Below are 71,445 nucleotides of genomic sequence, written 5' to 3' on the forward strand. Positions count from 1 at the left end.
AGTGGGGCAGCTAGGACATAAATCAGTACCCATAAGGGATGTTGGTGCCTCAGGCGGCAGCTTTGCCACAACACCACCTTCCCCTCCCCCAGCAGTGTCTTAACTGCTGTACCAAACATTTCCCCCAACTATAATATTTTTAGTTTACATGTTAGATTTACAGTTGATACTGCAATTAATTAAATCTTTGGGTGATGTAAGGTTGTAGTTAATGCATTTTTCATGTGAGTCCATTAAGTATTTTGGAGTGTATAAGAAGGATGACTATTATGGATTAAATTGTGTCCCTCTAAATTTCCTATGTTGATGTCCTCTCAGCACTTGAGAATGTGACCTTATTTTGCACATACTCTGTACAGAGGCTATCATATTAAAGCAAAGTCATGAGGGTAGGCTCTAACCCCACAGGACTTATATCCTTATAAAAGAGAGTTGGCATCCAGAACTGGGAGCTAATATAGTTTGAAATGCCAATTTTCTGGAATTACTTACTTCAGTCCTAGAAAATTAATATAAAATCCCCTAAATCAACATGAAGAACCAAACAGCAAGAAAATAACCACTCCAAATCAATCATATATTTTCCCCTCTTGGACTGGGGCTGAGCCAGGCTCAAGTTAGGAGCTGTGAATGTACCCAGATCTTCCTTGTTGGTGTCAGGGGTCCAGCTACAGGAGCCCTAATCTGCTGCCTTCCAAGTTCCTCATGAGCAGAAAGCTGTAATTGAGAGCCAAACCAGGACTCAGACCCAGAAATTCCAATATGGGATGCTGGCATTGTAACTTCTAGGCCAAATGCTTATCCCCAGGGTAGGCATTTTTCAAGCAGCAATTAGCAAATTCGATATTCCTATGTTCAATTTCATATTCAATAGCCGTCTCAAACCTATGCAAAGTTATTCTGTGTTCCACAGTTATGTCCAACGTACTATATTGCAAATTGGTGGGAGAAAGTGTTAGAAGCAGGATGTAGGGAAAGATTTCAGGAAGGGATTTAACAGCCATTATTTGATGACTCACACTCATTTCTGTGATGATTAATTTTAGGTGTCAACTTGGCTAAGTTATGGTGCCTAGATATATAGTCAAACCTTATTCTGGATGTTTCTGTGTAGGCATTTTTAATAAGATTAATATTTAAATCAATGGACTTCAGTAAAGTAGATTTCCTTCACAATGTGGGTGAGCCTCATCTAATAAGCTGAAGGTCTGAACAGAACTCAAAGAAAGAGTGAATTCTGCAGCAGTGTCTTAACTTGAACTGCAGCATCAGCTCTCTCATTGGTATCCAGCCTCGTGGCCTCTGGATTTGAACAGTGATGTCACCTTGGCCCTGGGTCTGTGGCTTGCCATCCTACCTTGCAGATTTTGGACTTTCCAGCCTCCATAATCATGTGAGCCAATTTCTTTTTTTAAGATTTATTTATTTATTTGAAAGTCAGAGTTACACAGAGAGAGGAGAGGCAGAGAGAGAGAGAGAGAGAGAGAGGTCTTCCATCCGATGGCTCACTCCCCAGATGGACACAATGGCTGGAGCTGCACCGATCCAAAGCCGGGAGCCAGGAGCTTCTTCCGGGTCTCCCATGTGGGTACAGGGGCCCAAGGACTTGGGCCATCTTCTACTGCTTTCCTAGGCCATAGCAGAGAACTGGATCAAAAGAGGAGCAGCTGGGACTAGAACCGGCGTCCATATGGGATGCCAGCGCTTCAGGCCAGGGCTTTAACCCACTGCACCACAGCGCCAGCCCCATGAGCCAATTTCTAATAAAGATTTATAGATGATTTTATTTTTCTAAAACTCCTAAATAGTTTAAGAAATGCACACCCAAATGTTGTTAAAGATATCTGAGTGTTCCCACATCTAGAATACTCAGTTATATATTAACTATATTGGTGAGTCCATAAATGTCTTTGTCTTTAATCAGTGACCACAGTTATGTCAGTATCCTTTCTTCTAAAAAGGATGTTTTCTCATTTTATGTGACTAAGGAGAATAAAATATTCATTGCAGTAGAGAAGCTGATGATTTCATTGAAATTATTACTGAAAATAAATTTCTTTGGACATTGGTAGTCCATATGGCATGCATTAACCAGAAGAATGAATCAACTTACCCTACCTCTGACCTTACCACCCTTGTAGCTGACATTTTGATATTGGCACCATTTAAACCAGACATTGCTACAATACTAAGAAAAATCATCATTACTGAACAGTAACTGCACCAGGCATCATGGTAAGCACTTTATGTGGAATATCTCAATTACTTCTCACAACATTCCTATGAATAGTGTTATCTCCATTTTATGGATGAAGAAACTGACCGCCCAATGATTGTCACTTGCCCAAGATCATATAGGTAGAAGGTTTTGAAAACAAGACTTAAATATATCTACATGCGTATAAGAGAACAAGGGCAAGATATTCTTATTGGTTGTGAATATACATTGGTTAAATTCTAGGATTAAAATTTGTTTATGATACTAAATAAGATTTTTTTTTATTTTTTGACAGGCAGAGTGCATAGTGAGAGAGAGAGAGACAGAGAGAAAGGTCTTCCTTTTTGCCGTTGGTTCACCCTCCAATGGCTGCCACGGTAGGCGCGCTGCGGCCGGCGCACCGTGCTGTTCCAATGGCAGGAGCCAGGTGCTTCTCCTGGTCTCCTCCCATGGGGTGCAGGGCCCAAGCACTTGGGCCATCCTCCACTGCACTCCCTGGCCACAGCAGAGAGCTGGCCTGGAAGAGGGGCAACCGGGACAGGATCGGTGCCCCGACCGGGACTAGAACCCGGTGTGCCGGCACCGCAAGGCGGAGGATTAGCCTGTTAAGCCACGGCGCTGGCCGACTAAATAAGATTTTTTTACCCTTTGTAAGGATGAAGTGAGCATGAAGTTGTATTTGGCTGATTTTTTCTCCTTTGATTAACATACAGTATATTTCTTTCTGACACTTTGCCTTTTTATGTTCTTAATAATTAAGGCCATATCTGCATAGGTACACTGACAGAAAAAGGTATAAAACCAGAGACCAGTGATGTTTAAAATGCTGTAGATGCATATGAGAAGGCAACCGTTTAACTCCAGCTTTTTTCCTTTACCTATAAATGTAATTGCTACAAAACCTCAGTTCTGGCAGTTTTGTTAACTGGAAATGGATTTGGGGCCCTACATTCTAACCTCTACTTATTTGGGGAAAAATCTCCCTCTCATTGGAAAGGCAAGTGAAATTTGTGACTTGAAGAGTAAGCTCACATTATTTATTTAAGAAATGCAGGAAAAAACTATCTTAAGTGACCAATTATCTTTCCCACCTCATATCTCTATGAGTACTCACTTAGGAACTCTTTCGCCTCCTGACATAAACCACTCAGTCAGTTCAGCACTTATATTTCACAGGGTAGAATCAATACTCCACTGACAAGGATGGCTACTAGATGCAACTGAACAAAAGGAGTCACTGTTCAAACACAGCTTACCTAATATGTTCGTGCTCTCCTTTAAATTGTATTATGTGCAAATGTGGATGTTGCTGAATCTGCCTTCCATATACAGCATCCTTACCAGGTTTCCTAATGGTGACACTGAAGTGGAAGCAAATTGTTGGATGACAAAATCAGGATCCAAAGAGATCTGATAATGAGCAAACAAGAGAAGATGTAAAGTGCAACCAGGATGGTTCCCCATCCATGTAACTTGAGTCTAAACAATCTGAGAAGTATCAGATGGAGAAGACTTGAAGGTATGGGGACGGCTGACTTCAAATACTGAGAGACCAATTAACAAAGATAGAAGCGACAGGGAAGCAGGTTTGGGCACAATGAAAGCAGCCTATCACTGCAAAGGGCAGAGGGACTGTGTTGGACAATGGCTGCAGGCAATAGGTAAGATATTGGTAACCAATGTAGTTACTTGTAAGGCTCACATATTCTGGTTACAACAAGCCCTGTGATTGTGTGATATCCTCATTCAAACTTTATCTGAGTTGACTCACCTACAGTTTTGCTTTTGGAAGTCTACATTACAGCTTCCACTTCCTACAACCCCAGTGATGATTTAAGGATGTGAGCCCTGAGAAAGCAAAAGGTAGGATAATTCATGAGGTTGCAAATAGGGATGGATAGCATAATTCCTTTTTGGAGAAAGATGAACATATTAATAGGTCATACTCTGGGTGGTTATACTAGATGGCTCATACTTCTAATTGCTGGATTTATAGGTGATTGGATTTTTTAAAAGATTTATTTATTTGAAAGGCAGAGTTGGAGAAAGAGGGAGAGGCAGAGAGAGGGATCCTCCATCTGCTGATTCACTCCCCAAATGGCAGCAACAAGCAGAGCTGGGCCAGTCTGAAGCCAGGAGCCAGGAGCTTCTTCCAGGTCTCCCACGTAGGTTGCAGGAGTCCAAGCACTTGGGCCATTCTCTGCCTCCTTCCCAGGCTTATTGGCAGAGAGCTGGATCAGAAGTGGAACAGCTGGGACTCGAACCGGTGACCATATGGGATGCCAGCACTTCAAGCAGAGGCTTAACCTACTACGCCACTGTGCTGGCCCCAGGTAATTGACTTTTAAAAGTTGTATTAATCAGCTCAGGCTCCCATAGCAAAATACCATAGACTGAATGGCTTAACCAGTAGAAAATTATTTGCTCAAGATTAGCGCTGTGGCACAGCAGGTAAAGCCTGCAGTGCTGGCATCCCATATAGGCACTGGTTTGAGTCCCAGCTGCTCCATTTCCAATCCTGCTCCATGATAATGCACCTGGGAAAGCAGTAGGAGATGACCTAAATCCCTGGACCCCCACACCCACATGGGAGACCCAGAGGAAGATCCTAGCTACTGACTTCAGCCTGGCCTAGCCCTGATCATTGCAGCTACCTGGGGAGTGAACCAGCAAATGGAAGATTTCTGTGTCTCTCCTCTCTGTAACTCTGCCTTTCAAATAAATTAATTAAAAATAAATTATTTTCTCATAGTCCTGGATGCTAGAAGTTCTAGGTCAAGGTCTGCTCCCTCATCTTATAAGGTCACAGTCCTATCAGGTTAAGGTCCAACCCTTATGGCCTCATTTAACCTTAAAACTTCTTTTAATTTTATTTATTTGAAAGACAGAGTTACAGAGAGAGGTAGAGCCAGAGATAGAGAAAGGTCTTCCATCCTCTGGTTCACTCCTCAGATGACTGCAATGGCCAGAGCTGAGCTGATCCAAAGCCAGGAGCTAGAAACTTCTTCCTGGTCTCTCACATGGGTGCAGGGGCCCAAGAGCTTGGGCCTCCTTCTACTGCTTTCCCAGGGCATAGCAGAAAGCTAGATCGGAAGTGGAGCATCCAGGACACAAACCAGAGCCCATATGGGATGCTGGCACTGCAGGCTGGGGCTGCATCACAGTGCTAGCCCCAAGCTCTCATTTAACCTTTTTTTTTTGACAGGCAGAGTGGACAGTGAGAGAGAGACAGAAAGGCTGCCCCCCCCCCCCCCCCGCCAATGGCCGCTGCAGCTGACGCACTGCGCTGATCCAAAGCCAGGAGCCAGGTGCTTCTTCCTGGTCTCCCATGCGGGTGCAGGGCCCAAGCACTTGGGCCATCCTCCACTGCACTCCCTGGCCAGGACAGAATCCGGCGCCCCGACCGGGACTAGAACCCCGTGTGCTGGAGCCGCAGGCAGAGGATTAGCCTATTGAGCCGCGGTGCCGGCCTCCGATTTAACTTTTTTTTAATTAATTAATTAATTTTTTTTGACAGGCAGAGTGGACAGTGAGAGAGAGAGAGACAGAGAGAAAGGTCTTCCTTTGCCGTTGGTTCACCCTCCAATGGCCGGCGCGGCCGCTGCGCTGCGACCAGCGCACCGCACTGATCCGAAGGCAGGAGCCAGGTGCTTCTCCTGGTCTCCCATGGGGTGCAGGGCCCAAGCACTTGGGCCATCCTCCACTGCACTCCCAGGCCATAGCAGAGAACTGGCCTGGAAGAGGGGCAACAGGGACAGAATCCGGCGCCCCGGCCGGGACTAGAACCTGGTGTGCCGGCCCGCAAGGTGGATTAGCCTATTGAGCCGCGGCGCCGGCCCTGATTTAACTTTAATTACTTCTTAAAGACCCTATGTCCAGGTACACTCACATTTGGGGTTAGGGTTTTGTTGTAGTTTGGATATGGTTTGTTCCCAAAGGGTTCATCTAATTGGCATAGTCCCCAATGTGCTACTATTAGCAGGTGAGAGAACCGTTAAGATGTGGAGCCTAGTTAAAGGTGGGTAGGTCATGGGGGGCATTGGCTCTCAGAAAGGATTAATGCTTGGATTGAATTAGTTCTCATGAGTGAATTGTTATAAGAGCAAGCCTAGTTCCTTAGTCCTTCAAAGGCAGATTGACAGAGGGAGGTAGAGACAGAGAACTCTTCTATCTGCTGGTTCACTGCCCAAATAGCCACAAGAGACAGGGCTGGTCCAGGCCAAAGCCAGGAGCCTGGAACTCCACCCAGGTCTCCCACATGGATGACAGGTACTCAAGTGCTTGGGCCATTATCTGTTGCCTTCCCATGTATATTAGCAGGGAAATGGATCAGAAGCTGAGAATCTCTAATATGGGATGCTGGCTCCTGATCTCTCCCTCTTACACATGCTCTAAGATGCCATCTGCCATGTTATCACACAGCCAATGGGGATCTCGTCAAAGCACAGCAGATAATAGCACCGTGCTCTTGGGACCTCCATAACTGTGAGCTAAATAAACCTCTTATTTAAAAGTTACCCGGTTTTTTTAATTTTAAAAATTACTCAGGTTTTTTGTTATAGCAAGAGAAAATAGACTAATATGTGTTTCAACATATGAATTGGGAGCAGGGGGCCACAATTCAGTTCATAGCACACATACTCAACATGAAAAAAAAATTCTTTTTTCGTAAGACAGTAAATTCTATTTAGTGCAAGAACCAGAACACAGGTTCAATGCTATAGGTCATTAGCAGGTATCAGGTATCTGAGTTTATACTCAATAGGAGATCCTGATGTGCTTAGCAAGGTGCATGTTAGTACTTCCCACTCCCTTCCCCATCTAACCCCAGCCTGAAATGTTACATCTCATTACAGTGAAAAATATTTTCCAGAAGGCAAAATAATCCAGCTTGAATTCCAACCCTTATTCACCTTGAGCAGATCACTTTCAATCTTCTGAGATAAAGGTGTAAGTCCACATGACTTCTTTTCCCAAGGTTTTCTAATTATGACTCCCACTCTCCAGGAGGAAAGCACCTAGCAGCCCCAAGTTAGGACCCACTGGACTTAGACAAAGAAGAGCATTCCCCATGCAAATAATATACTAGAGGTTTCCCTTCAACTAATTTGTTTAGCTGAAATGGTAAAAATAGGACCACCAAGAACAAACCACAGGAGTCTCAAGATAATGATGCTATTTACTATTTTATTGCTACATTAGAAATGAAAATAAGCTGTGAGAAGCTGCAAAAGCATGCAACTTCCTGAAGATTAAGAAGCAATGGAGGCATACATTGTGGCAGGTTAAACTGGCTTATCTTGCAAAGAGTACAAGGGCTACGCACACAGAGGTAATCAGTGGTGATATTTTTAACAGCATGTGCCATCTGGAATTTAAGTATCAACAGGAAGTGTAAAACAAACTTCAGAGGACAATGACCACCTCTGACTTCTTAGGCAGGAAGTGTATGTGAGAAATCATCATCAGGTGCTTAAAATCTCTACCAACACATAGGTTAACAAAAAACAGGCCTAAAACCAAGACTCTTCAGCAATGTCGAAATTTGCTCTTGAAAGGAGATTTCCATTTTACGATGTTTGAACACTTTCTTTCTCCTGCTGGATAGCTGAAGAGGAAAAACAAACCAAAAATTATTTAGAGTATTTTCTTAAGATTAAACCACTTTCTTCTAAAATTGCTCGGCATACCTGTTAATGCCAAGGCATTAACCACAAATCCTCATAGTCAGTGTGTGTGTACATGTATATATATGCCGATTACTGGAACAATCATGAGAATTTACGTCAACTTTGTATTACTTTTCCATTTGAGAGGTAGATCTATGTTGTTGCCTTTTTTTCTATAGATTTGAGACTGAAAAGTGGGACATTTTTCTTCAGATTTATCTATCACCATATTCATATGATTAGTAAATTATTCACTTTTAGATAATTTTGGCTAACTCTGAAACTATCAAATAAAGCTGATGTGACAAAAAGTGTCCCTCACCTCTTCTGAATATGCTTGCAGTTTCTCTAGCAGACTTTCAGCTCTGAAGGGCAAAATTGATCCCTTGAGTCTGGGAGCCTCGAATACACTCATGATCTTAACTAATTTTCCAGCCTTATCAGGCAGAGAAGGCTCTTCAGGGACGAGATCATGGACTCCAATATTTAGAAGGAGAAAAATTCCAAATAACCAAAAGCAGACAAAGCTATGGTTTTTCTAGTACTAAGTCTAATATTTCAAGATTGGTTTTAATGTTTTTTTTTTACAAGAAACTAGTTTTTTATTCCCCCATTACTGCTAGTGCCTGCCATGTGAGAACCTTTTATTTAACCCAAATAAGGCAATGATTTGATAGTCTTAACTGTTCCATTAAAGATAATAATTCTCTAACTATTGCTGACTTTGTGGGAACATTTACTAGAAGACAGTTTCATTTACTGAACCTATTAACTCACACTATTGTTTGTCTCCACTAGAAAACCCCATGACTTACTTTCCTTCGAGGGAAGAGTATTTTTCTCTTCAGTATTGGTTTTCTTCAGTTTTGACTTGTCAAACTTCTCCACTTCTGATAAGTCTGGCTTGTCACTCATCTTGGCTAAAAGACTGAAAAAAAATTTAAACCTTAGTTGGTAGAAATATTATCAGATTAAAAAGTTAAGCCAATAATTCTCACACTTAATGTATATTTTACCTTCTGGTATCAATAGGAAAACAGCAAGATATGTTTAAAAAGTCTTATTTTTTATGAGAATAGTTTCAATTGTACATCAGTAGGCCATTTCTCAAAGGCAGCCAATGCCATTGCATAACGAGGCACTAGGAACCAAGACACCGGAAACCCAGAGCCAATATGTCTGACTCTTAAAATCAGAGTCTGCAAAGATAAAATGGAGGTGATAGGAGCGCAGGGGCAGGCAGCCATAGCCGGAAAAAGGAAGAGTGGGTTTAACCGGGCAGTGAGTTTGCTAGCAGGAGACGCGCTATTTGAGCATTTTCACTTCCCATTCAATCACTCTGCTTGGGGATTTGGGTGGAGGTGGCGCTGGCATGGAGGCAGGCAGCACACACAAAGAAGCTGGCATAGCTGCACTCATTTCTTGCCACGCTAAATGCCCAAAGACAGCAGCCTAAGGGGCTGCAGTGAGAGAGGGAGAGTATTTACCCCGACCCTAAGCGATGGCACGTCTGCCACTAGCCGCTTGCGGCACACGTTTGTTGGTAAACGCCGCAGGAAGGGCCAGCTGTTAGGCTCAGCCCCAGGGCCCCACAGCACGCAGTCAGCGAGCAGAGCCGAGTCCCAGCTCGGCAGCTTTTCTCTGGGACGGGCGAGGCAGGGCGATGAGGCGGCTCGGAGAAGCGCGGCCGGGAACCAGGGGAAGCAGGGGAGCGCCGTCCCCGCGCGGCCGGGAACCAGGGGAGCCCCGTCCCCTCGGCCGGGAACCAGGGGAGCGCCGTCCCCTCGGCCGGGAACCAGGGGAGCGCCGTCCCCGCGCGGCCGGGAACCAGGGAAGCGCCGTCCCCGCGAGGCCAGGGACCAGGGGAGCGCCGGGTACCGGAGGGCGTCCCTTCGGCCGGGCGCAGACAATGGGAGGCGCCAGGCGGCGGCAGGCAGCGCTGTCGCGCGCGTGCCCGGCCCCACCCCGGCCGGGGCGCAGCCGTCCCGCCGGGGGCCCAGGGCCGCAGGCGGACGCCCCCAGGCAGCCGGAGAGCCGCAAGCGCTCCCCTGCGGTCGAGGTGCCCCCCCGAGCCCGGGGGCCGCGCCAGAGCCCAGTCTCCAGCAGAGGAAGCCGGAACCAGCGGAACAATAGGCCGGGCTGTGGGCGGCGGCCGGGCTCCGGCTCCCAGCAACCGCGACCTCCGCCGCGCGCCCCCAGCCCGTCCGCCGCGCGCCCCCAGCCCGTCCGCCGCGCGGGGAAGCCGGGGCCCGGGCCCAGCCCGGCACGGCCGGGAGGCCCCCCGCGCCTCGCCGTCCGCACGGCCCCCGCCGCCCGCTTCGGGGCTCCCCGCCGAGGGCGCGGCACCGCCCAAGGCGGCGCCACAGGAAGACAAAGGCGCAGGCCGCCCGCCAAACGCCACCCCCAACCTCGGCCCCGCCGGGCCCGCACGCTGCGACCCCTCTCGCGCTCCGCACTCCGGGCGGCGCCCTCCCGAGCCCTTTCCCATCTGGCTCCGGCGGGGCCGCCCGGCCTCACCTGCACGCGAGATGGGACAAAAGCGGCCCTCCGGGCGTGTACCGCGGCTCTCAGGACCTGGCTGCGGTTCCCGCCTGCAACCCTCTACTTATAAAGCCCGCGGCTGGCCCCGCCCCAGCCTTCTCTGATTGGCCAAGGGCTCCCAGACTCTCTTCCTTGCCTCACCCTCCGCTGTATTTTTTAAAGATTTATTTATTTATTTATTTAGTTATTTGAAAGGCAGAGTTACAGAAGAGGGAGAGAGCGATCTTTCCTGGGCTGGTTCACTCCGCAAATGGCCCCAACTGCCGGGGCGGGGCTGGGCCAGGCTGAAGCCAGGAACCAGGAACTCCAACGGTGTCTCCACCGTGGCCGTGGGTGGCAAGGGCCTTCTGCTGCTTTCCCAGGTGCGTTACCAGGGAGCTGGATCGGAAGTGGAGCACCTTGAACTCCAACTGGCACCCATTTGGAATGCTGGTGTTGCAGCTTAACCCCCTCTATGGCAGCCCAGGCTCCCCATCCTCTGCTTTAGTTTTGTGAGGTGATGCCAGTGTTGTGGCTAGTGTGTTAAGCCCCTGCCTGTGGTTCCGGTTCTAGTTCTGACTGCTCCACTTCCAATCCAGCTCCCTGCTGATGCCCTGGGAAAGCAGCAGAGGGTGGCCCAAGTCCTTGGGCCCCTGCACCCACGTGGGAGACCTGGAAGAAGCTCCTGGCTCCTGTCTTCAGCCTGGCCAAGCTCTGGCCATTGTGGCCATTTGGGGAGTGAACCAGTGGATAGAAGATCTCTCTCTCTCTCTCCCTCACTCTGTCTATAACTCTATCTCTCAAATAAATAAAAATATTTAAAAAGAAAAGAAAAGTCTTGTGGGGCCTGAGTCCACTCTCTCACCCATTGCAACAGGGACTTGGTGGTCACACAGCTGGACCCTGTCCTTTCTGACTGCCGGGGGGTAACAGGGGCCCCTGCAATAAGTAGAACACATGGTGCTCAGTTATCATCGAACGTCTGGAACTCGGAGATACAAGCTGATTGAACTGTGCTCAGACTCTGGACTTTTTCTAGGCTGTGGAGCACAGGTAAGCCGTGATGACTGAATGGGGGTTTGGAAGCCACAGTCAGTGTTGTCTGTGCTTGACAGGTCATGGAGTAACGGTGCTCATGGAGAAGACGGGAGAGTCACCCACTCCCACAGCTAGGCATTCCTGTGACAGTGGTGCTCTCCTAGTAAAAGTCACATTTTTTACTTTCTTGGGCCCTGAACATATTTCCAGTCCCAAGTACTTTGCTTACCTGACTGAAGACTCTGGATAGATACATGTCTGTAGGTTGAAATAATAAATATACGACTGAGCACAATGTTTGGACAGCAGCACCACCCAGTGTCTGTTAGGAGAGAAGTGAGGATCCAGCAGTTACTAAATGTTCAAGGTCATTTTCTGGAGATTTTCCCGGAATCTTAGAGCCATTATGGTAAAATGCAGGTAGTACTGTGTCTTTAGCTTGCACCCCATGGTCTCCTGTTAGCTGACATGTGGCGGCATAGATGTACATTTCCATGCACAACATAAGGCATCATTTGAAACAGTGTTCCTGGCCTGAGACTGCACTCCTCAGGCCCTCTACCTACATCAGTCTGGTGTCAAGAGGGATGGCCATCCTTCTCCCCACCCCTACTCTCTCTCTCTCTCTCTCTCTCTCTCTGCCTGTCCTATTCCTCATTCACTCTACCCTAGCTGAGGTCTCCCTGCTGTTCCTCAAGCAATGAACTGTCGCTATTGTCTTTGGACCTTTGCGATGTCTGTTCCATCTTTCAGGAAAACTCTTCCCCTGATACCCAGATTGACTACTCTCTCCCCCCTCCTTGTAAGTTGCTTCTAGGAGCCAGCACTGTGATGAAATAGGCTAAGCCTCCACCTGTGGCATCAGCATCCCACATGAGCTCCATCCCATATGGGCTCCAGTTCGAGCCCCAGCTGCTACACTTCTGATCCAGCTCTCTGCTAATGGCCTGGGAAAGCAGTGGAAAGATAGCCCAAGTACTTGGGCCCCTGCACCCATGTGGGAGAGTTGGAAGAAGCTCCTGGCTCCTAGCTTCGGATTAGGCAAGCTCTAGCCATTGCAGCCATTTGGGGAGTAAACCGGCAGATGGAAGACCTCTGTCTCTCAAAAAATGTTGCCTCTATTCATTGTTTCTGATTTTTCTCTTCCAATTCTCTCTCAAACATACTCTAATCATGGATCTACCTTCTCTACTCCACTGAAATTACTTTCAGCAAGGTCATGAATGACTTTCAGATTATTCAGTCCAATGATTAATGCAATTCTTAGTCCCTCATTTTATTTTAACTATCAGCAGCACTGGGCACAGATGTTGCATTCTAATTATTTCACTTTCTTCACTTGGCTCCTAGAACATTTCATTTCCTTGTTTCCTCCAACCTTACCAGCTACTCCTTCTTGCTTCCTATACTAACTCCTCCTCTTCTTGCAGATCATTTAAAAGGGAGTTCCCCAAACTCAGTCCCTATTCTTCTAGTCACTTCTATCTATACTTCCTTGATTACCTTCCAATACAATGGCTATAAAAATATTCCTACGTTGGCAACTTCCAAATGCATGTCTGCAGGTCAGATCTGCATCCTAAACTTCAATCTGACATATACAACTGCCTCCTCAGCAACTCCACTCAGATATTTAATAGGCATCTCGAAGTCAAAACATCAAGCCTGAACTGTAATCTTTTCTCCAAAATCTACTTCTATAGCAATTCCATTAGTCCATATGCTCAGACCCAATTGACATCAACTTCAGTTCCCCCTTTTCCCTCTCGTTGCACATGTAATCCATTAGGAAATCATTTTGACTCTACCTCAAAATACATCCAAAATCCAACCACTTCTCACCAACTCCATCGGTACACATAGGGTCTAACCCACCATCATCTTCAGCTGCATAACCTCAACAACACTTTAACGTGTCTCTCTGCTTCCACTCTTGCTCCCCTCTGGTTCATTCACAACACAAAAGTTAAAGTGATTATTTAAATATATAAATCAAACATGGCACTTCTCAAAAGCCTGACAAGACATCCTATTCCATTCAGTCACAGCCAAAGTCCTCCCAAAAGCCTGACATTTTTGGATTCTCCCCTTTATCTCTGACTTCCTATCTCCTCTCCTCTTTCTACCCCAGCTGTGCCCTTCTTGCTGTTCCCCAGACAACCCAGGCTTACCCTTGCCATAGTACATTTATAATAGCTTTCCTCTGGAAGGAATGGTCTTTTCCAAGATGTCCAATTGTTTAAACTCTCACCTCCTTCAAGACTCAAACCTCACCTTATCAATAAGGCCTTCCTGAACCATCTTAACTGCAATCTGTCCTATTAGTCTACAGACATGTTTCCTATAATAACACTTGATCTTATCCAAAAGGCCGAGAAGCAATGTCTCCTATAATTAAAATTACTGGATGATGCAGTATGTACATATTCAACATAGCTATACATTGCCAAATAAATTTACACAGTAATTGCACCAACATACACTCATATGAGAATTGTGTAAAAGTTCCATTTTCCCCACATTCTTGCCAATATTTAGTATTTTCAAGCTTCTTTTGCCAATCTAATGGGTGAAATGAGTATATCCCTCGTGTTTAAATCTGCATTTCCTATATTATTTAATGCAGGTCAGCATCTTTTTATAAGTTCCCTGGTCATAGATATTTCCTCTTCTGTGAAGTACTTTTTCATATCTTTTACCCATTTTGGTTTAGTTGTTTGGCAACTAAAAGAAGTACTGCTTCTTATGAGTTCTTTACATAGTCTGTATTCCAATTATTGATCAGTAACGCATTTTAAAAAAAATTATCTAAATCTGTTGCTGGCTTTTTTTATATTTATATTTTTATTGGTTTACAGCAAGTGCATCTAGAACAAACCTGTCTGAGGAGAAAAATGACTTTTGGTATGCATGCAACTTGACTGGTGAGAGCCATATAATCTTTTTTTAAAAGATTTATTTCTTTCAAAGGCAGAGTTACAGAGAGGCAGAGGCAGAGGGAGAGAGAGAGAGGTCTTCTATCCACTGGTTCACTCCCCAAATGGCCGCAATGGCTGGAGCTGGGCCAATCCAAAGCCAAGACCCAGGACCTTCTTTGGGGTCTCCCACTTGCATGCAGGGGCCCAAAGACTTGGGACATCTTCACTGCTTTCCTACGCCATAGCAGAGAGCTGGATCAGAAGTGGAGCAGCTGGGACTCAAACCTGTGTCTTTATGGGATGCCAGCACTGCAGGCGGCAGCTTTATCCACTGTGCCACAGTGCCAGCCCCCAAGCCATATAATCTTATATGAAAGTATCCTGTTAGGCATGTTTTTTTTTTAAAGTTTATTTATTTTTATTTATTTGAAAGTGAGAGAGACAGAGAGACAGATTTTCCATCTGCTGGTTCACTCCTCAAATTCCCACAACAGCCATGACTGATCAGAAAAAGTCAGGAGCCAGAAAAAGCCAGACCAGCATGGCTGACAGGGATTCAACTACTTAAGCCATCACCTGCTGCCTCCCAGAGGATGCCTTAGCAGAAAGATGGATTAGAACTAATTTTTTATTGGTTTTAAAATTTTGGTTGGGTGAATGGGTCTTTTATACATCTAGACTTTATTGTGTATAAGGCACGTAAAAAGATTTGTTTCTGGGGCCAGTGCTGTGGTACAGTAGGCTAAGCCTCCTCTCGTGGTGCCAGTATCCCATATAGGTGCCTCTTGTGTCCCAGCTGCTGCTGTTCTGATCCAGCTCTCTGCTATGGCCTGGGAAAGCAGTAGAAGATGGCCCAAGTGCTTGGGCCCCTGCACCTGCGTGGGAGACCTGGAAAAAACTCCTGGCTCCTGGCTTCGGATTGGCCCAGCTCCATCCATTGCGGCCATCTGGGAAGTGAGCCAGTGGATGGAAGACCTCTCTCTCTCTATCTCTAACTCTCTCTGTCTGAAACTCTACCTTTCAAGTAAATAAATCTTTAAAAAGAAAATAATATGCATTATAACAGAGATTTGCACAAAGTACTATGGGAGTACAGACAATTAATTGCCACTTGGAGGATTCTGTAAGTTTGCATACAGTAAGTGGTGTTTGAGTTGGGTCTCAGAAGGTTATTTAGCCTGGTGCAGATGCAGATTTGGGAAAGGGAGGTAACTTCTCGTACTATACCTGACATAGAAGGCCTTCCACCATTTATTCCTAAACCACCTCCCCAAACTCAGCTGCTGTGTCTTCAAGACTATGAAAGTTAGGCTTTCATGCCAAATTAATCCATCAACTATATTTCTTTTTTATTTTTTAAAGATTTATTTATTTTATTTGAAAGTCAGATTTACAAGAGAGGGGAGAGAGAGAGAGAGAAAGAGAGAGAGAGAGGTGTTCCATCCGCTGGTTCATTCCCCAATGGCCTCAATGGCCGGTGCTGTGCTGATCCGAAGCCAGGAGCCAGGAGCTTCTTCCCGCTCTCCCAATCAGGTGCAGGGGCCCAAGGACTTGGGCCATCTTCTACTGCTATCCCAGACCATAGCAGAGAGATGGATCAGAAATGGAGCGACCGGGTCTTGAACCAGCGCCCATATGGGATGTTGGCACTGCAGGCTCCAGCTTTACCCACTACGCCACAGTGCCAGCCCCCATCAACTATATTTCAAAGCCATAGAATTTGAGTTTCCACCTTGTAGCTTTGCAGTATTCACAATGAATTTGCAGAATTCACAAGGAATCTGGAGCCAGACAAATTTTGATTCTATTCCAGACTCTGAAAACTACTGGCTATGAAGTCTTGAGCAAATGAAAACTAGAAACAGTGCTTATCTCATGGGATTTTGTGGCCCATTAGATAATTCTTGTAGTTTGGGTATAGTAAATAGGACAGAATACGCACTCAATAAACTATTATGAACGATACGTCTACTTTATCCATCCTTCTGATTCTCAAGTCAATTATGACACATGTATTGTATGTTTTTGTTAGGTTTTAGACACTTTAAAATACATGGTAGGAGCTACTTAGGAAGGAATAATGCTTATTTTGGCTTACATTTTTGGAGGTTAAGAGTCCAAGGTCAGACAGACTCATTGGTTCAGAGATCTAGTGAGGCCAGAGGACAGCCATGGTGAGCCAGATGGGAAGTGCACTCTTCTTATGTAATCAACTCTTTCATGAGCGCTACTGTGCAAGAGCACTTCCCCAATGACTTAAAGACCTTCCACCAGGCAGCCTCCCAGACACCATAATTAGATCAAGTCTCTACCCTTAATCCATCAACCAGAAATGCTGTTCTGTTCATCATTAGCATAAGTTTTTTTTAAAAGATCTAATTATTTATTTAAAATCAGAATTACAGGAGAGAGAGAGAAAGAGAGAGAGAGAGAGAGAGATCTTCCATCCACTGGTTCACTCCCCAAATGGTGACAATGGCCACAACAGATGGGGCTGGGCCAGGCCAAAGCCAGGAGTCAGGAGCTTCTTCCAGGTCTCCTACGTGGGTGCAGGGGCCCAAGCACTTGGACCATCTTCTGCTGTCTTCCTAGGCGCATTAGCAGGGAGCTGGATGAAAAGTGGAGCAGTGGGGACAGGAACCGATGCCCATGTGGGATACCAGCGCTGCAGAAGGTGACTTACCCACCGCACCACAGCGCCAGCCCCATGATTTGGGATTTTAAACATCTGTTTGGGGAGTCAAATCCTGTTCAAACTGCAACACTTTGTATCCACTATCATATGTGTTGCTTATATCCAACACTGGCAAATGTGTTGCATCTTTCCACACCTCATCACTTGTTTTTATTAGATATCATGAAGAACAAACCGATGAATAAGACCCCATCTCTACCTCAATGACAGTAGAGAACAAAAAGATATGTACACAATAATCATGAGACACAGCAGATTAAAGAAACCGGGTTCTTGCACTGGCCCTCCATAGCATGAGGAAGTTGGGCCATATAACCAAAAGATCATTTCCAATTCTAACATGATAATTTCATGATTTCTCTGATTGTAAGTTGCTACATCATAATCAATGAGTACTGGGGGAAAGTGGAAGAGAGGGAAATGTAATTGTACCCAGGAGTATAATAGAAGCCTGCGTAGGGGAAATCATAGTTGAATTGGTTCATAAAATATGATCGCTTTGATGAGGGAGAAATAAGAGTAGTAGGATTCCAGTAAGTGAGGGCTGAAAGAGCAATGGGTGGTATGGGGCACGATCAGGAAACACCTGCTAGTTTCTTGTGGTTGGAACATCAGGATTCATGATTTTTGATTAGGGGAAATGTGATGGAAAAAGTAGGCTAATGTCAGAGTATGGAACATTTTGAATGTCATTCTGTGTGGTTTGGATTTTATCCTGTAACCTACTCACACTGGAAGGTAACAAGGAGATACACTAAAAAGACTTGTAGCGGGGCCAGCGCTGTTGCACAGTGGGCTAAGCTGCCACCTGCAGTGCCGGCATCTCATATGGGCGCCAGTTCAAGACCTGACTTCTCCACTTCCAGTCCGGCTCTCTGCTATGGCCTGGGATAGCAGTGGAGGATGGCCCAGGTCCTTGGGCCCCTGCACCCACGTGGGAGACCCGGAAGAGGCTCCTGGCTTCTAGCTTCGGGTTGGCACAGCACCAGCCATTGTGGCCATCTGGAGAGTGAACTGGCGGGTGGAACACCTCTCTCTGTGATTCTGTCTTTCAAATAAATAAAATAAATCTTTTTAAAAAAGAAAATGCATAGAATGAAAAAAATGCAGGGATTTCAAAATATTTTGCACCAAAATAAACTTGTCTTAATTCCATTTCCTATGAACTTCTTGAAGCCCCCTCAAATAAAGGACAAAGGAGTAAAGTTAGAATAATTCCTCCAAATTAACTTGAAAATTTCACAAAACCCGAAAGGAAGTATTGGAAAATAACATGAAGGAATGCTTCACAAAAGAGGAAATAATGTCCAATAGCTACATGAAAAGATACTTGACATTATCAGTAATCAAGAAAATAAAATTTTGAGATGCCATTGTACACCCATTAGATTGGCAAAAATTAGGAAGTCTAATAATAACTGTTGGCCAGCAGGTGGTGCAATGAGAACTGTTAAACATGTTAGTAAGCATGTAAATAGTACCTGTCATAAGGAAGTTAGCCATAAGAAAAAGTTAGGCATCATCTAGTGAAGTGAAAGGTGTCCATACGCCATACAGGAGTAATTACATTCCAAGTAAATTCCCTGGAGACTCCTGTGTTTATGTACACTACTAACAATATTCCTGGTAACACTGTTTTGTAGCATTCAAAAACCAGCAACAACCAGAATGTCCCTCAAAGTTATGATGAATAAATTGTAGTATGCTGTACAAGAATAAAAATGAAACAACTACAGCCACCTTCAGCAGCATGACTGAATCTCTTAGACAATGGGGGATGAAAGAAGATAGTCATGATTCTACCTTTATAAGGTATAGAAAGTTCAAGCATCTGTAAACAAAACTTTTGTTAAAGGAGTCCTGAAAGAAAAGATACACCTATAAACAAAAGCAAATAAATGATTATCACAAAATTCAGGGTAGGAGTTAGTTCTAGAATGGAGGGAGGCATGTCATTAGTGGTGGAGAGATACACAAGAGGGGAAGAGGTTATTAAGATTTTTTTATTATATGAGTGATTGTTTTTTAAAAAGATTTATTTATTATTTGAAAGGCAAAGTTATGGGGAAGAAAGACAGAAAGACAGAGATTTTCCATCTGTTGGTTCACTTCCCAGATGGCCAGAACAGCCGGAGCTGTGCCGATCCGAAGCTAGGAGCCAGGAGCTTCTTCTGGGTCTCCCCCTGGGGTACAGGGGCCCAAGGAGTTGGGCCATCTTCCACTGCTCTCCCAGGCCATAGCGGGGAGCTGGTTCAGAAGTGGAGCAGCCGGGACTCAAATTGATGCCCGTATGGGAGGCTGGTGCTACAAACGGCAGTTTAACCCACTGGGCAACAGAGTAATAGTTTTATAAATGCTTTGACTGGCAGTTCTCTTGAATGCTTCTCCCTTCTGAATGAAATATAGAAAGATCATTAGTTGGAAACTATAGGGAAAGAAATGTTAAAAGATTTCAGGAAAGGTTGATTATATGAAATCAACAGAGACATTAGGGAGTAAATGAATAAGAAAATACAGCATTTTAAAAAATCTTATTCATTTATAAGAACTTTTTCTCTCATATGTAACATTATTTTATTAACTTTAATACACTATACTATATGTAGCTATCCTGAACACCTAGCTAAATTATAATACTGTTTAATGTTTAAAAATAAATTTTAAAGGACAGGCAGTTAGTCTATCAGTTAGGACACTCATGTCCCACATCAAAGTGGCTGGGTTTGATTCTCACTTCTTGCTCCTATCTCCAGCTTTGTGCTAATGCACACCCTAGGACACAGTCGTACTGGCTCAAGTACTGGGGTTCCTGCCAACTCCTATTACTCAGCCACGAAAAAGAATGAAATTCTGATACTTGCAATCAAGTGGATGTAACTGGAGTTCATTATGCGAAGTGAAATAATCCATACCCAAAAAGACAAATATAACGTTTTTTTCTTATTTGTGGTAGTTATTATAAATAGAGTACTATTTTTTAAATTTTTTTCTTTTTTTTTTTTTGGAGGAGTGGCATGGAGCTTTTTAATTTGGAAGGCAAAAAGTTACACTTAATGGAAGGCAGAGGTCATATTAATAACTGTTTATTACGAAGTTGCTTGGAGAATTAGCGAACTTCTCGGGGTTTTCCATCTGCATACCAAATCAGAGTTGAGAGTAAACACCAATCTTCTGAGAATCCACATGTTCAACAGGCTGCCTTCTTCAATAACTCTTATCCAGGGAAGTCCAAAAGTGAACATTCTTCGCGTCTCCTACTCCTCAGGTAAGTGAATGAGAATGATTCAGCCAACAAAGTTCATGACCACAAGGTGCAGGATGGTGCTGGCAAAGAGAAAATCAGCAAAGGCTCGCTCCGGGGAGATGCCTTGGAAATCCGCTTTGTTCTGTGGGTTGATCTGTATTCTCAGGCAAACCGCCAGGATGAAGCTCCCCACACAAGAGATGAAGCCCGACAGGAAAGAGTTGAAGGGGAAGGTGCCCACAAGGAGACAATAACCGAACTGCAGCTCCCCAGTCAGAAGTATGTACAGGAGATAGGCGTCCAGCAACTTCAGGCACTGCGGCGTGGAGCTCAAGTACTCTTCCAAGAAACGCGAAATTACCGACACTACCGACGTGGACATGACTACACCACAGGTACTCGGGCCCGTGCTCCTAGAGTACTATTTAGTATATAGTTATAAATAATGCCTCACTGAATCCTACCATGTAAATGACAGTGTATACTTATTTCACATGTTAAAAAAAAAAAAAAAGAAAGGGAGGGGAATAGTGGGGACTCTTGGGTACTAGTGAAGTAGACAGGCAAACAGGCTAAAATTGATTAGATTTGTGAACTGGAAGACCATGCCTTCGCCATGCCCCTGTGTGACCTCATCTCCCTACCTGGCCATACCTGGGTGCCCACCAGCCAATCAGGTTATTTAACCACTCCCCTTTGGAAGTGGGTTAAAAGCCAGGACACAGTGTGGCCAGCCTTCTCTTCTTCCCTGGCCTCTTGCCAGGAGGGGGCTGGTTGTAGCCCTGTGCCTCCAGGGCACATGGCCTTCAGGCCATGTGCTCTAGGCTTCCTGGCCTAGATGCTCATTCACGTGGCTGGTTCCTGGTGCTCAGTATGAACCCAGATTTACCTCTCTCTTTTAATAAAGCTCTCACTCTCCTATGCATCTTTCTCACTAAATAAAAGCTTTAAATGGATAGCAGCTCAAGGTGCTTGCTGCACGAGGCTTTTGGCTTGCTCCCTGCTTGGTATGGACGCTACCCTAGTTTCCAGACTTTCCCCTCTCTCCAACCTGAACTAAACCCTCACTTTCCTAGATACCTCTCATACTAAACAAAAGCCTAAAATGTACCATGCTGCCTCATTTATCTGTGCCGGTATTTAGAATTCTCTAAATATTAGGCAAGAACCCTCTTGGGCTTACTAATATTGGGGATTAGTAAGCATATGGTGAAATTGTATGGCACCCCAAATTCTGATAGCATATATGGCATCCCAGATAGCACTTCTGGGGAACTCTAACGGGCCACATTTTTGTATAAATTTTAGGGTGTCATGTCCGATTTCACTAGTAATGCTTTGCTTTTGGGTATTGGTTATGAGTCTGATCAGATAACAAAAAAACTCATTTATCTGTGTGCTTTTGTATGTATGTTGCATCTCATTAAAATGTTTTTAAAAAGAAGAAGCTGAGTAGCAGGGACTTGAGCTGCCATTAAGAAATGGGATGCCAATATCCCAAGCAGCAGCTTAACACACTGTGCCACAATGCTGGCCCCAGGATTTCTCTTTTTATTGATACATCACTCAACATGTTATTTCAGCAATGATTTATATTTATTGATTAAAAAATGGAAATAGAGGTTACTGCTTAAAAATATACTGTCCATACAGGGATTGTATGATGACTTTTTCTTTCAATTTTTATATCAAGTAGCTTTAGTGGTTTTTTTTTTATTTTTATTTATTTGACAGATAGAGTTAGACAGTGAGAGAGAGAGAGAGAGTAAAAGGTCTTCCTTCCGTTGGTTCACTTCCCAAATGGCCGCCACGGCCCGAGCTACATCGATCCGAAGCCAGCAGCCAGGTGCTTCCTCCTGGTTTTCCATACAGGTGCAGGTGCCCAAGCACTTGGGCCATCCTCCACTGCCTTCCCGGGCCATAGCAGAGAGCTGGACTGGAAGAAGAGCAACCGGGACTAGAACCGGCGCCCATATGGGATGTCGGTGCTGCAGACGGAGGATTAACCAAGTGAGCCACGGCGCAACCTCCCAGCTTTAGTGTTAAATTTTACATTTTATAAGGCTTTAAACAGATATAGATATTTTTTACCTCCTTATGTTATTGATCTCAAGTCCTAAAGGTTATTTTTTAAAATGTCAGAAAATGCAGCCCCTTCAATATCACAAAGCTAAATATTAATATGAGCATTTAAAATTGCTAGAAAACAATCATGCCCTTAAACTTTACTCAAAAGATTTAAATGGGGGCTGGCACTGTGGCGAAGCAGGTAAAACCACCGCTTGCAGTGCAGGCACTCCATATTGGCGCCAGTTCAAGTCCTGGCTGCTCCACTTCCAATATAACTCTGCTATGGCCTGGGAAGCAGTAGAAAATGGCCTTGGGCCCCTTCACCCACAAAGGAGACCAGGAAGAACCTCTGGGCTCCTGGTTTCGGATCGGCTCAGCTTAGCCATTGCAGCCATTTGGGGAGTGAACCAGCAGATGGAAGACCTTTCTCTCTCTCTCTCTCTCTTTCTCTCTGCCTCTGTCTCTTTGTAACTCTTTCAAGTAAAATAAATAAAAATATTTTTAAAAAGATTTAAATAGAACAAGTTGATAAGTCTATATAATCTTACAATAATGATCCAGGTTTATACATAAAAATTGTAAAAATCTTTTATTTGAAATTTTAACTTGCTTGAGTTATAAAGCCATGTTTATAATTCCATAGCTTCAATTTCCAACATTCATAAAGTAAATTTAAAGTTTTTATAAAGGGAAATACAGGAAATTGAGCCAATTTCTACCAGTTTAGATTTAAAATATGGCAAGTGAGTTTTCATTTGATAATATTTTGTTGAAACTAGATCATTGTCATAGAAATAGAACAGTGATTTTTAAAGAATTTGGATCTGTAAATCTAGAAACGTTGAAAATTGCTGAATGCAGCTCTCAGTTCAGAAAAATACCTGGTAAGTTTACAGGCAGAAAATGGACAATCAAATAATAAAGCAAATGGGATAAAGTGTTAATAATCGACGCATTTGGGCACAGGGTATATGAATTCTTTATGCTTTATTGATGCTTGTCATGTGTCTGTAAGTATGAATTGTGTCTAAATAAGAAGTTACAATGAAGAAAGGGGCATACACTGACTCAGTGATTTAAGTGGAGATTGACAGTGTACTTGGAGATAAAGGTCTTAGATTAAAAAAAAAAACTGAGAGGATAATGGTAGTTTATCTCCCTGTTCGGTTTAAAAACCAAAGTTATAAGCTAAGTTGTGAATTGTTGTAATTATTTTCTTCCTTCTGAGAGCTAACCTTGGAATACAACTAATTACTGTTTTCCTTTGTGTTTCCTTGTACTGATTCTGTTCTACTTTCTTAAGTCCACAAACCAAGTACAGTGAATCCTTCTTCATTGTCCATGGGGGATTGGCTCCGGGACTCCTTGTGTGTGTACAAATCTGCATATGCTCAGGTGTCTCATATAAAAAGGCATAGTATTTACCCTCATATATTTTAAATCATCTCTATATTGCTTAGAATACTTAATTCAAAGGAAGTAATATGTAAATAGTTGATTATATTGTTTAAAGAATAATGATAAAAGTGTCAGCTCAGTTGACAATGTTTTTAAAAGACTTTCCATCTGTGGTTGATTGAATCTGTGGATGTAGGAACCAGTGGATAGGGAGTTCTGGAGATGTGGAAACTCATCCACAGTTCTTCTGGGTCAGCCATTTTTCTGTTAACCCTGGTGGCAAATGCTCTCTGATGTATCACCAATAACTGTAGCTTTAATTTCTGTGTCATTCAGTGAAGAAGTTCCACTGCTAAAGCTACAATCAGGTGTTTGTAGAGGATAAATTTGATTTGGTCAAGAGAGGCAAATGGAGGGCATCATCATGTTGTCATCTATAAGGGGGAAACTGCAGTATACGTCATCTTGGAAATTCTCGAAATTCCAGAGTTGAAATGAATGGGATATTTATGCCCTATGATTCTGTTTGGGAGATTTCAGGTACTGAAATTTCAGTTCCTGAAGCAGTGCAATCATGCCATGAATAATACCAACTCATCAAATGTTCCCATTGAAAGTAATTTTTAATTATTGTTATTATCACTAGCATCATTATTACTAGCACAAAACAAAATCCACTATTCAAAGAAAACAAAAACACACCCCAAAGGTGTGTGTCTTGCTGACAGTGAATCAAGAACATTACCTTTGTGTACAAGGAACAGCACCCTGAGGATACAGACTATATCACAGCTTGATAGTCAATTCACTAATTCAACCAACGTTACTGAGCACCTAGGCACCATGGAGGATTTTAAAATGCATACAAGAATCCCTGCTTTCAAGAAGTTTTACAGTCTAGTAGGAGGTATTGAAGAACACCAAAAACTCGGGACCCCAAGAGATTAATGATGTAATGGAATCGGTGCCCTACACAATGTGTTGTTAGAAAGGGGTATCACAGAGGACTCAGGCTACTGGGAGAAAATCAGAAGAGATGCCACAGAAAAGGTAGCATCTGAGCTGGAGGTTGAAGAACAAGAAGGATTTTGGTAGACTGGCCAAAAGAAGGAGAATGGCACATGGAGAGATTAGTGTGGACCAAAGTATGGTTATAGGAAAGTTCATGGCATATTAGAGGAGAACAGTAACTCATTTTGACTGATGTATGAGATACATGTAAAGGGGAGTGGTGTGGTCATATGTTTAAAGTTATATGAGGGCCATATTTTGAATGGTTTTGAATGACAAGCTAAGATGTCTGATCCTTACATCATAGTAACTATATTTAATCACATAAACAGCATATACAATTATTTGTGAAGAGATATGGCCATTTCACCTCCAGATTTCTTAGTAAAACTCAAGTGGTTTCTAGATAATGTTATCAAAAATGTCTCAGCAGATAAAATCATTTACATACAGTAAATTTTTCTAATTTGCATGTAACTAAATCTCTTTCTACAAAGTCTTTATTCTTTCTGTCCAGGGACCACACATCTTCTAACTCTCATCTCCAGTCCCACCAGTTCTTGTAGTACCTGATGAGTTGAAGTAAGCTGAATTAGGATTTTTGCCCACAGCTGTTACCTTGAAACCAGGACCTACCACCTTGAGAAATGAGAGTGGTGGTGATAGAAGCAGTGAACAATGTCATGAACATATGACCATCTGAGAAGTTTTATGGAATCCCCAGCCCCAGATTCAGGCACAGTTCTTGGAAAACAGACTTCCACTCAGTTTGATCTGGAGGATACCTAGAGAGGTCTCAGAACTCACAGTGCCTGCATTAGGTGATCTTTATCACTTATCTCTTATTGTCAAGGAATTCCGTAAAGGAATGACATTGAATCTGGATTGCAAGTTAAAGGCCTGGCTCTGAGGCCACTGAAGCTATGCACAGACTGGGATGACTTTCTCTTTCTGACCAAGGAATCTTGTTGGGCTTGGTCTGTGCCCAACAGGCTGGAAGTTGGGAAGAGTTCCCATGCAATGACAGTTTATGGATGCTAAAGAATGACTGTATTAGATAGCCAAGCCAAAGTAGACTAGAGAGAACTGACCAGGGAAGGTTTAGAATTAGAATGATGCCATGGTCACATTTGCTGTGGCTCGTCAGTCTTTCTGCTCTTTTCTGGAGTGAGACTTCCTCTGCAGGAAGTCATGGATAGCAGTAGTGAGGCCCCATGTCACGCTGGACCTCAGGATGACCAGGGAGCCTCCCCGGTAGATTAGGAGCACCTTTCGGCCCCGAGTGTCCCACAGATCCTGGGCAGAGGCCCACAGGCTTGGCATGCTCTGCCAGCCAATATGGGACTGCATATTGGCAACCAGCACAATCAGAGGATATAGAACTAGGCAGGTAATTGTTCCATTGACACTACCGGATACCAAGGCAGGGACCCAGTGGGGCAGGCCTTGTTCTGCCAAGCTATCCCGGATGGGGTCCTTGAAAGAGAAATAGAGAGCACTCCCCAGGCTATTTCTGACAAGGACAGGCCAGAAGCCACGATAGTAGCCCAGCGACATCCGCCCCCAAAACCCATAAGAATTGAATTCCTTGAGAATGCTGAAGGTGCTGGGGAAGCGAGCTTGCTTACGACCATCCTGGAGCACGTTCTGTACCCTTTCAAAGGGGCTGAGTGCCACAGCCTCCACCACACCAGACATGAGCCCTGCAGCCCAGCGGTGTCCCAGGGAATGTGGGCCAACAGGGCAGAGCGAGCAGAGCAGGCTGTCATAAGTCCCAAACAGCAGAGTCCCTTGCAATGTCTTGGAGAGGAGAGGTGGGTAGATGCCCCGGTAGAAGCACTGAGGACCTTCATGCCAAAGCTGTCTCACGGCCTCTGACACTGCCAGGGCATGGATCTGTTGTCGAAACACAACCTTATAGATGGGAAAGGTCAGAAAAGTAGACATAAAGTTGGAAATGGCCCCAAGGGTGTAGGCCTGGGAGTGCCAGCTTTTTCCTGGAGCCTCCATTTGTGTCTTGTGCTGTAGCTGCTTCCCGGGAGAGCAGTTCTCTTCCCCCATGCTGAGGACCACTGGGTACAGATGGAAGAAACTGGTGAGAGGGGGAAGAAAAGAGGTTAGACTGACCATTTAAACCTGTTGGCAAGCATTTTCATTGCTTAGTTGGAAATGGAGCCCTAAGAATCTCAAGTCTAAGGAAACAAGCAACTCTTTGGGCCAGTTTCTGAGAAATAGGCATACTCTTAAGAAATGAGGAATTCAATACCATTCAGTTAAAACAAAGGCTATTAGTTTTTCGGCACAAAGTCACCTCTATGTATTTTTAGAGAAATGACAAATATTCCAATATTCAAAGAAAAGATTACAACTGAAGAACATGACATCAGGGGAGGGAGGGCTCCAAAGCTTGTTACATTCAAATTTCACCACATGAAACACTGCAATTTATAAACTACTAGAATAATAAGTTGTTATTCTCTTTCCAAAAAAAAAAAAAAAAAGCGGCACTATCTTGTAGGATCAGAAAAGACTTCAATAGTTGTAGTGCAATATTTTCTCCCAAAGTTGGTAGTAAATTCGAGGAGGGGGAACTTGCCCTCATCTTTCTCTCTGTGGATTCCTGCCCGAGTTGAAGCTGTTTCCTGGCAACGCCTCCTCCCCCTCCCCCTCCCCCAGCTGAGGAAAGGAAAGAGCAGCTGCTCCTGAAAGCTCAGTGGCAGAAGGCTCAGCATCTGGCAAGTTCCACACCAAAACCTGTAGGCCCACAGCTACAGGGGACTTCAAAAAGTTCTAGGAAAGTAAAATTAAAAGATAAGTTTGTTTTGGCACAAAATAAATAGAAATACCTACACAGTGTCCTTACCATACGCACTCTCTGGGAACGTTTTTCCAAGACCCTTCACAGAGAATAGAGCAGAGTCTCTCAAGCTTGGTACCACTGACACTGGGAGCAGGAGAATTCTTCATTATCACAGGTGTTTAGTGCATCCCTCACCTCTACTCCTTGGGTGCCATTGTGACCTACCCAGTGTGATGACTGAAAATATCTGCAGATATTGCCGTACATCTGCTGGGATACAAAACTGCCCCCAGTTCAGGGCCCCCGTACTAGAGGAAAGAGGCAGTGCAAAGACTCTAAACTATTGTTCCCATCCCAGAAAGGCCAGGAAGCAGGTCGGGTCCTATGAGAAGCACCTTCGGAGTTGAGACACATGAAGGAAGTTAGGGATTGCCAAAAAATCAATGTTCAGTACAGACCCAAGGACCTGAGGGAGTCCAGAAAGAAACAGGGGCTCCACTGGGCTGAGAAGACATGGTGTGTAGCAGAAGAAGCTGGGGTGTCATGAAGAGGAGGCGGAGCTATCTGGGACAGGGAGTGGAGGAGAAGAGAGGAGGGCACCATGAGCTGGCTGGAGGACTCACATCGAGATCGACAAGGACAGGAAGCCCGGTAGGAACTGCCTACAGACCACAGATTTCATACAACCCTGGTCCTTGTGGTCCCAAGGAGGCAGGAGTGATGGGACTTGAATTATGCTAGCAGGGACAGCCTGCCCACTAGGGACAAAGAGGATGCAGGCTGAGGCACCAAAGGAGGAGGAGCAACAGGCATTGCAAGAAACCAGTGAGGGGTCAGCGCTGTGGTGTCATGGGTAAAGCTGCAGCCTGCAGTGCTGGCATCCCATATGGGCGCCGATTCAGGTCCCGGCTGCTCCACTTCAGATCCGGCTCTCTTCTATGGCCTGGGAAAGGAGTAGAAGATGGCCCAAGGCCTTGGGTCTCTGCACCCATGTGGGAGACCTGGAAGAAGCTCCTGGCTCCTGGCTTCAGATCAGCACAGCTCCAGCTATTGCGGCCATTTGGGAAGTGAACCAGCGGATGGAAGACCTCTCTCACGTGGGCTTTCTCTCTCTCTCTCTCTCTCTCTCTCTCTCTGCCTGCCTCTCTACAACTCTGCTCTTCAAATAAATAAATAAATAAATAAATCTTTTAAAAAAGAAAAAAAAAAAGAAGCCAGTGAGCCTTGCTGGGCTGTCACACCTGGCCTTGGAGGCCAGAACCTGCCTCGAGCGCTTCTCCTTCCAGCGTCACTCCCAGCAACTCTGCTCTGACCTGGCCTCTTGCTGCTGCTATTGCATCCAAACCCCCACCATCTCAGCATGGCCCTCTGCTGGAGCCACACTCAGGGCTGGGTGGAGAGGGGAGGAGGCTCAGCCTTTCCTGCTCTGCCCATCACCAGCTCCCTCCCAGCATCCCACGTTGGCCTTAAGCCTCAGTCTTCTTATGCCTCATGGCCAGAAGGAGACTGGGAGGGCTGCTCGACCTCTGAACCTTTCAGAGGCACAAGGACTCCAGAGGTGCAGTGCTTGCATCCTTCTGGGGCATGCAATGGTCCATGGAGGCCACCTGCAACCTTCCAGAGCCAAACGGGGCCCCTCCCCCACACCCAGGCAGGAGGCAGCTCCACTCAGGTACCCAAAGCCACAGGGGACCCCAACATTCCCCCGGCTCTTCCAAGTGAGGTCTTCTTTCCCAAGTCCTACCCGCAGCTGCATAAGGACAGGTAGTGAGGTACATGCACCCTCTTTTACATCAGACTACCATAACGTTCTGCTTGTTTCCCTCCTTTTTGGTAAGTGGGGGAGAGGGGGAGATTTACTAACTCCATGGATTTACTGACTCCAGAAGGAAGGCTCATTTAACAGAGAGAAAACTGGGCTAGGATTCGGCGGGCCAGGATTTCAGAGCCAGTTCGAGTATTCACTTCCCTAGTGACCTCTAGAACTTCAATGGCAGCTTGGACCTTCAGCCACTTCAACTATACAATGAGCAGTCAAGGCAAAATGCTCCACAGGCACTCGGAGCTGTGTATCACAGGAGGCTGATACGGAGCCATCCAGCCAATCAGTTAAGAGAGGAATTGTACTTTCCCATCCCCAATTCCTTCTGCTGTTTTTTGCAAACCATCTTGAGGGGCTAATGGTGCACAATATTTAGAAATATCTTATCTTAATTTGTCACTTTGTGAATCTATAGGGGGGAAGTCCACTTTTTTCTGGTGCATTTTTCTGTTAAGATGCCAAGCTTTGGAGACAGATAAATGTGAGACTGAGTTCTGCCTTCACCACATACTTAGTTCTGTGTCTTTGGACAAGATGTATAAGTCCATTCAGTCTTGGTTTCTTAAGCTACAAAATGGGGACAACAAGACCTACCTCAGAAGGTTGTTGCAAGGATTAGTAACATAAAATATGATAAAATAGTTGGGATATGGTGGCTTTGCCTTTTTTTTAAAAAAAAAGATTTATTTATTTGAAAGTCAGAGTTACACACACACACAGAGAGAGAGAGAGAGAGAGAGAGAGAGAGAATCTTCCACCCACTGGTTCACTCTTGAAGTGGCCACAACTGCCAGCACTGAGCCAGGCTGAAATCAGGAGCCAGGAGCTTCATCCAGGTCTCCCACATGGGTATAGCAGGGGCTCCTCTTTTGCTGCTTTCCCAGGCCATTATCAGGGAGCTGGATTGGAAGTGGAGCAGCCAGGACACAAACCAGCACCCATATGCGATGCTGGTATTGCAGGCAGCAGCTATATCCACTGTGCTACAGTGGAGGCCCCTGGCTTTGCTTTTAAAAGTATCAAAACAAAAAGGATGTTTGCTCACCTCACAATGTGAACAGAGCACATGCTCCTACAGGACACGTTCAGGTCAGCCACAACTAGATGAAGAGGCAGGTTGGAACAAATCTTGTGTTTCCATGGGTAGGCAGGGAGGACCTTTCTTCCACAAAGTTGCATCCTAAAGAATCTGGGAGAGCCTTGCCCCCTAACATGAATTCCAAACTAGAAGTCACAGAATGGAGTTGGCCTTGAGCATTCATCACCTGTACCCTATGATCTGCCTCCTAAGTTCACAGCTGGGTAAAATGAGCCCAGGCGATTTGAATCCACTGTCTAGTCTAGTCCCAGTGAGCAGCCTGGGTGACTATCTGAGGATCCGGCCCCACATCTGTCCATTCATTCAGGGTACCCCGTCATCCAATCCTCTGGTGCGCTCACAAACACTCACTGATAATCTACTAAATCATTATGGCAAATCACTGTGCAGTAAGAGATAAATGGAACATACTGCCTGCCCTCAAGGTTGGGGTAAGACAAAATAAAGGTTGTGTTAATCAAAGTAGAAACTGAAAGACAATTTAGTCTAGCTGGAACAGGAAGCACCCAGAAAATTCTCTGAGAGGCTGGTATTGTGGCACAGTGGGTTAAGTTGCCACCTGCACCACCAGCATCCCACTTAGGGGCCTGTTTGAGTCTTGGATGCTCTGCTTCTGATGCAACTCCCTGCTAATGCACCTGGGAAAGCAGCAGAAGATGTCCCAAATACTTGTGCCTCTGCCACCCTGGTGGGAGACTCGGATGGAGTTCCTGGCTCCTGGCTTTGGCCTGGCCCAAATCTAGCCTTGCAGCCATCGGGGAGTGAACCAGCAGATGGAAGATGTCCCTCTCCCTCCTCTCTCTCCTCCCCCTCTCCTCTATCTCCTTCTCTCTCTCTCTCTCTCTCTCTCTCTCTCCATTTCCTTTCCAGTCCAGTAAAATAAAATATATCTTAAAAAAATTCTCAGGGCTGCCATTGTGGCTTAGTGGGTCAAGCTACCACTGCGATGCCGGCATCCTATATTGGAATGCTTGGAGCTGAATCTTGGCGCTGCTTCCTATTTCAGCTTCTTGCTGATGTGCATTCTGGAAGATAACAGATGATGGCTCAAGTATTTGGGTCCTTGCCACCCACATAGGACACCCTGATTGAGTTTCAGACTCCTGGCTCCAGCCTGGCACAGCCCAAGCTGTTGTGGGCATTTGGTGAATGGACATAGTGGATAGAAGATCTTCCTGTCTCTGTCTCTCTACCTTTAGAATTAAAAAAAAAAAGAAAAAAATTTAAAACCAACTTCCTTTTTAAAATAATAAAGAAGGTGTGATAACAGAAATCATTATTCTGAAAAGGCTGCAAATTGCTGGAATGCCCTGAATCCTCTGCAGAACATGCCTTAAATTGCTTGTTTAGAAGACAGCGAAGGAAGGAGTTTTCTTGGGCATTGGAGTTTGACAGGCCTGGGCCAGAGTCTAGCTGCCTCCACTTCCAAGCTGTGGGGCCTTATTATACAAGTTATTTAACCTCCTTGACTCTCAGTTTCCCTATCTGCAAAATGGGATAATAATGCCTGTCTCAATAGGATTACTGAGAAGCTTACATGGATAATAAACAGACAAAAAGTTCCCAGCACAGAGGAGGCAGGCTGCCAAAGGCAGCTATTATTATTTCATCTGAAAGCTTTATCTCCTAACCTTCCAGCTTTTAAGGTTTCTTTGTTGAAATTGGAAAATGTGGTCTCATTAGAGCTATCAGTATGAACGAATGAGAATGCACTCCCACATGAAAGACCAGAAATTAAGGGATCGTCTGTACCAAATTGGAGACAGCTTGTAGATGCTCCTCTCTGCCCTGTACAAAAAGATTCTCACTCTGTTCTCAGGACCCAACCCCAGTCTCTTTACACAATCCATCTCCTTTGGTTATTTTTTTGTCAGCGCTCTGAGATCTATTTTGGTTCTAGTTGATCCTACTCCTACTAGGTCCAACTGCAGATGTCTGATTTGCCAATGAAGCCAATCTAATGACAAAACAATTCTTCTGAGGGATCAGGACCAAATGTCACGGTACTGGAAAGAGAAGCAAGAGTGAAGAAAACCCAACAGCTACTTCCTGCCACTACCTGACTGTGTAAGATGAGTTAAACTGCTTTCTCTCTATCCCCAACGCCCTCCACTCTCCGCTACCTCTACCTCAGTCTTCCATTCCACAATTGTAGATGGAAGGCACTTCATCTCAAAATTAGGATCATTTACTCCAAGGAACTATGGATAGGTGTTGTAAATAAGAGGGCAGAAAGGAGCAGATGAAAGACCCTGGCAGGCTGAAGTTGAATGCAACAGCAGCCAAATGACATCAGACTGCTCGCTGCTTCCAAGGCATCGAACGTCAAGAACATGCTCCAGCGGAGCTTCCTAGCCACATTCTGCATAGAGGAAGTGACACCTGCTCTCTAAGAACCAGAACTCATGGGACATGGAGCAGGTTTTGCAGCCACTGGTTTCACGGCCCGTGCACTCTGGATAGCCGTGTATGCCGTTTCCATGGATTTGCCCCTTCTCTGGCGCCACCGATGCCAACTGCAGCAAAGGAGAAGTCCCCTGAAGAGCTCACAGAAGGGCAACCTAGCAACCTATCCTTCAGCCAGGAAATGAAAGAGCTGTATCAGCAGCAGAGAGCTGTGGTGCGGAGGTTAGGTTAGACTGTGTTTCATTTCTCACCCTCTCGCTCAGGCAGGAGTTGAAGGAGGAAGCAGTTGTGAAGAAAGCTAGTGGGCGAGTAGGGCTTAACTGCTTTGGGGCCACAGACCTATTTGAAAATGTACAAAGCTATGGACTCAGAGAAATGTACAGAGACCGAGTTTCTTGCCGAAGGAGGGAGCCCTCCAGGTAGGAACCGCTGCGCTGGAGTTACACTTCATGGCAATGAAATTGTGGGCAGATCTGCCGTGGGCAGGCCCATTTACTTACATATAACCTTCGGCAGGACGTGGTGTTTCTACCAGAGGCCCACAAACCTCTCTATAACTCAGAATCAACCATAGTTCTGGTTAGAAACACAAACCACACTCTTCACCCCTGTAAGTCCTGGTAAGTCAAAATCCTCCTGAGGTGGGACCCCGGAATCTGCATGTCTAACAGGTTCTCCAAAATGATTTTCAGGCAGTCAGCCTGGGACCCATACGTTCATTAACAGTGTGGCTTCCGGATTCAGAGACTTGGTCCAAATTTGGGCCTCTCCTTGGAACTGCAGGCAAATTATTTCACCTCGCTGAGCCTGGTCTCTTTTGTGATCATAAAGGGCTACAGAAATAGTGTGATTTTTATCAACAGGCAGCTTGTTGTAATGCAAAAAGAAGTGTAAGAAAGGGAAAGAAAAGTGCCTCAGATTTCTTTTGCTACAGTGGGTGGCAAAAAGGTTGCCTTGGTCTTGCCATTTCCCTCCGCTGCCTCCTCACCCCTCCCTCAGCACTGCCCTCACATCAAGCCTTCTCTTGAGCTGGTTTGTCAAAATGCTCTCCAGGCAGAGCAGCAAGGCAAAAGAGTTGGCACCCAAGGAAAACCAGCCTGGGCTGTAAACTCCGGTGCTGTTATTTATTTGCTGCATGACACCGGGCAAGACCCCTAAGCTGTCTGAGGCTCAATTTCCCATTCTGTAAAATGGAGACAAGAGTCTTTGCTCACCAATTCCAGGTAGTCTCATTGAAATTCCCATGCCTGCTTTGGCTTTTCTCCACCAGCCTCAACTCTGAGGGCAGAAAGGAGTGTTTATGAGGGACAGCTTTCTTGGGTGTGAGCTGTTAGCTCTGCACTTGCTAACCATACTGCCTGGGCGCTTCCGTCCCCTCTCTGTGCCCTCTCCATTAAATGGGCACATGGCGACCTCCCTCATATTCATGCCGGGTGGAATAAATGAGACGTCTTGCGGGCACATACATTTGCATTTAGAAAGCTCTCTCTCGGTAAATGCTTTTCCCCCTCCCCCCTAATACAAAGGTGAGGAACTCTCATTGTTCACTTGGTTTCTGTCCCACCTCGTGTTTAAGGCACCTGGTCTCAAAGCGCAGAGGAGAGCCGAAGCGGAAAGGGATAGAGAGAAGCGAAGAGAGGGGAAGCACAGCAAACTCACGGGTGAAATGTAAACGGGCCCCGTTCGGTGCGTCCGAGCTGCACTTGACGCCGAGCCGGCTCCCGCGCTGTCTGCCGCAGCCCCTGCAGGCCAGCTCCCCCCTCGCGCTAGTATTAGCACTGGGGGCCGGAGGGCTGCGCGCTCACACTGCCCCCGAGCCCCGCTGATTGGCCGCGCCGCCCGGCTCGTCACGCTCTTTTGTCTCAATGGGCAGAGGCTAAAAGCCGCCGCGGATGCCTGGGAAGACCCCAGTGGAGGGCGGAGCAGCCGCGGCTGCCTTGGGAACGGCGCCTCGTCTACCCGGCTACCCCTCACCACTGGGTCCTGCGATTCTGCTCAGTCGCTCCGGCAGCTCGGGGTGGTCTAGTCGCGGAGGGGAGGCGCCATCCTCTTTCCCCTGCAGGGCCGCGGGGAACGGAAAGCGAAAGAGCGCTGTTAGTGACGTTGCAGCATCCGCTGCCCACCTGCTTGGCCCAGGTAAAGAAAGAAGGTTCAATTGCCGGACACGGACGGGGGAGGGGAAAGCCCCACCAGTACAGGGAGGCTCCTGTCTTGGAGAACTGATAACTGAGGCAGGGGAAGGAACCCTCCCGGGGCCAGGCTGCGCCCTGAAGGAGGTGTGGTTCACTTGGATGTTGCCAACTGGGTAGGTTTCCCCTGAAAGCTGGGCTGGGGCTGGGCTGAGGCTGGGGCTGGGAGTGGGGAAGGAATTTTCAAGAAGGTAGCAAGGAGGAGGAGAGGGGAATCGCAAGCTGTCTTGCTTTGAACCTACTTTGCATCTCCTCATCTCTTCCTGGAAAAAATATGCGGGGTGGGGAGCATCGAACTTCTGATCCCTTTATTCGTGGCAGGCCATCCAAACCGAATCCGAACTTGAATTCTGTGTGGCTGATGGCAGAGTGGGTAGGCCGACGGGTCCCAGGGGAGGCAATGTAATGGTAGGGGGAGTTTTGACTTGAATTCAGAAGCTGGCAGGGGAAATTTCCCGCCTGGCAACAAGGGGAGACTGCACAGGGTACCAAGATGACAGCAGCTTCTGATGCTTCTGACCCCTCCCTTCCCCCTGCCCCTTCCCTCCCCTTCCCTCCCCTCCCCTCCTCTCTCCTCCATCTCTGCTGTGGTGCAGTCTTGAGACCCTGAGGACTTGGATCTGGCATCCCCTGTGAACAAAGGTCAAAGATACTCCATAGGCAAGTTTCTTCAAGGAGGCACCTGTTGCAGAGGTGAGCAGTGAAATAAAGGCGAGCACTAGTTTCAGAGATCCTGTAAGAATCTAAGAACTAACCGGGGAAACTTGCAGAAGGGGATGTGACTGCGACCTCAGAGCATGAGGTTAGTGGCGTTCTTAACATAAATCTGTGTGACATACATTAATGAGCTCTATTCTGAGAGCCCAGTACTGGCTCTACTAAACACTGTTTCACCTATAATTCCTAACAACAGTTGCTGCCCCTGCTGAAGGGCTTCCAGGAGGGGCTGCATGGGGCTCTGAAACACAGACTGCTAGCACACAGACACCTGCCAGCTCTTGGACATTGTCATTGCCAGTCTCCTGCAGAGTTTTTTTCAGGGCAGTGGGCAGATACAAAATGTACTGCAGAGGATTCAAGAAGGTAGAGGATGTGACAGCAGAATGCTACCCGCAGCCCACTACCTTGTTGGCTTTTTTTTTTTTTTAACAGTCTCTACTGAAATACGAGGAAGGCACAGCCCAGGAATGTTGTGTTAGCGATTTCAGCAGATTAGGCTTTTCTAGAAAGCCTGAGCATCTTCTTATATTCAGATACCCTATCGTGATTAGTCATGGTCAGCATCATTGCATGTGTGGGTAAATGCCTGCGGCAGGACACGCACTTGCCGCCTTGGGCCCTTTCCATGTTGAGGACCCTGGGAAGGAGCCTCGGTCCCTTAATGGCCAACATGGCAGAGAAAAACATGAGGATGTTCTCGGGAAGGGCGGTGCCAGCCCCAGGGGAGGAAGCCTTTGAAAACTGGCTGATCCAAGTCAATGGGGTCGTGCCAGACTGGAATATGTCTGAGGAGGAAAAGCTCAAGTGCTTGATGAAAACCCTTAGGGGCCCTGCCCAGGAGGTCTTGTGTCTGCTTCAGGTGGCCAACCCCAACCTAGGTGTGGCAGATTTCTTGCAGGCCATGAAATTGGTGTTTGGGAAATCTGAAAGTAGTATGACTGCCCATGGTACATTTTTTAATACCCTGCAGGCACAGAGGGAGAAAGCCTCCCTATATGTGATCTGTTTAGAGGTGTAGCTGCGGAATGCCATTCAGGCAGGCATCTTAGCTCAGAAAAATGCAAACCAGACTCGCCTGCACCAGCTTTTAGGTGCTGAGCTGAATAGGGACGGGCAGTTCAGGCTTAAGCATCTTCTCAGGACTTATGCAAATGATCAAGAGCGACATCCCAATTTCCTGGAGTTAATCAGGATAATAAGGGAGGAAGAGGATTGGGATGACACTTTCATTACGGGGAAGCGGCCCAGAAGATCTGAGCCAATAATGGAGAGGGCAGGCAGCCCTGTATGTGGCCTTTGAGGGCCCCCAGCCAATAGTGACTGGCAATGCTAACTGCCATTGCAACGTGATAGAACCAGAGGATAGCCTTGAAGACTCAGAGGAGGATGTGATTCTAGTGGAGTCTAGGGACCCTCCACTTTCATCCTCAACTGCTCCTCCCTTCAGAGTCAGGGCCAGACCTCGGGATCAAGTGCTAGTGATTGATTCCCCCAATAATTCTAGGGCTCAGTCTCCTTCCACCAGTGCTGCTTCTGGGTATGAAAGCGAAAATGCACGGTCCTCTGTTCATATTGTGGTGAGGAGTGCCTTTCAAGAGAAAGCTGTAACCGTGAGAGCAGCAACCCACAGGTTTTTGAGAACCTCTTCACACATCAGAAGGACCTGGTTCAACCACAGTAAGGTGGTACATTCAGCCCTAAAGGAACCTTTAATTACGTTCAGAATCAGGTGGTGGGAAATGAGTGGAGGGTGGGCTTCTAACTGCATAAATTAATCCATAAAGCAGTTCTCTTTTGGGAAAGGTGAGGAGTTCTTGCATACCAGGACAGTGGAGGGAGATGGCCTTTCCTTAGTCCCTGCTACCTCCTCTGACTGCCTATTTTGTATGTGTATATCTTTGATGACTTCATTCTCTTTAAGGAAAGACTATCTTTGTGAAATTCTCCGAAACTAAAGAAAACAAAAACTCAAGTACAAATTACTTGGAACTCCTGACTCTTACCTAAACATTGTCAACCCTTTGGCGAATGTCCTAGATATTTTCCTGTTCCTGTGTAACCACATAGATTATATGTATAGAGAAAAGCGATCAAACATAAATAATCTTCTATACTGTGTATTTTTCACCAAACTATATCTTGTGATCTTACATGTCAATGAATATATATAAGCATCTAATTGTGTGTGTGTGTGTGTGTGATATGTTGCCTTTAGGAAGATAAAGGAAAATAAAGTACAGAAGCTTTCAGGGAAAGGGTCATACTGTGAGGTGGGGATTTTATCAGCCTTATTTGAAATTGAGAAGGGACTCTGAAATGGACTGAATCTCTCTCTGAGTTTCTTGTCACAACTGACCCCTTAGGAAGCAGAGCCAACCTCTTCACCACTAAATAATGACATTCACATCTTTTCTTCTCGGATCTATCCTGAGAAGTGTGACCATGGGAAAAGCAGAAAATGTGGGATCCAAAGGTTCCATTGCTGTTCACACTGGGAAGGGACACCTGCTTCTCTTATTTTACATCCTCTCCTCAGATTGGAGAGTGCCAAAAGATGATGTGTGCCTTCTATTCCTGGGGGTCCCATGTTCCTTGTAAATACATCAGTTCCTCTCCTCATGAGCACGACAAGAGTTGTGTCATGTGGAGAACAGATGACTTCATTTACAGCAGAGAGTGGAGTGAAATGAATGCAGACACGATGACACTGAGGGGGTTTGTCAGGAAGGAAATAGCAGCTGCACTGGGCCAGGGAGACATGGTATGCACCAATGGGAGCTGGTGCATTGGAGAGGAACCAGGGAGCTCTATGGGGTGAGAAGGGAAGAGGGCACCATGATCTGGCTGGAGAACTCACATCGAGATCGACAAGGACAGGAAGCCTGGTAGGAACTGCCTACAGACCACAGATTTCACACATAACCCTGGGCCTTGTGGTCCCAAGGAGGCAGGAGTGATGGGACTTGAATTATGCTAGCAAGGGACAACCTGCCCACAAGGGACAAAGGGGATACAAGGCTGAGGTACCAAAGGAGGAGGAGCAACAGGCACTGCAAGAAGCCAGTGAGCCTTCCTGGGCTGTCACACCTGGCCTTGGAGGCCAGAACCTGCCTCGAGCACTTCTCCTTCCAGCGTCACTCCCAGCAACTCTGCTCTGACCTGGCCTCTTGCTGCTGCTATTGCATCCAAACCCCCACCATCTCAGCACGGCCCTCTCCTGGAGCCACACTCAGGGCTGGGTGGAGAGGGGAGGAGGCTCAGCCTTTCCTGCTCTGCCCATCACCAGCTCCCTCCCAGCATCCCACGTTGGCCTTAAGCCTCAGTCTTCTTACCCCTCATGGCCAGAAGGAGACTGGGAGGGCTGCTCAACCTCTGAACCTTTCAGAGGCACAAGGACTCCAGAGGTGCAGTGCTTGCATCCTTCTGGGGCATGCAATGGTCCATGGAGGCCACCTGCAACCTTCCAGAGCCAAACGGGGCCCCTCCCCCACACCCAGGCAGGAGGCAGCTCCACTCAGGTACCCAAAGCTGCAAGAGACCCCAACACCTCTGGGGTTCCAATAGGGATATTGCCCTATATTCCTCCCCCTTCCTAAATGCATCCTTGGAGAAGGTCTGCTCAGTCATCTATCCCAGATCAGAATATCATTCCATTTCCTGCTCATCTTTTCTCAGTTTTATAAATGCTGCTGAAGGATTTACCCAGATATAGTTTTTGCTGACATAATTTGCTTGTAGAGCCAAGGGGGAATAAAAAGAGAAATAAATGCTACACCTAGTCTTACCCCCTCATTGTCACTGGAGCTAGCTTGCAGGTTCAGTATAAATGGTTGCTTTCAAAACCTGCTTTGTAATTCACTTTTTCCTCTCTCCCCACCCATTTCTCTGTCTTGTAAACTTGAAATATTTTTTTTTATTTTTGACAGGCAGAGTGGTCAGTGAGAGAAAGAGACAGAGAGAAAGGTCCTCCTTTGCCGTTGGTTCACCCTCCAATGGCCACCACGGCCGGCGCGCTGCTGCTGGAGTACCGCGCTGATCCGAAGGCAGGAGCCAGGTGCTTCTCCTGGTCTCCCATGGGGTGCAGGGCCCAAGCACTTGGGCCATCCTCCACTGCCTTCCCGGGCCATAGCAGAGAGCTGGCCTGGAAGAGGGGCAACCGGGACAGACTCCGGCACCCCGACCGGGACTAGAAGCCGGTGTGCCGGCGCCGCTAGGCAGAGGATTAGCCTGTTGAGCCATGGCGCCAGCCAAAATAAAATTTTTACTTTACTAAAAGGTTTTGCCAAACTGATACTTTTCAGCTCACCTTATGGGATGCCAGTTTTCCCTTTATTCAAGTAGCATACATATGTGTCTTCCCTAATTGGATGACAGGAAAATTTTGAGCCTGCTGCCTTTTATTTAAAATAATCATCCCCCCACTTTCTTTCTCCCTTCATTGTCATTCACTGTAAAGAAATGAAAAATACTCTTTTGTCTGGCCAGGAGAAACTAGACTTTGAGTGACCTCCTTTTGCATCATCATGCTCCTTCATAGCATGTTCCCTTGTTTCCATGACACCCATCTCATGGCTTCCCATTCCCAGATCTTTGCAGTGCCTATCTCTCAATCCCTTTTTGATGAATTTTCTTTCTCTTTCTGATCCTCTCATAATAGTGATGAAAAATTAAAATCACTATGACTTATTAAAAACGTATTATATGCCAGGCATCCTGTGCCAACCCCTTTAAATGCATCATTAGCGTGTAAATCCTCATAATAATTCTGCTAAGATAGCATTATTACTTTCTGTTTATAATTTATTATTGATGCCAGTTTAATTATAATTAATTGGTATATATTTCAGAATAGGAAACAGTCTGTTAAGTTAGGAAATTTACTTAGGATCATGTGGCTATTTAGTGATGGAGCTAAGGCTGAAACACTGGATTACCTAACTCCAAAGCCGGTGTTCCTCTTTTGGGTTAGCTTCTCTGTGCAGAGTACCCTATGATGTAGGTAGGTGTTATTATGATATGCATATAAGTCATAAGGAAACTGAGGTCAAAAGCCATAATCAGCTGAATGTCACAGCAGCAAGTAGCTTGTATGTCCCACACAAGACTGGAGTCTTTGAAGAACACTGTTTGATAGAGGGTTTTTCTACCTTTCTCTTCCCCTCCTTGTTGGAGCCATCCTGCCACCCCCACTCCTGCTGCCTGGAAACCATCTCCCTCTCCCCTTCAGAGATACATTATCAAATTCAGTTCAAGTAGCATGTTTCCAGTCTATGCTTTCACATTCAGTGCACATGGTTGTAAATTTAGCATATGCAAGAGGAGATAGCTGCAGAAGCCAGTGGGGGTAGGGGGTAGGTACAGAGCTGGTGGTACTAGGAAGAACTGCATTACCTGATTGGAAAAATGGTCAGTTTACATTCTCCCATGACACTAAATATGAATTCCAGGTACATTTGAGAAATAAGTATAAATTGTATGCAACTGTCTACTAGTTCTTTTTTTATAATAAATCTTCCTGTTATGAAAGGAATTAAAAGAATCAAATGTTCAAAAGCAATCTCTTTTAAACTACAACAAAATCCATTTTTTATGAAATCACTGAAGAGGATTTTCTATGGTTAAGTGATGAAACAAATTATGAAGGAGGAGCCCATGTTGTGGTGCAGGGTGTTAAGCTGCCACTTGCAATGCTCACATCCCGTATCCCAGTACTGGTTCCAGTCCTGGCACCTCTGCTTCTGACCCAATTTCCTGCTAATGTACCTGGGAAGGCAGCCAATGAAAGCTCAAGCATTTGAACCTCTGCCACCTATGTGGCAGACCCAGATAGCGGTCCTGACTCTTGGCTTCAGCCTGGCCCAGACCTAGATTTTGCAGCTATTTGAGGAGTGAATAAGCAGATGGAAGCGCTCTCTCTCTCTCTCTCTCTGTGTGTGTGTGTGTGTCTGCCTTTCAAATATATACATGTCTTTCTTAAAGATTTTATTTATTTACTTATTTATTTGAAAGGCAGAGATAGAGATCCTTCATCTGCTGGTTTGCTCCCCAAGTAGCCGCAATGGCTGTGGCTGGGCCAGGCCACAGCCAGGAGCCAGGAGCTTCTTCAGGGTCTCCCATGTGGGTTGCAGGGTCCCAAGCACTTGGTCCATCTTCCATCACTTTACCAGGCACATTAGCAGGGAGCTGGATCAGAAGTAGAGCAGTAAGGACTTGAACTGGTCATCCATATGGAATACCAGAACTGCAGGCAGAGGCTTAACCCTCTATGCCACAGCACTGTCCCCCCCATAATTCTTTTTATTTTATTTTTTAAAAATTTATTTATTTATTCGAAAGTCAGAGTTACAGAGAGAGGAAAGGCAGAGAGAGAGAGAGAGAGAGAGAGAGAGAGAGGTCTTCCATCCGCTGGTTCACTCCCCAATTGGCCGCAACGGCCAAAGCTGTGCCGATCCGAAGCCAGGAACCAAAAGCTTCTTCCAGGTCTCCCACGTGAGTGCAGGGGCCCAAGGACTTGGGCCATCTTCTACTGCTTTCCCAGGCCATAGCAGAGAGCTGGATCAGAAGAGGAGCAGCTGGATCTCGAACCGGCACCCATATGGGATGCCGGCACTTCAGGCTGGGGCTTTAACCTGCTGCACCACAGCGTCGGCCCCCATAAGTCTTTTTAAAAAGAAAGTATACAAGAAGATTGATAATTTAGAAGACAGCAATAACAGAAATAAAATACATATATTAAGCAAAGAAATACTGGCAAAAAAAAAAAAAAGCAAAAGGGTGTAGGTTTGGCAATGAATAAGAAAAACACCAAGAGCAAATTTGTTTTTGGTTTAGATGGCTAACTTTTAGAGCTCTACATGGTTTTACGCTTCAGTTCATTCTCTCAGTAAACCCTGAGACAGATGCTAATATCTCCAAATTCTAAAAACAGATAAGGAAAAACATAGAAGGTGCATAAATTACACCTGTACAAGTTATAATGCAGACTATCACGAAGAATGAGAAATACTGAACTTCCAGAAGTTCCTATGAACCCCAGTCCCACCATGTCCTCTTTCTTCTCCTTTAAAGAAAACCATTTTCGGGGCCGGCACTGTGGTGCAGCTGGTTAATGCCCTGGCCTGAAGCGCCGGCATCCCATATGGACGCCAGTCCTAGTCCCGGCTACTCCTCTTCCGATCCAGCTCTCTGCTATGACCTGGGAAAGCAGTAGAAGATTGCCCCAAGTCCTTGGGCCCCTGTACCCATGTGGAAGACCTGGAAGAAGCTCCTGGCTCCTAGCTTCAGATCGGCACGGCTCTGGCTGTTACAGCCATTTGGGGAGGGAAACAGCAAATGGAAGACCTCTCTCTCTCTGCCTCTCCTCTCTCTGTGTAACTCTGACTTTCAAATAAATAAATAAATCTTAAAAAAAGAAAGCTATTCTCAAGATATTTTTGGCTGTTACTTTCTTTTTTTTTTTTTAATTCAAATACAGATCCCCAAACACTAAGAGGGTAGTTCAAAAAGTTCATGGAAAAAAGAATTAATAAGTTTATTTTGGTGTAAAACATATTTTAACCAGGGCTAAGCCAGGCCAAAGCCAGGAGCCAGGAACTTCTTCCAGGTCTCCCACACAGGTGCAGGGGCCCAAGGACTTGGGCCATCTTCTCCTGCCTTCCGAGGCCACTGTAGAGAGCTGGATCAGAAGTGGAGAAGCTGGGACTCGAACCAGTGCCCATATGGGATGCTGGCACTGTAGGCAGCGACTTTACCCGCTATGCCACAGGGTCCCAGGTTTTAGCTCTAATACTTCCAACCATTTAGGTAGTGAACCAGTAGATGGAAGATCTGTGTGTCTTTCCTCTTTCTGTAACTTTGCCCCCATCAAAAGAGATCTTTTAATTCCATTTTCCATGAACTTCTTGAAGTACCCTCCAATAGGTTTGTTTTAACTTTGCATATACAGAACTACAACACATGCATCACTTCCCTTATAATTATGTTTGTGAGATTCAGCGTTTGTTGCATGTAGCATTGGCTCATTCTCAGTGTTGCATTACAATTCCATTCTATAACTTTACAAGAAATTATTTATCCATCCTACTGTTGAAAGCCATTTGGTTTGTTTCCATTGGGGGAATTATGAAAAATGTCGCTGGGGCCGGTGCTGTGGTGTAGCACAGCAACAGCATCCCATATGGGTGCCTGTTAAAGTCCCGGCTGCTCCACTTCCAATCCAGCTCCCTGCTAATGTGCCTAGAAAAGCAACAGAAGATGGCCCATGTCCTTGGGCCACTACACCCCTGTGGGAGACCCAGAAGCTCTTGGCTCCTGGCTTTGGATCAGCTCAGTTCTGGTGGTTGCAGCCATTTGGGGAGTGAACCAGTGGATGGAAGACCTCTCTCTTTCTTTCTGTAACTCTACCTTTCAAATAAATAAATCTTTCAAAAAATGTTGCTATGAACATCTTTTTATGTATCTTGGTGCAAATGTGCACACACAGGGTGTACATCCAGGAGACAGATTACTGGCTCATACAGTATGTGTATTTTCAACATTACTAGATACTACGAATCTGTATACCAGTGTGTACATATTCCCACTTCTATCATCAATGTTTGAGTTCCTATTGGTCCTCACAGGCATTTGATAGTATCAGTAAAACTTTTGGTTGAGGTCTTGCACATCTTTTATTTACTTTTTGATTTTGTCAATCGTTAAATGTAATATCATTTAAATTTCATTTTCTAAGTGCTATTGATGGAGTATAGAAATATAATTGATATATTGATACTGAGGTCATATATTTCTTTTTCTTTTTCTTTTTTTATTTGACAGGTAGAGTTACAGACAGTGAGAGAGAGAGAGAGAGACAGAGAGAAAGGTCTTTCTTCCATTGGTTCACTCCCCTAATGGCCACTACAGCTGGTGCTGTGCCGATCCAAAGCCAGGAGCCAGGTGCTTCCTCTCGGTCTCCCACACGGGTGCAGGGCCTAAGCACTTGGGCCATCCTCTATTGCCTTCCCAGGCCACAGCAGAGAGCTGGACTGGAAGAGGAGCAACTGGTACAGAATCCAGTGCCCCAACAGGGACTAGAACCCGGGGTACCGGCGCTGCAGGCAGAGGATTAGCTAAGTGAGCCATGGCGCCGGCCCTATTTTTCTAAATATCTTAAAATTCTGAATATTTTCAAAATATTTATTTATTTATTTTCAAGGTAGATGGGGGGAGAGAGAGAGAGAGAGAGAGAGAGAGAGAGAGAAAGAATCTTCTCTCTAAATGGCCACAATGGCCCAGCGCTGGCCTGAGCTGAAACCAAGAGCTTCATCTAGTTCTCCCACATGGGTGGTGGGGACCCAAGCACCTCAACCACCTTCCACTGCTTTCTCAGGCACAATAGCAGGGAGATGGTTCAGAAGTGGAGCAGCCGGGACTCGAACCAGTGCTCACGTGGTATGCTGGGTTCATAGGCCATGGTTTAACCTGCTGTGCTACAATGCCAGACCTTTCTTTCTCCATTTAAAAATGAGGGAACTGAAGTCCAAGGGGTATAAATATTTTTAATAACTGCATTATATACAATCATTTGCTTTTAAACATGTGTCTCTTTTTTTTTAATTTATTTGACAGGTAGAGATATAGATAGTGAGAGAGACAGAGAGAAAGGTCTTCCTTCCATTGGTTCACTCCCCAAATGGCTGCTACGGCCGGTGCTGCGCTGATCCGAAGCCAGGAGCCAGGTGCTTCTTCCTGGTCTCCCATGTGGGTGCAGGGGCCCAAGCACTCGGGCCATCCTCCACTGCCCTCCCGGGCCACAGCATAGAGCTGGACTGGAAGAGGAGCAACCGGGATTAGAACCGGCGCCCATATGGGATGCCAGTGCCACAGGTGGAGGATTAACCAAGTGAGCCATGGCACTGGCCCCAGTAAACATGTGTCTTAAATTTATTCACTGTTGCTATAACAAAATACCTGAGAAGAAGTAATTTGTGAAGAAATTCATTTGCTTCATGATTCTAGAAGGTAGCAAGTCCAAGAGCATGGTGCTATCATCTGTCCGACATCCAGTAAGGGGCTTCTTGTTGTATAATCACATGGCATGGGACATCATGTAGCAAGACAAAGCAACTGTGCCACTTTAGGTCTCTCGTCCTTTCATACAGCCACTAATGCCATCAAGGAATCCCCACCCTCATGATCCCATCTAATCCTAATTATCTCCCAGAGGTCTCTCCTCCAGACACTAATATGTGAATATGGAGGTTAAGTTTTCACCACATGAGCTTTCAGGGTATATATTCAAACCACAGCACCATGATGTACTAAGCAAGTCTCCTTAGAGTTGGTCATTACTTTGTTTCCATGGTTTCACTATCATAAACCCACTGAGAAAGCATCCTTATCCACCTACAGGTGTGCACACATGACCAATTGTTTTCCAAGTGTGCATTCACAGAAGTGGAGCTGCTGGATCAAGGACTATATTCCACAAGAACCATAGTATAGGGGAGGCACACTCTTGGGTATTTATTTTAGAGAAATGATAACTTATGTTCACACAAAAACCTGCATGCAAATGTCTATAGCAAATGTATTTGTAATAGCAAAACCATAAAAGAACCCAAATATGTACATCCATCCAATGGAATATTACTGAGCAATAAAAGGAACACATTTATCAATACAGCAACCAGATGGACCTCAAGAGCATTATATTTAGTGAAAAAAGTCAATCTCAAAAGGTTATATAATATTAGATTTATTTATATAGCATTCTCAGAGTTATAACATTTTAGATATTGAGAGAAGACTAATCATTTCCAGGATACAAGGATGGGTGTGGTAGGTGCAAATATATAAGCAAAGCACAAGGGAGGTTATTAAATGGTTTTATATCTTGACTACAGTCTTGGTTACACAAATATATACATGGGCTAAAAACACATACTTGTAGAACTACACACACACACACATAAATATGTGTAAAAATGGTGAAAATGGAATAAAATCTATTTCATATTCTGGTTAACGATACTGTACCAACATCAATGTCCTCAATTCAATATTGTACTATAGTTACACAAGATGCCACCATCAGAGAAAGCTTGGTAACAAGTATCTGGTACTCTAGGTGCTACTTTTGCAAATGCCTGTGAGTCTATAATTGTTTTTAAAAATATTTTTAAAAAGCCAGTGTGGGGACCAGCACTGTGCTGTAGTAGGTAAAGCCACCAACTATAGCACTGGCATCCCATATGCACATTGGTTTGAGTCCTGGTTGTTCCACTTCTGATTCAGCTCCCTGCTAATGTGCCTGGGAAAGCAGTGGAAGATGGCCCAAGTCCTTGAGGCCCTGCACCCATACGAACCTGGAAGAAGTTCCTGGCTCCTGGCTTTGGATCAGCCCAGCTCCAGCCATGGCAGCCATTTGTGGAGTGAACCAATAGATAGAAGATTCCCTTCCCCCCCAACTCTACCTTTCAAGTAAAATAAATAAATCTTTTTTTTAAAAAAAAGCTAGTGTGGAATTTCCAGAGTTGTAAAAAAGAGCTGTGGTGAATTTCTTCACTAGAATTGTTCTTGCTATGTTAGCTTCTTTCCATGCAAAAACTAGAGTAGTTTAAAAATTTCTTTTCTTTTTGACAAGTTTTGCACTCAGGTATGCTGAAAGGAACTGCTCTAGTGCTTTATTTTAAATACTGATAGTTATTTTTATGATATATTTAAAGATAAAATTATATGAACATGGTAAAAAGAATATTCTTAGATCCTAAGGAGTTTTTGCTTATATAGGTCACAGATCTATTGGTAGTTACCACACTACAAATAAAAATAAAATTTGGATATTTATTAGCTTATGAAATAACAATAATCCTATCAATTAACAGAAAAAAATTATTAAATTAAAAATACCATTAAATAATATTAAAACACAGGGCCAGCGCCATAGCATACTAGGTTAATCCTCTGCCTGCAGCGCCAGCATCCCATGTGGGTGCCAGCTCTAGTCCTGGTTGCTCCTCTTCCAGTCCAGCTCTCTGCTATGGCCTGGGAAGGACAGTGGAGGATGGCCCAAGTGCTTGGGACCGTGCACCCACATGGGAGACCAGGACGGGGCACCTGGGTCCTGGCTTTGGATTGGCGCAGCTCTGGCCGTTGTGGCCATTTGGGGAGGGAACCAACAGAAGGAAGACCTTTCTCTCTGTCTCTCTCTCTGTCTGTAGCTCTACTTGTCGAATTAATAAATAAAATCTTTAAAAAATTTTAAAACACAAAAATAATTTAGAAATGCTTTACATTTTCTCAACTCTCTTTCATGTCTCTCTGCCTTAACTAAACAAGATAGCCAGATTCTCTTACCTGCTTCTGCACTGAATGTTGTAGTATGTTGTTTTGATTGAAGTACATGAAGAAAAGCCAACCTCATGAAGATACAGCATTGCAAAAGGAGTATTCCCCAGACACTCTGGAAGAACCTAGAATCTCCTCAGGATTCTTCTGATTGTGTTTTGAAAATCACTGTGTTGGACAGACACGCTGAAATATTTACAAATAAAATTTTTGGATCTAGTCTGCAATTTGTGTTAAAGTACTCCAAAATATATGGCCGTGTGTATATGACTGCTGATTCTCGTGATTTGCGATACTTACATTCTATAAGGTCACTTCAAGCAATAAATTTGTAAATATTGAGCCAATGCTCCCAGTCGAAATCCACAGTTTCCTGCAAGCCTCTGATTATGTTACCTTAAAATGATCAATATATAAACTTTGTTTTCTGTGTTTAAAGACACCTTACTTTTAGCCAGCTCACTAGGCTAATCCTCCACCTTGCGGCGCCAGCACACCTGGTTCTAGTCCCGGTTGGGGCGCCGGATTCTGTCCTGGTTGCCCCTCTTCCAGGCCAGCTCTCTGCTGTGGCCAGGGAGTGCAGTGGAGGATGGCCCAAGTGCTTGGGTCCTGCACCCCATGGGAGACCAGGAGGAAGCACCTGGCTCCTGGCTTCGGATCAGCGTGGTGCGCCAGCCGCGGGGGCCATTGGAGGATGAACCAACAGCAAAAAGGAAGACCTTTCTCTCTGTCTCTCTCACTGTCCACTCTGCCTGTCAAAAAAAAAAGTCACCTTACTTTATATTTCATAAAATAATGAACCACATGTTGTATTTATCTATAATAAAACACCAGTTGAGAGAGGTTTAGCAATTTCCCAACCCTACTAAGAAACATGATCATGTATTTATTTGTTTTTTTTTAGCCTCACAACAATGCTCTTTTTAAAAAAGATTTATTTATTTATTTGAAAGAGTTACAGAGAGAGAGAGAGAGAGAGAGAGAGAGAGAGAGAGAGAGAGAGGTCTTCCATCCGCTGGTTCACTCCCCAACTGGCCACATTGGTCAGAGCTGTGCAGGTCTGAAGCCAGGAGCCAGGAGCTTCTTCCAGGTCTCCCATGTGGGTGGCAGGGGCCTAAGCACTTGGGCCACCTTCTACTGCTTTCCAAGGCCATAGCAGAGAGCTGGATCGGAAGTGGAGGAACTGGGACTCAAAAGGCACCCTTTTGGGATGCCAGCAGTGGCTTTTCCCACTATGCCACAGTGCCAGCCCCACAACAATGCTTTTCTGAAGTCAGTCCTCCTTTCATGAATCCACAAATTTAGCTGCTTTTCCAAATAGTCCATAATTTAATCACATGCTAAAGATGTTATTTTAGCTCCTTCCAGAGCTCCATGTTGTTGATTTAACACTGAATTCACAGCCAGCAGTAATATAACCCCTGCCTGACCGAAGCTTATTTATTCCATAAGGCACAACACAGCTTCTGGCTCTTGGGAACACTGGACAGCACATCAATAGTATGATTTGGAGACACTTTAAACAGAGAAACTGTCACCAAAAGGCACAAGAGCAAGGTACTAAACAGATAGTGAACAGCACACTTGCTCACACTGTAAGAGATGAAGCAAGAGGGCAGAGCATCGCCCTATCCATCCTCAGCTGCAAACACTGAGAGTCTGCTGACTTGATTTGTTTGCTACTCTGCAGGTCCATGAATGATCAGGAAAGCACTACAGGTATTGGTTTTGGGGTTAAAGATAAATTTTAGCAAGCAGTCAATCTGCAAGCACGGAACCTGCAAATAAGGATCAACTATATAGATAACTACACACATATATACCCCCCCACATATCCACACATATATATGTGTGCATGTGTGCACATCCATGTTTAAATGATGGGCAGAAAAATTTGGATGACAGGTATACGGGGGTTCATTCTCTTTAACGTTTGAAATGGTCCATAATAGTAATTTTCAAAAAGCAGTTTATTTTTGCATTGGATTTTCATTTCCACTTTCCTCAACTTTTTCGTACTAGCATGTGAAAGACTATAGGTGCCAAAGGTTAAGTTAAAGTGAGTTTATGGTACAAACAGCCATCCACTACCAACCCGACATACCCACAAATCCTCCTAGGGCATGGGGGTGGGGTTACTTATCCAGTAATTACTCCCTACTGGGACAGTGAACAGACAGAGTTGTAAGGTCAATAGCTCTTTCTCTGAGTGGATTTCTGGAAAATTATCCCAGAGGCAATGGAATTAAACCCTCTATTATTTTGAGAGGTCACTGAGCCCAGACCAGCTCACTCCATGGAAGTATGAAGTATTATGCGTGGCTTTGGCCGGAAGGAACCCAGATTCTAGCTCAAGAGTAGATTCTATTCACTTTCCAGCCTGGGCTAAAGTAATCCAGAGAAAGGGCTCCAGCCTACCAATTCTTGGAAGATCCATCACTGTCTTCATATTTTCTCTTGAGTCTAGGACCCAAAAAAAGCTTGATTTTTTTTTAATTTTCTTTTTTAAAAAATTTATTTATTTATTTATTTTTGACAGGCAGAGTGGACAGTGAGAGAGAGAGACAGAGAGAAAGGTCTTCCTTTTTGCCGTTGGTTCACCCTCCAATGGCCGCTGCGGCCGGCGCGCTGCGGCCGGCGCACCGCACTGATCCAAAGCCAGGAGCCAGGTGCTTCCTCCTGGTCTCCCATACAGGTGCAGGTCCCAAGGACCTGGGCCATCCTCCACTGCACTCCCGGGCCATAGCAGAGAGCTGGCCTGGAAGAGGGGCAACCGGGACAGAATCCGGCGCCCCGACCAGGACTAGAACCCGGTGTGCCGGCGCTGCAAGGCGGAGGATTAGCCTGTTGAGCCACAGCGCCAGCCAAAAGCTTGATGTTTTTAAAGATCCAGCAGAAGGAAGGCACCTCATATTTTAGAGGCTGAAGTGTCTTACTACATTTGGATCCAACATCAGTGTTTCTACCAGAGCTTCAGATCTCATCCCTTCCCTTCTCAGAAAGCTCATGCCACAGCCATCTCCTCTCTCTTCTGCATCTTCAGACTTCTCTTTCTCATACCTCTTCCCCATCAGCATATGTACACTCCCAAGTCTATATAAAAACCTTCCCTACATCTTAGATAATTCTCTGGCTGCTATCAGATCATTCCCTTTCTAAGCTTATTAGAGGTATATGCATTTAAAATCTCTACTGCTTTGACACCCAGTGCTTGAATGTTACTGTATAATGTACTACCCCAAAACTTGAGACTTAAGAATTATATGATAGTCATGATTGGGTAGGTAAGGAATCTGGGTAAGGCTCACTGGGCAATTTTGCTGTCTCACATGGCATTTTCTGGGGTCACTAGTATCTAGTCAGTTGGCTGCATTGGTCAGGAGGGTCCAAAACAGATTCTTTTACATGCTTAGCACTTTGGTGGGGATGTCTAGAAAGTTGGGTTCAACTACACTGTTCTCTCTCTCTCCCGTTCTCTCCTTTCTCTCTCTCTTCCATGTCCCCTGAGGCCCTCTCTACTTGGTCTCTCTGGAGGAGCACTCAGACTTCTTACCTGGCTGCTGAGGCTTGGCAGTCAAGCAGCATCAGTCCCTGCCTTCTACAGGGAAGTTGATTTCCAGGGGCCCACCAGAACCAAGAGTAAGCTTTGTTCGGATATTGAAAGCGATTCCTAATAGGAGCAGTACGTTATAATCTACCAGCCCAAGTACTTCTCGGACCACTGCCACCTGGCCACACTTCCTACTTCACTGAAATGACAACCTCTGAGATAAAGAAGACCTCTTCGTCGTTAAACCCAACGGATACACGGCAGCACTGGCTTTGCTTGCTTTCTCTGTGTTGACCACTAACTCCTTCCTAAAAGTCTCCTTTCCTGGCTTCTGTATACCACCTTTCCTGGTTTGCCTTTCACTTTTCTGGCTGCTTTAAAGTCTCTGAGGTGACTCATTTCGTATACTCTACCTTTAACTATTGGGCTTTGATACCAGTTCTGCTATGTGGTCATATCGTCTACATCCATAGCCTTATCTATCATTTATCTGTTGGTGATCCTCAATACATATCTTCATCCCATTCTTCTGGTTTAGTCCTGCAGATGCTCTGTTCTCTGCCTGGCTGTTCTACAAATGCCTCAAACATGGGCAAAGCTGAATTCACCCCCCTTAAACCTGCTCTCTTTCTTGTCTTTGCTCTCCTGCATTTACCATCCATCCAGATGACCAAGGCAGAAACTTGGAAATCACCCTTAAGTCTATCCTCTCTCTTATTCCCCTGCATATATTTTGTCACCAACCCCTGACTATGCAACCTGCCGAAAAGTATTTCCATTTATCTACTTCTCTCCATCCTAGATATTAGACTGGGCAGAGGGAAGAGTTTTGGTCTGTCATTCTGGTCTATAAACAATAGGAATTATAGTTTGCTGTAATAACCTCAAATACTTCTTTCCTTTAAGGCAGAGGTAATCCACAAATATCAGGATAGGGGACATTTAACAAGTGAAGGTCTTCATGAGGAGAGTCATTCAGAATGGTGGCAGTGGAATTCTGATAGTCTACAACATGAAGTAATTTCAGCTCATGAGAAGACCCAAGTGAGGGAGGTCTTATCAAGCTTCTCACACCTGCAAACATGTAACCCTAAAAGCATTATCACATATAGATTACATGATTGTATAAACTGCCTTTATCAAGTCAAACCATCTGAATGAAACATGCAGATCCTGAGAACAATTTCTACCTCACCACCAGGATGTTCTTATTGAATATACCCATGGGTATACCTACAATACATTGCTTTAATTCACATTCTCATGGTTTTTCATGTATACTACTGAAACAGTCTCATAAATTTTCTTCCTGCTTCTAGTTACTATTTATCATAAAACCCCACCCCTCACACACACACACACACACACACAAAGACATTTACATTGATTCCAGAATTACCCTTAAGAATAGAGCTTTAAGATACTTGAATGACTGCAATTAACAGAAATACAACTTGAACTTGGACAAAAGAGGAAGTTTATTGGAAGCCTCACAAAATAATAGTTAGGTGGGCCTCAAGGACAGGTAAGACCAGAGACTCACTCTGCAAGCTGCATTCTCTTATTTTAGTTCCCTTTGGCTTTAAAAAAAACCACCAGAAGTTTCTGGCAATACAGCTCCCAGCTATGCCATAAAGGTGGGATACAATATTATCTCCCAGTTAAGTTAAAAACAAATCGATGAGAAGGATTCTGATAATCCTGATCTACATCTCATGGCCATACCTCAATCAATCAAATCAACTGTGGCCAGGGAGACATGCTACTAGGATTGGGAGTCCCTACTAGAACTGCATGACTGAACAGAAGAGGAGCAGCACACCTAAATAAAACAGAAGGTTTTGTTTCCAGAGGAAGGCAGAGATGAGAGAAAGACAGACAAATAATCAAACAATAAAGGTGTAACAAGTGTCCTGTATTCTCTACTTTAATTGATGATAGTGCCACACTCGGTGCAATCCTCCAAGCAAATGTCAGAGTCCTGGAACTTCTCTCATAGCAGGGACTTCTGCTTGTCCCTCAGTGTCTGCTCTCCCCTTTTCCCTTCCTTGGATTTCCTTCTGGGAACATGGAAGGAATAGCTGGACTTTTATCTTGTGCCCTGATAACAAGTGTCACACAGTGGAGATGAGGGGACAGTAAGGCCTTTGAGATTTAACATGGAAAATAAGTGAATTTCTACTGCATCTGACTCGTTGTTATTTTGGATGAATGACCGGTCACTGCTAAACCCAATCCTAACTGGTTCCCGCCTCTTGCTCCCGTCTAACCAAGGCAAAAACAATACTGACCTTTAGTGTAGGTTAGAACCAAACCACCAGAGTTTGAGTCTTGGCTGTATCAATTACTATCTTTGCTCAGCAGATTGCTCTCTATGTTCTTGTTTCCTCATGCCTAAAATGACAATAATGATATTATCTATCCCACAGGCTGGTTGTGAGGATTAAGTAAGATCATTCATGTGAGCACTCAGAATACTGCCTGGCATACGTTAGTGTGCAGTGAGCTTTGCCTACAGCTTTCAAGGCCTGCTGATTCCATCTACAAGATCTTAAGAGGACTATCCATTCCATCACAGCCCAAGTGCCATTTTACTTCCCTCTGGTGAGTCCTGGCTCCAGGCTCATTCCTCCACAGTGGCTCAGCCTGACCTTTCTAGAACACAACATCTGACCAGGCCACTCCAACTTGAAATCCCTCAGTGACACAACCTTTCTTACAGAATGAGCTTTAATTCCTTAGCCTAGTGATAAAGGCCCTTTTGGATGAGGATCTGATGCTTTTCTGGACTCTCCTCCTGCTACTGCTCCATGATGCCCCACACCCCCAACAGAACTGTTCTCTACCATCATCTCCCTATCTGCCTTGAACATGTCAGCCACTCCGTCCCCTTTGTCCTGAACCCTTTCCTCCCTTGGTTACTGTGGATCCACACTCTCTGGGTTTTCCTCCTATCTCCCTGGCCATTCATCTTCCATCGTTTTCATGAACTTCTCACTCTTCATTTGCTCTGTGTCAGGGTTCCCTAGGGTTATATCCTTAGCCCATTTCACATTGCACTACATGTGCTGTTCCTTAGTGAGAGCATCTACTTTCTCTTTTTTTAAAGATTTATTTTATTCATTTGAAAAGCAGAATCAAAGAGAGTGAAAGAGAGAGACAGATACAGAGATCTTCCATCTTTTGCTTTATTCTCCAAACAGCTACACTGGCCAGGGCTGGGCCAGACCAAAGCCAGAAGCCAGGAGCTTCACCCAGGTCTCCCATGTTGGTGCACAGGCCCAAGGACTTGGGCCATCTTTCACTGCTTTCCCAGGTACATTAGGAGGGAGCTGGATCAGAAGTGGAGCAGCTGGGACTCAAACCAGAGCCCACAAGGGATGCTAGTGTTGCAGGCAGTAGCTTAACCCATTATTCCACTATGCTGGCTCCTGCTTTTTCTTTAAAAATATTTTACTATTTGATGGGGTTGAGAGGGAAGACAGAGATCTTCTATCTGTTGGGTCACCTCCCAACTGGTAGCTATGGCTGGGGCTGAGCCAGGCCAAAGCTAGGAGTCTGAAGCTCCAACTGTGTCTCCGGCATGAGTGGCAGGCGCCCAAGAACTTGGACCATCTACTGCTGCTTTCACAGGAGCATTAGCAGGGAGCTGGATGAGAAGCAGAGCAGCAGGGTCTGAATCAGCCCTCAGATATGGGATGTTGGCATTGCAAATGGTGGTTTAATCCACTCTGCCACAACGCTGGCCCTGGTGTCTACCTTTAAGCTCCACTACATGCTCATATCTCCCAGATCTTCACCCCGACCTCTCTGAAGTTTTGCTTTTATACAACCTGACAGATCACCTCAACCTCTGCATGTCAAAAACTGAACTCATCTTCTGCACCCCAAACCTGCTTCTCTTCTTTGCTCTGAATCTGTTGGTGACACCTCCATCACACAAGCCTGAACACTTCATCCTCCATGTCTAAGAAATCACCAAATCCTGACCATTCAGTAACTTTCTAGTCTGTCTTCTTACCACAGTCACTTCCATTGCCCTGTTTCTGGTTCTAATCCTCTCCAGCATGAGCACTCAATGGTCTCCTTCCTGCCTCCTGTCGGTCAAGCCTCCAGACCATCTGGCAACCTTAAGTCTACCTCCAGTGATAACTGTATCATGTCTCTTCCCTGCTTGAAACTCTTCACTGGTTCCTACTGCCCAGACAAAATTGTTCTGTTCCCCATAGTTGTTAAATACCTACATATACTGGGGCCTATGAAAAATAATGCAATATTGAGGGGCCGGTGCTATGGTATAGAAGGTTAAGGCTCCACCTGCAGTGCTGGCATCCCATATGGGTGCTGGTTCGAGTCCCAGCTGTTCCACTTTGGATCCAGCTCCCTGCTAATATGCCTGGAAAAGTAGCAGAGGATGGCCCAAGTGTTTGGGCCCCTGTAACCATGTGGGAGACCCAGAAGAATTTCCTAGCTCCTGACTTTGGCCTGGCCCAGCCCTGGCCATTGTGGCCATTTGGAGACTGAACCAGCAGATGGAAGTTTCTCTCTCTCTCTCTCTCTCTCCCTCTCTCCCTCTCTCCCTCCCCCCTCCCTCCCTCTCTCCTTCCTTCCCCATTTCTCTCTGTATCTCTATCTTTCAAATAAATAAATAAATATTTTTAAAAATGCGATATTGAAATGGCTCCCAAGTGCGACAGCATTGTGGTACTAGTTAGCTAAGCTGCTGCCTGCAAAGCCCAATCCTATATTGGAGCACTGGTTTATGTCTCAGCTGCTCTGCTTCAGATTCAGCTTCCTGCTGATGCGTCTGGGAAGCAGCAGAAGACGGCCAAAGTCCTTGGGCTCTTGCCACCATTTACCCATGTGGAAGACCCAGATGGAGCTCTGGGTTCCTGGCTTCAGCCTGGCCCAGTCCTGGCCATTGAGGCTATTTGAAGAGTAAAGCAGCAGATTATCTCTTTGGGTGTGTCTCTCCCTCTCTCTCTCTCTCTAAGTGTGTGTATGTGTGTCACTCTGCCCTTCAAATAAAAATAAATTAAGAAAAAAGACTCCGATCTTTTAAAGAATTTACCATTTATCTGGGAAGACAGCTACAAAAACACATTTGAATAACACTGTGTAGTAATCCCTGAAGTAGACATGTTCTCAGAAAATGATACGACCACAGGACTGAGTTCCTTAAGACAGGACTGTTTTGATAATCTTTGTATCCCCAACAGCTGATACCAGGTCTGATTCACTGGAAAGTTTCACCTGCACTTTATGAAAAATTGCTCATAATTTCAGGCATGGAAAGCCAAGGCAAAAAATGTCCTACATGAAGGATCTCGGTGAGTGAGACCCCAGTGGAAAGAGGTGGTCATCAAAGAAGGATGTACTTTTCTCTGAAGGGAGGAGAGATTTTCCACTTTGCTTATGGCCTTGTCTAAATAGTGATGAAGTTTGTGGATTCAAAAGGCTTTCACAGCCTAGGCAGCTCATGTTAGGAGCCTCAGGTGGTCACTGACATCATACATAAGAGTGTTAATTGTTAAATTAACAATAGTAGTCTCTGTGCACTAACTTCTTATGCAAGACCTCTGTCCTCAAAGAGTTGTATTATAACAGTGTATCATCCTTGGGTGTTTCGTTAAAGTTAATTAGGTTTCTAAAAAAAAAGTGAAATTAACTTCAAAATGGAATGACTTTGAACAGCCCTTGTCTAGACTGTTGAGGAACAGTTTTTTGTTTTGTATTTCTTTTTTACCGTGCAAATTGTTGAACTCTTTATTTAGTATAGAATTAGTCTTTTATGTATAGTTATTCAAAAATGGATTTCAGTGGAGAATGGGACTGGGAATGGGAGAGGGAGGAGGAGGGGTGGGAGAGCAGGTATGGTGGAAATAATCATTATATGCCTAAAGTTGTACTTATTATTAAATACATGAAGTCTGTATTCCTTAAATGAAAAGTTTCTTTGGGAAGAAAAATGGAAAGAAAAGAAAATTTGGATGTAAGAGCTTGCAAAATGTAAAAAAAAAAAAAATCATAGCTTACATATCAAATGTATGCAATCTACAGATTTTGTTTGGAGCCAGATTAGAAGAAACCAAATAAATAAGCTTTATTGGTGGGCCTGCACTATGGCGTGGCAGGTAAAGCCGCCACCTGCAGTGCTGGCATCCCATATGGGCGCCAGTTCGAGACCCGGCTGCTCATCTTCCAATCTAGCTCTCTGCTGTGGCCTGGGAAAGCAGTAGAAGATTGCCCAAGTCCTTGGGCCCCTGCACCCATGTGGGAAGACCCAGAAGAAGCTCCTGGCTCCTGGCTTTAGATCAGTGGAGTTCCGGCCGTTGCAGCCAATTGGGGAGTGAACCAGCAGATGAAAGACCTCTCTCTCTCTCTCTCTCTCTCTCTCTCTGCCTCTCCTTCTCTGTCTGTGTTACTCTGACTTTCAAATAAATAAATAAATCTTTTTTAAAAAACAGATAAATGACAAAATCTTTCAAGGTTTTGTAGCAATTAAATGACTCAATGAAACTGTTTGATATGATGTGTGATGTCTCAGAAGAAGTCAGCTTTGCTTCTCTCCTCACTGCTTTCATTCCATCTTTGGGGGCACTGCAAGAGAAACAGCTGGTGAAGTGCTTTGGGAATTAGAAGCCAAACATCTGAAGAGCTAGGAATAGACTCAGCATCATTTATCTTCTTTTCCTGGTATTGACAGTGTGCCTAGAACGCCAGGAATGGCAATGCTCCAAGATTAGTGGGACAAAGAGAATGAAATCACAGCCCTAATTTCTGCGGCCAGGAGAGCAAAACCCACAGACAAAAACAGGGACTCTTGGCTGGAATAGGGCGAGGCTTTCCCTCTGGGCTTGAATCCTTCTGCAATATCGCCACCTAGTGGCTTTATAGCTTCCCTTTAGTTCCTGAAGCAGTTTGCACTGAAAGTTTAAGGAAACAGCCCCACTCTGTTAACTGCTCCAAGTTGGTCACATCCTTCCTCACATCCTGGAAAATGACATGTTCTCAAACCCTATTATAGCCCTGCTCACTGTATTAGAACTTGTTACCTGTGAACATTCATTTATTCACCCACCAAACTGACTTTCACAAGTTCCATGCCTAGGATTGACACTGAGTTAGGTATGGGAGTCATAATAGTAAACAAAAACGACTGAGCATGTAAACAAAGAATTAGCCAGGGGCTGGTGTGGCCATGCAGTGGGTTAAGCCACCATCTGCAATGCTGGCATCCCATGGTCCACCCCAATTCCCATCCAGCTTCCTGCTAATGCATCTGGGAAAGCAAGGAAGACGAACAAAGTACTTGGGCACCTACTACCCAGGTGGGAGACCTGGATAGATTTCTTGGCTCTTGGCTTCAGCCTGGCCCAGCCACAGCCATTGTGGTCATTTGGGGAGTAATGCAGCAGATTAAAGAACCCATTCTCTGCTCCTCCCTATGTCACTCTTTCAAATAAATTTCTAAAAAATCCTTTTAAAAAAGAATTGACTGGGGCCGGCATTGTGGCATACTAGGTAAAGCCACCACCTGAGACACTGGCATCCCATATGGGCACTGGTTCATGTCCTGGCTGCTCCACTTCTGATACAGCTTCATGAAAATGGCCTGGGAAAAGTAACAGAAGATGGTCCAGGTATCTGAACTGACCTATCTATCTGCTAGTTCACTTCCCGAATCGTCCCAGTAGCTAGGGTTGGGCCAATCTGAAGCTAGGAGCCTGGAACTTCAGGTCTCCCATGTGAGCGTCAGGGGCCCAAGTACTCTGGCCATCTTCTGCTATTTTCCCAGGCACATTAGCAAAGAGCTGGATCAGAAGTGGAGCAGTAGCGACTTGAACCAGCACCCATATGGGATACTGGTGTCGCACGCAGCAGCTTAACCCTGCTGCACAACACTGGCCCTGACTCCATTCATATAACTCTCTCTTCGCCCCTGGGGGTTCTCACTGCTTGATCCCTGCCTCTACTGTAACTCTGCACCCTCCACACCAAATGTGAGTGATCTTCCTTTAATGTTATTTTTAAATTTCATTATGTTCATTTTATTTAAGAGAGAGAAAAGAGGTAGGTCTTCCAATTGCTGGTTTACTCCCCAAATGCCCACAACAGCTAGGGCTGGGCCAGGCCAATACCAGGAGCCATGGACTTAATCTGGTCTCCCACATGGGCGGCAAAGACCCAAGTACCTGAGCCATCACCTGCTGCCTCCTAGGGTGTGCATTAACAGGAAACCTCAATCAGAAGTGGGGCTGAGACTCAAATCCAGGCACTCTGATATGGAATGCGGGTATCCCAAGCAACGTCTTAACTACTGTGCCAAATGCCTGCCACTCCACTTAGTTGTCTGTCTCAAATATAGACCCCCAAACACTCTATATGATTCTAACATGATGGAGACATGGTGGCATTTCCAAGATGCTATCAGATTCTGAAGGTGAACAGGACAGAAACAAAGCAATTGCAGGAAGCATTCAGAAAGATTTTACCCTTAGATTGATTAATTAATTAATTGAGAGACAGAAAGATACACAGAGATAGAGAGTGATCTCTCATCGCTCACGCAAATATTTGTAAAGGCTGGGTCTAGGCCAGAATGGAAACCTAGAGCCAAGAACCCAAGCCAGGTCTCCCACATGGGTGGCAAGGACCCAATTACTTGAGGCACTTGAGGCATTGCTTCCCAGGGTCTTTGTCAGCAGGAAACTGGAGTCAGGAGATAGAGCCAGGTGTTAAAACCAGGTACTCTGATATGGGATTTAGGCATCTTAATCAGTATCTTAACTGCTGGCTTAACACCTACTCCCCCATTCCCCAAAAAGATTTTATTCTGACTACACTTAGATGGTCTTCAGGCTTTATGCATTAGGTATCTGGATTCATGGCTGGAATCATAGATTAGAAACACTCAGTAGATGCCATTGTGCTCTGAAATGTTGATGCATTATCTCATTTAACTTTCTCACCAAACCTGTGTTGTAGGTAGGTATTCCCACGTCACAGATAAAGATAATAGGGCTAGAGAGGTTAAGTCAGTCACCCAGGATCATACAGCTAGTAAGCAGATACGTCATTTGAACATAAATTGTCTGACATCACATCTTGGGTTTTTGACAACTATGATATACTATTTCTCCTCCTCCTTATTATTATTATTTATGATCATTACATAGTCTCTGGCTTTCTCCCAGTGACAAGCATGAGATATCTCAATGGGCTCTAATACATTTAACTGCTTCCTATCACCCATTTCCTCCAACAAACCTACTTTCATCTGTTCTTGTAGAACCAGTGCAAAACTCAAGCAACTGGGGCCGGTGCTGTGGCGCAGCAGGTTAATGCCCTGGCCTGAAGCACCAGCATTCCATATGGGTGCCAGTTCAAGACCCGGCTGCTCCTCTTCTGATCCAGTTATCTGCTATGGCCTGGGAAAGCAGTAGAAGATGACCCAAGTCCTTGGGCCCCTGCACCAGCATGGGAGACCTGGGAGAAGCCCCTGGATCCTGGCTTTGGATCAGTGCAGCTCCAGCCGTTGCGGCCAGTTGGGGAGTGAACTATCGGATGGAAGACCTCTCTCTCTCTGCCTCTCCTTTCTCTGTGTAACTCTGACTTTCAAATAAATAAATCTTTTTAAAAAACTCAAGCAACTATAAAATTCAATCTCATTTTATGAATAGTTTGCTAGCATGAATTTTATTACTACTTTTTACTTACAAAAAACCTGCACACACTTCTGGTAGTTTAAATCAAGATGTGTAGCTGAAGAAATAATTAAATAGTTCAGGATCTTATTTTTAAAGGAGGTACAACTTCTGTAGACAGAAGTTTTATGCACATACTGGATAACTTCTCTTTCCACTATTGCCCCTATTGTCCACTCTGCAATCTCTGTGGCCAAAGAGCCCTCAGCAGCTAGGCTGCTAACTGCATTTTTTTACGCCTTGCTCCTTTTGCTCCACTTCTTCTGTTAACCAAACTTCCCACCTCTGTTTGGGTTACTATTACTCCTAATAAATCGATCCAAAATTTAGTGGCATAAAACAACCACTTTATTTCTCTATCAGATTCTGTGCTTCAAAAAATGAAACAGGATACAGCAGGGGTGGCTTCTTTCTGCCCCATAATGGCTAGGGGTTTATAATCACCAAGAGGTATCCCAGGCCGGCATTGTGGCACAGTGGGTTAATCCACTTCTTGTGATGCCAGCATCCTCAATGAGTGCTGTTTCAAGTCCCAGCTGCTCCACTTCCCATCTAGCTCCCTGCTAATGTGCCTGGGAAAGCAGTGGAGGATGGTCCAAATGCTTGGGCCCCTGCCACCAACAAGGGAGATTCAGATGGAGTTCCAGGATCCTGGCTTTGATCTGGCCCAGTATGGCCATTTGGGGAGTGAACCAGAAGATGGAAGGTGTAACTCTGTCTTTCAAATATATATATATGTGTGTGTGTGTGTGTGTGTGTGTGTATATATATATATATATATATATATATATTGCAAAAGAGGTGCCTTGATTTACAGGCTACTAGTTGACATTGGTTATTAGTTGGAACCTCAGCTAGGACTGAGATCAGAGGAACTACAGGTAGTCTCACCATAGGCCTGAGCTTTCCTACAGCAGGGCAGCCTCAGGGTAGCTGGCTTCCCATGGGGTCGCTCAGGGCTCTAAAGGTGAATATCCCTGCAAGTAAGGCAGCTCTGCATTGTCTCTTAAGGTCTAGCTTCAGAAATCAGTATCATTCGCCTCTATTCTATCGGTTAGTACAAAGCCTGCCTGGATTCAAAGCAAAGGGGACATCTGACCATACTCCTCAATGAAAAGGTGGCAAGGTCATGATACAGAAGAGAGTGGAGGATGGGCATTATTGCCACCTTTTCCAACATACTTCTCTTGCTTAAGTATATTCACAGGAAAATGGAATTAAAAGTTTACTTCTGTGAAAAAAAATGAAATCCATGTACAGTATTTTCATTATATGCATTTTCCACAAAATTTTAAGACCCTTTTATACATGAATTTCAAATCTTTGCACCTAATAAACTTATCTTTCAATTCAATTTTTCCAGAAACATTTTAAGTGCCCTCATATTATGTTCTGATTTTTTTGAAAGGAAAAACCACCTCGGGAAACTAATATTTTACTGGCAGCTTCTAAGCTCTCTTATATATTTATTTATTTTTTAAGATATATTTATTTACTTGAGAGGCAGAGTTACAGAGAGAGGGAGAGACAGAGAGAGAGGTCTTCCAACCAATGGTTCACTCCCCAAATGGCCGCAACAGCCGGAGCTGAGCCAATCTGAAGCCAGGACCCAGGAGCTTCTTCCGGGTCTCCCACACGGGTGCAGGGACCCAAGCACTTGGACCATCTTCTACTACTTTCCCAGGCCATAGCAGAGAGCTGGATCAGAAGTGGAGCAGCTGGGGCTCAAACCAGCACCCATATGGGATCCCGGTGCCAGAGGCAGATGCTTAACCTACTGTGCTACTGTGCTAGCCCTCCAAAGCCCTTTTAGAACGTAAACCAAATATTTTCATTCACAACCAGCCCCGAGCTCTCCCATTCAGCATATCTAACCATTTTTCTGTTATAAATGGCTCCCAACAGAGAGGAAATTTCATCTGCTAAGGCTGTTGGACCCTGCACTGATCACTCTGAGGTGAAAAACAACCAGGGACACACAGGAGCTGGCCTGGCTTTCACAGCTGGGACTTGGTGTTCTCCCAATTGACATGAACAATGTCAGACCACCAACGTCAGACATGACCATCATGACCGAGCACAATGAAAGACCTCTGCAGAATTACTCCTGAAGAGATAAAATATAGCCTTTGACCAAACCACAAAAATGACCCGGCTAACAACGACTGCCACTAGTTTACCAAGTAGCCTCCTAGTCTTTCCACGTCTGGATAAGATTCATTAAGGCAGCCAATCCTAGAATTACATGTATTTCCTAACAGAATCCAGTCTGGAGCAAAGCCTCCCTTCTTTAAGTCCTCCTCCAAATCCCCTAAGACAGTTTTGAATACTAGAACAAGTCACCTCTCATCCCTGAGCTAATCTCCAGTCCCCCTACACACACCAGTGTGCATTCTCCCTAAATGTGATGTACTGATAAACACAACTTCTTTCAACCACTAAGTGTGCTCCTGGTGGTCTTTGGCTAGAGGGCATGGACAATTCCCCTAAGAACTCTGAAATTTCAGAACAGTGACCTATCTGAAGTCATTTTCTGTCTCTTGAAGCCCAGCTTTCTGTCAGACTTTGGCTTTGAACCTCCTCACTGCAATTTCGGAATTACAGCCATGTCTGGCATAACGTCGTTTTGGCCAACGATAGACTCCATAGACAACAATGGCCCCATAAGTTAGAATGAAGCTGAAAAATCCTTATCACCTAGTGATGTTGTAGCCACGGTAGCACAATGCGCTACTCACACATTTGTGGTGATGCTAATGTAAACAAACCTACTGTGCAGCCAGCCAGTATGCACTATCTATAATTCTTGCCAAGAAACAAGTATGCTACTGGCTTGTGTGTTTACTATATTTTTCCTTGTTATTTTACAGTGTATTCCTTCAACTTATATGAGTGGTAAAAATTGATTGTAGAGCTATATACTGTGTCACACTACAGCAGCCTCAAACATCTCATGTTTACTGCATCTCCAGATTGCCTCCTTTTCTCTTGTGCTTGATTTACTCTTGGGTTGTTTCTTTCATTTTTGCACTGGGAGCAGTACACTATGCCATGTCTGTATCTAGAGATATGTGTATATCAAGTCTAGGTGTGGAGTAGGCTCCAACATCTAGATTTTTCTAAGTACACTCTATGATATCTGTACATTGATGAAATAACTTAACAACACATTTCTCAGAATATACATCAGTCCCAAAGTGATGCAGGACTGTGTATAAATTCCTTAGCTCACAAGAAGCTATTAAAATTCCCCTACAGTCAAAAGCATGTATTTATACAGGGTCTGGTTCTCCACGTTTCTTCATCAACATCTAATAAAGGGCAGAAATGTTATCTTGATAACAGTGGCAACAGTTGTCCTCTCCCCAGCAGTTACAGAACATACTTGGCCTCAGACATTCAGGGTGCTTAGAACTCTGGCCATAGGAAGAGTAATAGGTATACACAGGACACCTGGCTCATCAGCGTAAATTCTAGGAAATATTTCTGTATCTCCTCATACTAAGAGTGGATTCATTTTTCTCCCAATTTTATTTTGTAAAGAAAAATATTATGCTAATTATGATAATCACCCTCCTCCCCCCCAACACACACAATTTTCACTTGCTTGATGTAAAGACTCTTGTATTCAGATAAATTGTTCTGGGGGCCAGCACTGGGGTGGGCAGGTTAAGCCACAGCTTTGGATGCCAGTGTTCTAGATTGGAGTGCCAGTTCAAGTCCTGACTGCTCCACTTCTGATCCAGCTCCCTACTAGTGTGCCTGGGAAGGCTGCTGGTGATGGCTCAAATACTTGGGCCCCTGCCACTCCCATGTGAGATTCAGATGGAGTTCCTGGCTCCTGGTTTCAACCTGGCTGTTACAGCCACTTAGGGAGTGAATCAGCAAATGGAAGATATCTCTCTCTCTCTCTCTCTCTCTCTCTCTCTCTCTCTGTAGTTCTGCCTTTCAATTTTTTTTTAAAGAGGGGCAAGCGCCGTGGCTCACTTGGTAAATCCTCTGTTTGTGGCGCCAGCATCCCATATGGGCACCGGGTTCTAGTCCCGGCTGCTCCTCTTCCAGTCCAGCTCTATGCTGTGGCCCAGGAAGGCAGTGGAGGATGGCCCAAGTGCTTGGGTGCCTGCACCCGCATGGGAAACCAGGAAAAGCACCTGGCTCCTGGCTTCTGATCGGCGCAGCACACCGGCCGTAGCAGCCATTAGGGGGGTGAACCAATGGAAAGAAGACCTTTCTCTCTGTCTCTGTCTCTGTCTCTCTCTCTCTCTCTCTCACTGTCTAACTCTGCCTAATAAAAAAAAATATTTCAAAAAACTGCTTCAAATAAAACACTGGCTTCTACAGCCTGGTACTAAAGTTCCAAACCAGAAACACATCCCACCCCCAACACACTTCAAGTCAGAGACATATTCTGATTTAAAGCTATTTAAGAAATTAGCTGTAGGGGCCACTGCCTGCTGGGCCAGCATCCCATATGGGCGCCGGTTGGAGTCCTGGCTGCTCTACTTCCGATCCAGCTCTCTGCTATGCCCTGGGAAAGCAGAAGAAGATGGCCCAAGTGCTTGGGTCCCTGCACCCACGTGGGAGACCTAGAAGAAGCTCCTGGCTCCTGGCTTTGAATTGATGCAGCTCCGGCCATTGCCGCAAATTGGGGAGTGAACCATTGGTTGGAAGACCTCTCCCTCTCTCTCTTTCTCTCTCTCTTACTCTCTCTCTACCTCTCCTTCTCTCTGTGTAACTTTGACTTTCAAATAAATAAATCTTTTTTTAAAAAAAGGAATTAGCTGTAGTAAGCAGAAAATCTGGATTGGAAAGAATCCTATCTGAACTTGAATTTTGGAATAATCATGTGTCTTACTTGAAAACACACAGAATCAGAAGCAGACCTGGGACTCAAATCCAGGCTCTCTAGTATGGGATGCAGGTGATCCAATCAGAGTGCCTTATCCACTCTGCCAAACACCCAGCCCAGATAACAGACTTCTAAAACATCCAGGGCATTGGTCATCCTGACATCTTGCTGGCCCCTTCGATAGCTTAGTAGACACAGGTCAGTCTGGTTGGACATTTTTTGTTGTTTTTTCATGTGTGTGTACTCGTAGACGTTTTTGTCGTTTTATGTGTGTCTCTGCATGTTTGGTTTTGGGTTTCATTTATTTTGTTTGTAGCCAGCCTGGGGATATTTAAAATGCAGCATTGGCAGGAGTCTAGAATAATTAGTGACATTTCTGAAAACACTTACTTGCCTTTTTTCAGGTCCTGTGAGGGTGCTGAGGGTGGGTATGGCTGTGAACTGCTACCCAACGGCAGACTTGTTAAGGTCAATCCTTAAGGCTTCATATTCAGCTCTGACACAGCAGGATCTCTGATTTTGGGTTCAAGAGTAAATAAAATGATTCTTCTCAGGAGGGAAGGGTTTTATTTAAGGTGGGGAAAATGCCTATCATACCTCTCAATTTTTTAAAAGACTTTATTTATTTGAGAGGTACAGTTACAGACAGAGAGAAGGAGAGACAGAGAAAAAGGCATTCCTTCAGCTGGTTCACTCCCCAAATGGCCACAAGGGCTGGAGCTGTGCCAATCTGAAGCCAGGAGCCAGGATATTCTTCTGGGTCTCCCATGTGGGTGCAGGGGCCCAAGGACTTGGGACATCTTCTGCTTTCTCAGAACACAGCAGAGAGCTGAATTGGAAGAGGAGCAGCCAGACCAGAACTGGTGCCCATATGGGATGCCAGTGCTGTAGGAAGACGTATGGCCTACTGTGCCACAGCGCTGGTCCCTCATATCTCTCAGTGTCAACCTTTTATACTAATCTTTCTTGTCAGTTCAATTGTCACAACTGTCTTATTTGACATTGAAATGTCATTTATTACCAGAAATTAGGAAATCCTATTTTTTGATTGTTGATAACACAAATGGGAGTGTGAAGTCCCCTGTAAATAACTAGTTACTTGAATTATAAATTAGCAAGAGATTTGGTTAGAAAATAGCTACTTTATGTTTTTAAACAGCTTATGGAAAAAGGCCACCTGACACAACTGAAGAAAAAACAGTTTTGCTTTGTTTAGTTCACATCATCCTCGCTAGACCATCTAAAATATGCAAATAAACAGCAAAAAGTTTATTTTATTAAAGACTTAAGCATAAGACTGGAAATGGTGTAATTAGAAGAAAACATAGAGGGAAAACTAAATGACATTGGTCTGGGTAATCTTTTTTTTTTTTAGATTTGACCCCAAAAGTTGAGGCAACAAATGGAAAAACAGACAAGTGGGCTCACATCAAACTAAACAGCACCTGCACAGCAAAGGAAACAACTAACAAAGTTAAGAGACAATCCACAGATTGGGAGAAAATATTTGCTAGCCATACATCTGATCAGGGGCCAATATCCAAAATATATAAGGAAGGGCCAGCACTGTGGCACAATGGGTTAACGCCCTGGCCTGAAGCGCCGGCATCCCATATGGGCACTGGTTCTAGTCCCAGCTGCTTCTCTTCTGATCCAGCTCTCTGCTGTGGCCTGGGATAGCAGTAGAAGATGGCCCAAATCCTTGGGCCCCTGCACCCACGTGGGAGACCTGGAAGAAGCTCCTGGCTTCGGATCAGCACAGCTCCGGCCATTGCGGCCATCTGGGGAGTGAACCATCGGATGGAAGACCTCTCTCTCTCTTCCTCTCCTCTATGTAACTCTGACTTTTGAATAAATAAATAAATCTTTAAAAAAATAAGCTCTTTAAAAAAAAATATATATATATAAGGAATGCAGTCAGCTCAATGCCAAAAACAAATCAAGCAACTAAACCACAGGCAAAGGACTTGGAATAGACATTTCTCGAATGAAGACATGTAAATGGGCAACAGACATGTGAAATATTCTTAATAACATTAATCGTTATATAAATTTGAATTAAAATCACAATGAGGGATGGGAATTTGGCCCAGCAGTTAATAAATGGCTAGGTCACCTACATCCCACATCAGAGCACCTGGGTTCAATTCCTGGCTCCAGCTCCTGACTCTCGCTTCCTGCTAATACATACCCTGGGTGACACAAGTAATGGTTCAAATGATAGGGCTCCTGCCACCCCCTCGGGAGACCTGGATTGTATTCCCAGCTCCAGTCTTTAGCCCTGGCCCATCCCCTGCTGTGTAGGCATTTGGGAAGTGAACCAGCACATAGAAACTCTGTCTCGCTCCCTGAATAAATAAAATTTTTGAAGGACTACAATGAGATATCGCCTCATACCTGTCAGAATGGCTACTATCAAAATAACAAAATAAGTGCTAGAGAAGATGTGGAGAAGAGAGAACACTTATACAGTGCTGATGAGACTATAAATCAGTCCAGCCATTATGGAAAACTGTAGAGAGGTTCCTCAAAAAATCCAGCCATCTGACTTCTGTATATACATATCCAAAGGAAGTGAAATCAATATGTTGAAGAGATATCTGCACTCCCGTGTTCACGGCAGCATTATTAGCGATAGCCAAGTTATGGAGTCAACCTAAATGTCAATCAAGAGGAATCGATTAAGAAAATGTGGTACAATGGATTAGTCTTCCTCCTTTAAGCAGAAGGAAAGTCTGTCACTTGCAATAGGGGTGAACCTAGAGATTATGTGAAGTGAAATAAGGCAGGCACAGAAAGAGAAATACTGCATGTTGTCACTTCCATGTGGAATCTGACAGAGTTTAACTCATAGAGCAGAGTGTAGACTGATGGTTATTAGATAAATTTCAAATGTTCACACCACAAAAAATAAGTATCCGAGGTGATGGCTATATTCATGATCTTGATTTAATTATATCACAGCATACATATAACATCACTTTTATTCTGTAAATATGTATAATTATAATTTGCCAATATACAATAACATAACACAAATATAAAAATTTAGCATCTTCTATAGTGTCCAAAATACCCATTTTATTTCACATCCACCATAACTGAATTCAGACACACCTGACTTTTAGGAGTGTGCCTAGTCTTCCCTATACAACATATCTTTTCATGTTTATTAATGTCAGTTCTATTTAGACCAGTAGTTCTCCAAGTGTGGACCCATAACCAGAAGCATTAACTTCTCTTGGGAACTTATTACAAATGCAAATGTGGGGGTCCCTTCCAGACTAACTGAAAAAAACAAACCCACGGATGAGGCCCAGCAGCCCATGTTTTAAAAAGCCCTCTGGCTCCTTCTGAGGCACAAGGAAGTTTGAGAACCACTGACTCAACCTGTTTGCTTTACTGCTGTTTTCTTTGACTAACGAAGCAGCAGGTGTGATGATTCAGGAGCTTGAAAGGATTTGCTTAGGATTGCTGGTGTATGTGCAATTCCCTGTTGTGAGTTTGCTGGACAACCACGTCAGTGGCACAGAAGTGTTTCAAATGCTTAGCGAGCCTGAGTCCCGCACTGTAGTCCTACTCCACTTTCCAGGGGAGGCCTTGTTCTTGGATAACACTGACTCTCCCAGGCACGTACTGGCAGTGCCACTGTGATGGGCAAACGTTCTCATCGGGAATACACTAGTTTCTCCGAAAAGCTGCACCTGGATTAAACAGAGAGAAGACATAACAGGAGGAAAGCTGTAAAGGTTTGCCCTGTTTATCTTCCAAAGATATGTTAAATCAACACAATGTTAGAGGCATCCCAGACTCCACCCTCAAGTGAGTTTGGTGGCCTCCAGTAGGATTTCACAACACATCTTTTTCTCCTTGTTTTCTAACTGCCTGTGTCCAAATCGAGATAGCCACTGGCACGCTGTAATGTAAAAGGTCGAGGAGCAAGGCTAATTCCTTTGCTCAGCCACAGTCAACCGTGCAGCACGCTGTACTAAGCAGGTACTGTATTGGTAATGTGTCAAGGGACGCAATCCCCTCATCAGTAGCAGAATCTGTTTTTAAGAACCCAGGTGTCACACCCGGCCGACAACATGTTTGTGCCTGCTTTTTGCCTCCGTTTGTCTGCTCGCCGCCTCCCCCATGCAGCACGCCGAGCCCTCAATCGTAAGTAACCAGAAAATGCCCTCACGCCTACAACCGCGTCATCAGCTGTCGCCGCCGGGTCCGCCAACCCCTTAGTTCCCCCGTACTCATCTTCTTTCACTTCCGTTCCCGTCTCCCGGCGAGGCTGGAGGCAGGACGTGTGGCCTCCGCGCCTAGGGAGTGCCATGGCCCTCCGCCTCGGCCGCTCGTACGGTGGTGGCGGACAGTCCCTGCTGTACAGCTTCGGCGACCAACGGCGGCGGCGGTGGCCAGACCCGAACCTGCCGGTCACCTTCACTTTACATGCTAGGTCAGGATAGCGAAGAGCGCGGAAGGGGTGACGTACAAAGGAGCTCCCAGACTCCTGTTCGCTCCTGCTCTCTTTACTCTTAAACCGCCGCATTAACCCTTTCGCGTCCACGGACTTCTTCCACCTAGAGTGGTTGAGAGATCCAGGAGATTTATCTGATAAAAGATCAGGCCTACCCACTTCATCTGTTGAGCGTGTCTCCAATTTGTTTATAAGTTGAATTGCGAACTTATCAATCGTTTTTAAATAGCTTAACTTACTTGTTAGCTGACAAGTGCATGACGTTGCCTTTAAGCTGCTGTTGAGCCAACCTCAACCCAATTTGCAGTTTCTGACCTGTTCACCATGAACCTGTGCCCTTCCGGGCTCTCCCTTCCCTACCTCTTATTGGTTCTTGTCTGAGTCTTTAACTGCGTATGTAAAGCGCATAGACTTTAAAAACGGAGTTCCTGAGTCTGAACCACCACTCTACTGCTAACGACCGATGGGATCCTAGGCAAGTGATTCAAGCATGTTCTTCGTTTCCTCAAATGACGAACGGATATAGTAACAGTACTTACCTTCAGGACTGCAGTAAGGACATTACCGTTTCACATGTGAGAAACACCTAGACCGTTGTCATACACAGAGTGAAGTAGTACATTGAAATAGAAGTGATAATCATTGAGTTTGATGAAAATGGCTGATCACCTAAGACTTTCTGACTAGTAAAAACCTAATTATAATAGCTAACATTTCAAGA

General features: G+C 45.0%; 4 protein-coding genes across 4 annotated transcripts; 1 reads left to right on the forward strand and 3 right to left on the reverse strand.

Moving 5' to 3' along the window:
• Positions 1-7,377: 7,377 nt before the first annotated feature.
• Positions 7,378-10,498, reverse strand: LOC133752944 (thymosin beta-15A). Its single transcript, XM_062183251.1, has 3 exons — positions 10,405-10,498; positions 8,703-8,815; positions 7,378-7,826 (listed from the first exon to the last, which is right to left on the reverse strand). The coding sequence occupies exons 2-3, from the start codon at positions 8,800-8,802 to the stop codon at positions 7,789-7,791; spliced, it is 138 nt and encodes a 45-aa protein (XP_062039235.1). The 5' UTR covers positions 8,803-8,815; positions 10,405-10,498; the 3' UTR covers positions 7,378-7,788.
• Positions 10,499-20,164: 9,666 nt separating this feature from the next.
• On the reverse strand, positions 20,165-20,704 carry LOC133753296 (dolichyl-diphosphooligosaccharide--protein glycosyltransferase subunit DAD1-like). The gene has a single exon (XM_062183813.1). The coding sequence runs from the start codon at positions 20,682-20,684 to the stop codon at positions 20,343-20,345; it is 342 nt and encodes a 113-aa protein (XP_062039797.1). The 5' UTR covers positions 20,685-20,704; the 3' UTR covers positions 20,165-20,342.
• A 5,220-nt stretch (positions 20,705-25,924) lies between these two features.
• SLC25A53 (solute carrier family 25 member 53) lies at positions 25,925-34,643 on the reverse strand. The gene is made up of 2 exons (XM_062184517.1): positions 34,568-34,643; positions 25,925-26,873 (listed from the first exon to the last, which is right to left on the reverse strand). Exon 2 carries the CDS (start codon positions 26,840-26,842, stop codon positions 25,925-25,927), a length of 918 nt encoding a protein of 305 aa, XP_062040501.1. The 5' UTR covers positions 26,843-26,873; positions 34,568-34,643.
• A 1,727-nt stretch (positions 34,644-36,370) lies between these two features.
• On the forward strand, positions 36,371-37,498 carry ZCCHC18 (zinc finger CCHC-type containing 18). Its single transcript, XM_062183032.1, is given in 3 exon segments — positions 36,371-37,102; positions 37,104-37,356; positions 37,359-37,498. Coding segments are annotated over 3 exon segments (1,125 nt in total).
• Positions 37,499-71,445: the final 33,947 nt, after the last annotated feature.

The sequence above is a fragment of the Lepus europaeus genome, chromosome X (genome assembly GCF_033115175.1).
Source record: "Lepus europaeus isolate LE1 chromosome X, mLepTim1.pri, whole genome shotgun sequence".
Lineage (NCBI taxonomy): Eukaryota > Metazoa > Chordata > Mammalia > Lagomorpha > Leporidae > Lepus > Lepus europaeus.

Excerpts from the sequence above, each read along its gene's own strand:
- SLC25A53 (XM_062184517.1), bottom strand. The coding sequence starts at position 26,842 with ATGGGGGAAGAGAACTGCTCTCCCGGGAAGCAGCTACAGCACAAGACA.
- LOC133752944 (XM_062183251.1), bottom strand. The coding sequence starts at position 8,802 with ATGAGTGACAAGCCAGACTTATCAGAAGTGGAGAAGTTTGACAAGTCA. Across the intron at positions 7,827-8,702 it reads TACTCTTCCCTCGAAGGAAA|CTATCCAGCAGGAGAAAGAA; the intron begins GTAAGTCATGGG and ends TTTCCTCTTCAG.
- LOC133753296 (XM_062183813.1), bottom strand. The coding sequence starts at position 20,684 with ATGTCCACGTCGGTAGTGTCGGTAATTTCGCGTTTCTTGGAAGAGTAC.